Source organism: Nicotiana tabacum, chromosome 11 (genome assembly GCF_000715075.1).
Source record: "Nicotiana tabacum cultivar K326 chromosome 11, ASM71507v2, whole genome shotgun sequence".
Taxonomy (NCBI): domain Eukaryota; kingdom Viridiplantae; phylum Streptophyta; class Magnoliopsida; order Solanales; family Solanaceae; genus Nicotiana; species Nicotiana tabacum.
Window position 1 is genome coordinate 157,643,756 of NC_134090.1, and position 72,089 is coordinate 157,715,844.

Consider the following 72,089-nt stretch of genomic DNA (forward strand, 5'->3'; position numbering starts at 1 on the left):
AATAATTATTTAAATAAAAGTATTTTTATAATATACATTATATATTCTTGAAAATTATGTTCAATTATATTATATATATTCCATGCACGACTTAATATAGCATATTTTCCCCTGTACAGATAGTCCCCCTACTTTCCGGTGATATAACTTTGTGCCGTCAGCAAGTTGGAAGAAAAACATAATAATATAATTGAGTTTAATTTTCAAGAATATATAATGTATATTATAAAAATACCTTTATTTAAATAATTATTTTTATAGTACGTGCATAGAATATATATTTTACAACTTTTATTTTCTTTCATTCTGAATTGTGTAAATAAATTTTGAATTTTTTTTGTTAATACTAAAATTACTATTACTAACAAATTATTCTAATTATTTTTTTACTATGCTCATTATTTTGTTAGTCCGGCATTATATATGCTTAAATACTTTTTAAATTTATAAATAATATTTATTTATTCTATTGGTAAGTCCATAATATAAATTAAAAAGGGAAAATTATAATATTAAAAAAATTTAAAAAAATAAAAAGAAAATAAATGTTTATAATTTAGAGGGTAAAATAAGTATTTGGCAATCCAAAATTTAATAAATCTAGTTGAGTGACCTTCTGAGTGCAATAAGCATAGTTTAGTGACTTTGTTGTTACATACCGAAAGTAAAGTGACTTTAGGAAATAATTTGGGATAGTTGAGTGACCATTTGAGTAATGAATTTAATTTATTTTACTTGTTGTAGTAAGTAACTTATCGTTATTTTTAGGATTACAAATCTTATTTCTTATGAAATTTTGCAGGTATCTTTTGGATAACCGATAATATAAAAAAATTACATTATTGACGTATACATGATAATATTAAAACCTTTTTTTCAGGACACTTTCTTCTCTACAAGTCTACGCGTGCATTCACTCACACACACACACACCTACACACACAATACACATACACAACACACACACATTGACTGCTTGGGTTGGGTTGGGGTTTCATAAATCTTAATTTACGTCATAGCATGTGTAATTGTTGCGTGATTATATTGACTATGTTTCTATTGCAGCTATACTAATCAAACCAGTTTACTAAGTATAAGATAAAGTTGTGGTGTACTTCAAGCCTCCACTCAATAGCCGACTCGAACAATCTACAGACCGCCGTTGGGACCGATACAAAAATCTGCACAAGAAGTACAGAGTGTAATATGAGTACAACCGACCAATATACTCCGTAAGTGTCGAGCCTAACCTCGATGAGGTAGTGACGAGTCTACGACAGAACACCTACGTAAACAAACTTGTGCAATAAATAAATATACAAAACAGTAACAAACACAAAGATTAACAATATACATACTGGGAGGGGATATGCGAAAAGGGAAGGATACGATAAATACAACAGGAGTAACATTACGTAACAGCCAAACGAGTCATCAACAATGAAGACAGATGAAACGATGATATAAAAATGGTATTACGCCACCCTTCTTGCTTTTACTCTCATCCTTACCATAAGTGATAACATAAGTAACATGAAATGGCACGGCACCACCCTTTATGCTTTTACTCTCTTCCTCACCACAATAGACTGAGTAAATAATATAAATGGCATGACATGTCATCACCCTTCCTGCTTTAACTCTCTTCTTCACATTATATAAATAAATAAATGAGGTAAATGCAATAGCATGACATCACCCTTCATGCTTTAACACTTTTTCTCACCATAGAACAAGATAACATAACTTCGGAAGGCAAATAGCGTTTGTTTAAGAGGTGAAGAATGTGATGACACGATAGGTCATATATAGTTTTAACCCTCAATTCTGTGTTTCGAAACCCTGAATAGCTCCATTTAGCCTTCCTCGATTTGGGTGCGCAGGCCGTATCTTTTTCCAGAAGGTTTTTATGTGAAAAATTGATTAAAATGTGAAATCGTACTTTAAAACTCATTTGAGTTCACTTCGGTCGACGTTTTGAGCAAACAGACTCGTAATTGAATGAGTTATCGGATTTTGTGAATTTTGTCGGGTTCCGAGATATGGGCTCGGGGTTGACTTTTTAGTTTTCTTTAAAGATTGAATCTTTATTATCCGTAATATTTCCTATGATTTTTATTTATGATGTGAAGTTATTTCCGAGCCTCTGCCATGATGGGCCATCGCTGAAGATTAGAATCCACTGAACCCTCCTGAACCTCAAGACCTGTTGGTCCCCTTATCCTCCCTCTCCTCAACCCAAATATGCTCTAACATCTATAAATCTCCACCACCTGCTGAAATGGAGCATCAGTCTGCAACTCCCGAGTCATGCTGAATATAAAACATAATTGAGCCCCCAATAAATTTGCAGACTCGCTCTCTGACTGTAGGACCCAATGTGTGCATGACGGGATAACTCACTGAACCTGATGGCGCACTCTGACACCATCATGATGCCCTGACGCAACTGCTCGAACTCTGTGCGCCACGCATCCGGGAGGGTCTGGGGAACAAACTCCCTCAAAAACATCTTTGAAAATGAGCCTAAGTGGGTGGTGTTGCATCGGCTAGTCTACCTCCTTATAAACCTGCCACCACTAATATGATGTCCCCGACAACTGAACTGTAGTAAATGCAACTCCGTTTTGCACTAAAAACTCATTCGAAACCTTCCGGACACAAACCATATATGCATTTCAATCATAAAATATGCTAAGAACCTGCTCGCGCACTCAAAACACTAAAAAGAGGTCATATTAACCCGATATTGATTATGGTTAAACTCCAAATCCATAACTTAACTAGTTTTTCAACCAATGATCCAAAACACACTCGAGCCCCTCGATGCTTAGGATAAGTTTAAACAATGATTTGAACTTGTTGGTATAATTGAATGGGGCCTCGAGGGGTTCGGGTGTGTTTTAGATCATTGGTTGAGAAACTAGTTAAGTTAAGGACTTAGAGCTTGACCATGGTCAATATCGGGTTAAAATGAGCTCTTTTCGGTGTTTTGAGTGCGCAAGCAGGTTTGTAGCAAGTTTTATGATTGACATGCATATATGGTTTGTGTCCGGGAACTTTTGAATGAGTTTTTGGTGCAAAACGGAGTTGCTTTTACTACATTTCAGCTGTGGGGGATAGCATATTAGTGGCGGCAAGTTTATAAAAAGGGTAGACCAGTCGATGTAGCACTACCCACTTGGGCTCATTTTCAAAGATATTTTTGAGGGAGTTTGTTCCCCAGACCCTGCAGGATATGTGGCGCACAGAGTTCGGGTAGTTGCGTCAGGGCACCATGATAGTATTAGAGTACGCCATCAGGTTCAGTGAGTTATCTCGTCATGCACCAACTTTGGTTCCTACAGTGAGAGAGCAAGTCCGCAGATTTATTGCGGGGCTCAGTTATGATCTAAGATTCAGCATGACTCGGGAGTTTCAGACTGATACCTCTTTTTCAGCAGGTGGTAGAGATTACCATGATGTTAGAGAATATTTAGGGTGAAGAGAGGGAGGATAAGAAGACCAAGAGGTCTCGAGGTTTAGGACGGTTCAGTGGATTCTACTCTTCAGCGATGGCCCATCATGGCAGAGGCTCGGTCAGTCAGTCAGTCCAGTCCATACTTCAGACTCTAAGAGATAGTCGATTATATGCCAAGTTTTCAAAGTGTGAGTTTTGGTTAGCCTCAGTCGCCTTTTTGGGACACGTTGTATAGACAAAGGGCATAAAGATGGATCCTAAGAAGATTGGAGCAGTTCAGAACTAGCCTAGACCTACTTCAGCTATAAAGATCCGAAGTGTTTAAGTGTGATTCAGACACTCTTTTAAAAGAATGAAGATTTAACAACTTAAGAGAAATTCTATTCAGTTTGAGCGTCTCCAACAGGATAGTATGACTGTTACTCAGTACGAGACCCGTTTTTTGGACTTATTATAGAAACTTTTGTTTCATGCTTAATAGTTATTTGGTTGAGAATATATTATTTATTAAGCAAGTGTTAGGCTTACCTAGTCTTAGAGACTAGGTGCCATCATGACATCCTACAAAGGGAAATTGGGGTCATGACACAAGCCTTATAAATAAATCAAATAATAGATTTCGAACTCACTAAGTCAAATAGTCTGTTGTAGAATCCCAAACTCGACCATAAAGTTCAATTTTGAATCCACCTCTTCGTGAGAGGTACCCACTGCATAAAAATGTATGCAAAAAATAGAATTACTAATTCTGGAAAAAATACCTTCACTATCTCAAGTGTTTTTTTTTTTCAGGTTCACATTTCCTACTACCCAGTAGAAGGTTCTTACTATGTTCTAGATTCCAACAACTCGGTTTGTCACGGCTCTATTGTCATCTTCTTGACACTTGCTTTGCGGACGTCAGATATCACGTCATTGTCTAGCAAAATGTTGTTAGCTTTTAGTATCGTCAGTTGAGAACCAATCTTAGATGCAGATGCATAAGTGTCTGGACTGTCCTATTGATAATTTGAATGCCTCGTGCTAGTCTAATACCTTGCTTTACGCGTCATCTGGCAAAATTTTGTTTGGTCATTAACAAACTAACTAGTATCAAAACATAAAACTAAATCAGTCTTTTGCCTTGTTGGGAGAAAAATATATTAGTTTGGGCTTATTGGAACAACAGTTGTTACCAGTTGTTTATCCCTTTGGATTAGTTTTTAGCCTTCATGCTTATCCTTAGATTAGATATAGATTTAGAATTATCCTTTTAGTTTATATTTATCATTTAGTTAGTTAGCTCTTAATAGTGTTTTGATTTGAATAAGTCTCATAAGTCAAGGAGCACTCTTAGGAAGACGTGTATTTAAACTGAGCTTGGCATTCAATATAGATACAGTTTTCCATCATATTCTTGAGTGATTATATGGTATCAGAGCCTATACAACTCTAACGAGCACGATCCATTTTTTTTCATACCTAACCCTCCAATGACGAAAGATAGGAACACTACCAGAGTTGTCAATGCCGACAACACTACCGGTACCACAACCATCGTCGGATTCAACCTCGCTTCCCAACTACCTATCAAACTTGGTGGCAGTAGCAATTTTGCTACTTGGAAAGATCAGTTCTCCATGCTTATGCATGGCCATGACCTCTATGGTCACCTTGATGGATCTACCCAGATTCCCACATCGAGCACCACTTTTGGCACTGATACAACCCTTAATCCTGTTTATACGCTTTGTTTCCGTCAGGATCAACTCATCTAGAATGCTCTTATGGCGCCTGTTGACCCTACCATTGCTTCTAGAGTTGTTGCTGCAACACATCCAAACATGCTTGGGACTCCTTGCATACTTCTTATACAAACAAGTCCCAGACTTAGATCTTCAGCCTTCATGACCAACTTGCACGAATCACAAAAGACAACATTCTTATTACTGAGTACCTTCAGTGTATTCAGCCCTTCTCTGATGAACTTGCCACTGCAGTTGCCCCAGTCACTAACTCTAAACTTATCATCAAGATTCTTAGTGGACTTGGCCCTGAGTTTCGTGAGATATCGGTTGCCATACGAGCACATGACACCACCGTCACCTATGAGTAACTTTATGAAAAGTTGATCGATCACGATCTCTTTATTCGACATGAGGAAGCTAAGAAAACTCATAGTCCTATCACAGTAGCAGTTGTTACTCACAAAAAATAGAACAATAGTATTAACAATCGCAACAATCGCCGCCAATCCTACAACAACAACTCTCAACCATGGTGACAAAATACTCGATCTAATACATCCATCCAGTGGCAACCCCAAAACAATAACCCAATGGGTGTTATTTGTTGCCAATTATGCAACAAGATTGGCCATACTGCAAATATATGTCGATCCAAGTCACATAATCATTTTGAGACCAAATCCAATTATATCACAAGCTTCGCACTACCGCTAACCCATGGATAGTTGATTCCGGTGCCACACACCATATCACAACCGAACCTCATAACCTACAACCATACCACGACAATGAGAATGTCTCCATGGGTGATGATAACATAATTTTCATCTCATATATTTTTCTACTCAGTTAAATGCATCAAATAACATTTTTAAGCTAAGTCATACTCTATGTGCACCAGCTATCAAACGTAATCTTATTTCTGTTTCCAAATTTTGACAGGACAATATAATATCTGTTGAATTCTTTCCTTTTTCTTTTCTTGTGAAGGATGTGAAAATGCGAATACAGTTGGCACGCGGTCGGACAAAAAATGGACTATATGAGTGGCCCACTTCCTATCCACAAACTCACATATCTACCACTTCAACTTTCCTGATCACTTGGCACCAAAGATTGAGTTACCCGCACTCTAGAGCTTTTGCATATGTCTTGAATAAATTCTCGCTCCTATTTGTTGAGCGAGACAAGTTTTTTTTATTTTAATTCTTGTTTGTCTAACAAAGCCCATTGGCACCCGTTTCACACATAACTCTAGAACGCTCTAAACCTCTTCAAATTATTTTTAGTGATTTATGAGGACCCTCTCCTATGTTATCTCTTGATAAAAAATTATATTATTGTTGATCAATACACAAGATACAATTGGCTCTACACATTTAAAAATAAATTTGAAGTCAGAGAAATTTTTCAAAAATTTCATCCTTTGATAGAAAGGCATTCTGATACCAAAATTATGTCACTTTATATTGATGGTGGAGGAGAGTAAGCGGATTCAGACTCTTCAAAGATTTCTACTCCAGGTAATCCTCCCTCTCCTTCTTCTTCTATAATTGCCACTACTCAGGAGTCTAATTGTCCATGCCCATCTTCTCCGAAGTTTTCGAGCACTGCACGTCAACCGCCAACCCCCAACACATCTATATTCACCAAATTCTACGTCTAAAATATCACAAACCTCTCCACCACTTCTAATGTATCACCGTAGAACACCCTAATCCAAAACCATGGTACCTCTTCCTACTACCTCTGTTTGAACCGGCAACAACCAAGCGGCACCACCAGTTGAACCCATACTTTCTCACTGCCCTTCCCCTCTCAATCGCATTATCACTCGCTCACAGAATAACATTCAAAAACCAAAGCAAATTTTTGACTACCTTGCTCACTTAGAAACATCACTTGTACCACATACTTTCAAACAAGCCGAGAAACACAATGAGTGGAGAAAAACAATGAAATTAGAATTTGATGCTTTACTGAATAACCGTACTTGGGAACTAGTTCCAAATGATCCTTCTAAAAATTTTGTTTTATGTAAGTGGCTTTTCAGGATTAAAAGGAAAGCATAAGGGTCCGTTGATCTCTACAAAGCGAGACTAGTTGCCAAAGGATTTACTCAGAGGCTGGGTGTTGATTTTCACTCGACTTTCAGTCCGGTAGTCAAACCCACTACTGTCTGAATCATTCTTGATGTTGCTCTCAGGTTTCACTGGCCCCTTCATCAGCTCGACATCAACAATGCATTTCTTCAAGGTGATATTGAAAAGGAGGTTTACATGATGCAATCTCCGGGGTTTACTTATGACAATAACCCGACTCATATCTGTAAGTTGCGCAAGGCAATTTATGGCCTGAAGCAAGCACCTCGGGCTTGGTACAATGCACTCAAAGGTCACTTTCTCTATATGGGATTTGTCAAAACTGAATCTGACAACTCTCTGTTCATTAGGATCAGCCACGCTGGTTTCATGTTCATTAGGGTATATGTTGACAACATCATCGTCATCGGTAGCAATTCTATCACTGTGAATAAGGTTATAGCTTCCCTTGCTTCTCGTTTCTCAATTAAAGATTTGGGAAACCTTCATTACTTTCTTGGTGTTGAGGTGATTCGAAGTTCAGATGACATTATTCTCTCTCAAACAAATTATGTCAATGAAATTTTAAGTGCAGAATTGATGTCTGATTGCAAAAGTGCTAAAGCGCCAATGAGTAACTCCGAGTTACTCAAACTCAATGATGAGGCTTATCATACGGATGCAACTCGCTATTGCCGAGCCGTGGGCAGACTTTAATAACTATTATTTACAAGGCCGGACATTTCCTATGCGGTGAATAAACTATCCTAGTTTATGCAATCACTATCGGACCTATATTGGAAAGCTGTGAAACTTGTTCTCAAGTATCTTCGTGGTACAATCCAGTTTGGCCTCTATGTGTCCCCATATTTTCATTTTAATCTGCACATATATTCTGATGTCGATTGGGCTGGAGATCTCACCGATAGATCCTCCACATCTGGCTATATTTTGTTTCTTGATCAAAACCCTATTAGTTGGTCTTCAAAAAAGCAGAAAAGTGTAGCTCGCTCATCAACTGAAGCTGAATATAGAGCTGTTGCTAACGCTCTTGCTGAGCTGTTGTAGGGGAGAAACCTATTGCTTGAGATGAAGCTTCCTTTCAAAGATACTCCCTCAATCTACTGTGACAACATTAGTGTCACTTACCTAAGCGAGAATCTGGGCCTTCATAGTCGCATGAAGCATGTTGAGGTGGACTTTCACTTTGTGCGCAACCATGTTCAACATAAGGTGGTTCATGTTCATTCTGCTGACCAACTAGCTGATACGCTCACCAAGCCACTTGCCAAACCAACCTTTCACCGAAATCTGTTCTAGTTAGGCTTAGTTACACATTGTCTAACTTGAGGGAGGCGTATTGGAACAACAGTTGTTACCAGTTGGATTAGTACTTAGCCTTCATGCATATCCTTAGATTAGATATAGATTTAGAGTTATCCTTTTAGTTCATATTTTTCATTCAGTTAGTTAGCTCTTGATAGTGTTTTGATTTGAATAAGTCTCCTAATTCAAGAAGCACTCTTAGGAAGACTTGTATTTAAACTGAGCTTCGCAATCATATTCTTGAGTGTTTATAGGGCTGTCAAATATGTTACTATTAGGCTCTTATACAGCTATGTTCTTAGTTCTCTCATTAGGCTTTCGAAATTGGAAGAAGATCAGTGAGTTATTCCTATAGGCATCAGTTCACTGAAATGCAATTTTTATTCAATTTGCACAATATTGGATGGAGAGATTGCACCAAATATAAATTAACCAAGACTCCCGGCTCATTGTTGGAAAGTACTCATTGATCAATATTATGCATATGTTTGGGCTGCAGAAGATGGTTTCTAGTCCTGCACAATGGAGGGGTGGGCATGCAAGCCTATTCAGGACAAGCTTAACCAAAGCCATTAGTCTTGTACAATTGCCTGATTCCCAAAATTAAGGTTTCTCTGTTATTTATTGTTTTCAATCTGCTGAGAAATTGTCTAAATAGGTGTTTGTCATGATTTTCTTACCATATTTAATTTTCCTATCTCTTCAAGGAAATGACAACATATTTATCATAATTGAATTTTCCTTTTATTAGAGGAAATTATAAATCTCTCATATTTGGCTAGTCATTTTTCTTGGAAGAAAAGGTTTGGACTTCTATAATTGAGAATCTTTCCTTCTCATTTAGTAGCATCCACAATGTAGTCATACGGGGTCAAAAAGTCTTATTTAAGGGGAGAACTTTTCGGGACAAGCGTTGGTGTGCGAGTTGTGTTTACCTCTTTGTGAGGTATTTGGCCGAACTACGTTAAATGTGTGTCTCTTTTGGTATGTTTCTCTTTATTGTCTGCTTTATCGTCGTTCAAGTATTGCTTACTAGCTTCCGCATGACACCTGCTTATTTCAATCCTAACAGGATAGATACTATGTAAAGAAACCTGTTAAAGCAGAAGGGATGGTAGACGAGAATACTGATATCTGTTGCAGCAGTTCAACTTCTGAAGGGTTAGTGAAACTCAAAGGAATAAATTTTCTGAAGTTAGTATTTTGACATTACTAGAGATGACATTTAAATAGCTTTAATAGAAAAATGCATCAATGGAACTGATCAAGGATTTGTATCTGAATAAATGTTAACTTTACACAATGATGAGCAAACTTTACAAAGTATATAGTTACAAGAGCAGTTGACAAAGATTCTATCACATCACAGATTTTATATGAACTACTAGGAGTACTACTTTCTGTATTTCCTCTACCTTTTGCTTCTTTTTTTTTTTTTTTGTTTTTTTTTTTGGGTTTTTTTTTTCTTGTAACAATTGTACCTTAACCATAAATTGATATGAAAAACACACACACACACACGAGCACACACACATATATGACAGCAAATCATTGGATTATGCAGCCATTGGCATTCTCGTCGCTCAGGACACTGTAATAGGTGTAAGGCTTTGGCGAGGATGATGATGGTGGAGATGTCGGTGCCTGAAAATACTCGGATGGCAAAGGAGGGGCTGATGGAATAGAATCAGTAGTCGACCACGGTGGTGCTGACATAGGCAGGGGTTGAGAATTGAGGGGCCATGCCCCACCCCAAGGGGTGAAAATTCTGGTTCCGCGGCCACTGCTTATAGCAGCATGACCACCACAACATGATGAAGAAGCAGCACAAAATCCACCACCATCGGAATAATGATCATGTGAAAGCACTTGACGATGAGGTTTGTTCATATTGTTTGTAGTACTAATCTCCAAGATTTTATCAGTAGTGTCATTTCTTGATTCTCCTTGGAATGTTAACTTAATGGTTTTTGTAATCTCCACAGTTTGCAATCCTGGAATTCCAGATAATTGCTCTAGTTGTGCCATAATATCCGGATCATTCAGCGGATTAATCACCTTTGATTGTGTGATGATCTGAACATTTTCCGCGCTGCTGTTCATAGACGGAGTTCCTTGCTCCCATAGAATTTCTGCTTTTCTACCAAGTTTTTCTAGTACGGTTAGAATTGTTGCAGGATCAACTGTGCCTGAAATGATAACATTTCCAAGCTTTTCATCAATTTTCACAGAATGGACACCTTGGATTTTCAGCAGCAGGTTTCTCACTTTCCTTTCACAATCCTTGCAATGTAGTTTTAGCTTGAGAGCAAAGGTGTTTGGAGAAACCAAAGAATATGCCATTTTGAAGCTGGGGATAAGGAGGATAAAAATAGCTGGAAAATTGCAGGTTTAATTTCTTCCAAGTTCCTGGTTGCAAGAAAAGGAAAATAATAACTAAAAATAAAAGAACAATACGAATGCTATATACAATAGACGAATTAAAAACTACTACTACTTGCTTGTCCTCCTTTCTCAAATTCTCTCCTAAATTTTTAATTTTAAGATAAGATCCGGACCGGATTGGGTTAGGTCTCTGAAAAGAGGGTCCGCTCTTTTTAACCCGATACAGCAAAGTAATAGCAAAGAGTTAGTACTGATGGGTTGGATGAGAGGGCATATTCGTTTTCTTGCTCGTTAGCGCTTGACTAATAAGATAGAAGGAGTCTTTCTTGCTTGTTTAGGACAACATATAATGACCTTAAAAGGGGGTGCCCTCCCTAAATACTAGCTACTAGAAGAGGAATAAAAGCATATAGCTAAAATGTCTAAGAGAGTCGAGGACCTTCGTATTCAGCCTGCCGAAAACAGTTTCTCTACTTTCTCAACATAGGAGTAAGATTTTTGTACACATTACCCTAACTCTATGGATTTCACTGAATTTGTTGTTATTGTTGTATTCAACCTTTATTTTACTCTAAGAAACGTGTATAAAACTGAAGAATGAGAAGAGAGGGGATGTGGCCTCTACAATATTAACAAGTCCAAGAACTCTAAATTAAACTCTGAACCCCAAAATAAAAAAAAAATTAACAAGTCAAAGTCCATATCCTTTTCATTTTCTTTATCCTCAGAAAAAATGATAAAGACAGCCTAAAAGAAAGAGAGGACAAAAGAAAGACTTTCCGCTTTTATGTATGAAGTAATACTTCCTCCCTCTCATATTAACTATCGTAGTTATTAAAAATAGTTGTCTCAAATTATTTGTTATTTTAGAAGTTCAAGACAAAATTAATTATTTTTTTCCTTTTTTTACCCATAGTAATAATTATTCTTGAAGGTGGAGATAACACATAAATAAAATAAATATTCAATAAAGAGGGATCATGTTTAAGACATAAATAAGAGTAAAATAGTCAAATCTCTTTATTCCTAATTAATATTTTTTAAGGAGAGAAACACGACACATAATATGAAATATAGGGAATAATATCTAGTGAGAAAATTGTTGGTGGGAAGTGTGAAAGAAATAGAAGATGGAAAGATGAAAGGATTATCAGCTAAAGGTTTATTAAATTGTGAAAAGCAACAAGAAGTTAAACAAAAAAGGGAAGAAACTTACCCTTTGAGATTCTTGATATATAGTACTATAGCTTTAGGATCAAGGAGAGGTAGGAAAGAGTTGGATTTGAAATATTTATAGATAGACAAGGGCAAAGGATCTAGTGACAAAAGTGTTTATTGACTAATTCCAACACCACCTTATAATTAATTATACCAAAACGTATAGTCTAGCTCTTTACTTTTTTTTGGTATAGATCACTTGCAATATCACAGAAATTTTCATATAATATCACTTCTTTCATATTACGTAATGTTCATTGCTCAGCTTTAATTTTCATATAATTTTAAAAATAGGAAAGTGCTTTCATCGAGCTTTCCTCTAAGTCAAATATGACAATAAATAAATAAAAATTTAAGGAGTAGGTGAGTCGTGACTCGTGAATACTATTCGTCTTCCCGTGTCATTTGGCCTTTGTCATACAGTCAGATCTCTTTGTAACATCATCCTCATATAACAGTCATTCACTATAAAAGTCATATTTTTCTGGTAACCGATTTTTATATTATGTTATAATATAGGAGTATATTTTTTATAAGCACTTCACTATAGCAGCCAAAAAATATCAGAACAAACGAGGCTGTTATAGAGAGGTTTGATTTTTAAAACAAACAATAAATGTTATGCTTGATATGATGGAAGTTATTACTCAACCAATTACGTTTTTTAGGTACATGCTTTTAATAAAAAAAAATATTTTCTGCTATTTGATGAGGAAAATTATATTTGAAAAGAATAAATTTTAAAGATAAAAATAATATTATTAGTAAATGAGATGGTGTTTTGATGAAATTTTCAACTATTAAAAGTTAATAATTATTTCATATTACTGAGCAAGTGTTATGAAATTAATATTAGGATAGTCGCAAAGCAAATAACCTGAGTCTTATCATACACATTTATTTTCGTTCCTCCCTTTAATGATCCTTGGAAATTACAAGCGAGTTCTCCTTTAATATTTTTTTTTTTCGTTTAATTATATAGCAGATATAGTTATACATTTCTTTCGCTCAGGGCGCGTACATAGGTCGGGTTGGTTCGGATTTTATAATTACCAAACCAAACCAATTGTGTCGGGTTATTAAATTTAAAGATCAAACCAAACCAATAAAATTTGGGTTTTTCAATCTCGGATTTTGGGATTATTCGGATTTTTTTGGGGGTTTTTCCGGTAAAATCTTCGTAGAACAAACACATATAACTTGTGCTCAAAATATTTCTTTAATCCTAGTAAGATGCAACTATATAAAGTATTTTCCAAGAAAATAACATAAAATATGAGATGTGTCATGGCATTATCCTAATATTCAACAATAAAGACAATAAAATTATGTAATATAAATATTGCTAACTAAAAAGCCATAATAAAAATAAACATAATCTAAAAGTACTAAGTCATGTTAAAATAAGTAGACTAATAAGGGAGTATTAATTACATGATTAAACGCTAAAGAAAAAATAAAAATTGATTATGCATTTTTATTCAAAATTATTGCAAAACAAAAAATAGATATTCAATACATTCTCGTTCGTAGTATTGAATTGAATGTCTTTTGTTATCATTAGCATTAATTTGATTTTGGTTTGGGCTTTTGTTAGCAATATTTAATTACTAATATTAATGGCTATAAAACTTATTGGAACATTCAAAAATTATAAGTCCAACCTTGAAATAATACCTTAAAAGATAAAATTATGAAAATTTTTAAGAAATATTTATAAATTACATCACAATAAATATCTTTATATATTAAATATATCTAAGATTTCTATATATGTAATGTCGAATTGGTTTGGTTTCGGTTTGACTTTTTTGGTTAAAACCAAACCAAATCAATTATGGTCGAATTTTTTTTTCAACACCAAACCAAATCAAACCAAACCATAACCGAGTTTTTTTTCTCGATTTGACTCGAATTATCGAGTTGGTGCGGTTTGTCGGTTTCTTTTGTACATCCTTAGCGGTGTTTAACAAATCGTGATTTACGTCATACTATTATATGCATTTAATACGTGTTGACTATGTTTCTTGCTGCCAAAGTAACCGAATTTATTTATTTTTTTATTTTTTTGCCTAATGCGGAATCGAAGCGACTGTTTTAACTAAAGTATTCATAAAAACTATATTATCGGTTTAACTTAATGGAATAACAAAGATACTTTGCCTTGGTTTGCTAACTGCTACTAAGCCTTAGATTTAATTTAATTTGTCTTCAGTCATTTGGTTTTAAATTTAATTTATTCTTTCTTTGAGCAAAGGATAAAGTTGGTCCAATTTTAATTGATTGTATATTTGAGGCGAGCTTTCATCGAGCTTGCTGAGAAAACAAAACGAAAAGTTTCTCCTAAAGAATTTCATTTCTTTTCTTCAAAATAACTAGCCATTTATAGGATAATATTAGAATATTCATTAATTGGAGAAAAAAAAGTAGGATATAAAATTAAAAAAATTTAGTTTTGCAATTGACCAGTTTAAATTTTCTGTTTTTCAACTAGATTTGTTCATTACACGTTTAATGAGCCAAAGTTTGACCAAGTTACGCTAAAAGAGTGTTGACAGAAAAATAGAGCATCTCAACGTTATTTCTCGTTTCATTCTAATAAAGGTATTACTTCTTATTTCCTTTCTCAAGTTGTTTTAGTATTTCTTTTCAAAAAGTAACATTCTATTTTCCTTTTTTTTTTGTAGGAATACGGATTAGTCCAAGTTAGACCGAAGAGTGAGAGTTTGTAATTGAAGTCGGGGGACGGAATAGGTAAGTTCCTTCCCACGTAGCACTAAAAAGGAAGTTCGAGCAACCGAAGAAATAGCCCAAAAAATAAAAAAGGGGGCTATTATTTTTTTAATTAGTTTCCTTGTAGAATTGGAATTTTTTTTCCCCCCTTATTTTTTATTATTTACTTTCCTTATTTTTAGTTGTTTCCTCTTTTTTGTTCGGATTAGGGATGTAATAGCTATGTAGACTCATCCTTGATGGAAGCGAATTTCCTGTGAATTGCGATTACTAATCGGGTGGAGATCCCCTCCAGTAACAATTTATCCATTATTGCTCAATACATTTACTGATTTGTGTCATGTGTCTACTCAATTAATTTATGGTTGAGATTCAATAGGTTAATAAATAACTAAAAATGATAATGCACTTTCAAACAAAAAATAGCAAAAAGAATTTAGTACTAACGGCATCCGTCTATGACACCGTTTCTTTCACTCAAATACAATATTAGGTAGGTCCCTCCGTAATGTCATAACCAGAGTTATGTGTTCCCGAATTCATTCTTACTGATGTAAATGATTTCTTTACTTTAGAATTGGTCTTTTCTATTTATTTTTTTTAAAAAATGAATCTTCACAAATAACACAATAAATGACAAGAATTATTTCTTCCATATTGATACAAAAATATTTGAATAATGAGATTCAAATGAAGTTGTTTAAATGCAATAATTATTATTAAAGCGGGTAAATGATTGTGTAAGTTGAATTCCACCCACATTATTTTTCTTTTACTTTTCTTTTGCTTATTCTATATGTTTTACTGGTTATGACATCATGGTGGGAACTGGAACCTACCTAATATTGTATTTGAGTGAAAGAAACCGTATAATAGACGGATGCCGTTAGTACTAAGTTTTTGTTGTTTTTTGTTTGAAAGTGCATTACCATTTTTAGTTATTTATTAACCTATTGAATCTCAACCTTGAATTAATTGAGTAGACACATGGTACAAATCAATAAATATATTGAGCAATAACGGACAAATTGTTACTGGAGGGGATCTCCACCCTTACTAATCATTTTGGGAGATTGGAAATCCTACTCCTTTTCGTATTGGACTTGGGAATTAGTTCTTGACGAAATTCTTTTTTTCTTTAAATTTTATATATTGCTTATTGTTATTCGAAGTTGATTTATTTTTTTCAGTCTTCAATTCATTCAGGAATTTCTATATTCTACAATGATTAATATACCCAATGTATTTTTACACGTGAAGTATGGAAGAGTACGCAAACCTTATCCTACTTTGTAGAGGTAGAAAGATTTTGCCAATAAATCATCGGCTAAAGAAAAATATTAAAAAAGGAATTTCCATATTCTACTTATTAATTAGTTTTGGTAAACAGATAAAAAAAAGAAGGAAAAATAACATTGTATAGCCGGTGTAAAAATGATAGCCATACCAAAATTTGGTATCAAATCCTTTGATGAACAATAATAACAGAAATATGAAAATAATAAGAGAACCGAGTAGAAGAAGAGAAGAAATGAGAGAGAACTCAGAGATAGAGAGAGAAACTAGAAGTGCATTATCATATTAAACATATATCTTTTATATTAGAATTCTATATCTATGTAATTTGAAAATGCAAAGTAGCTGACTAATGCGTGCAACTAACTTTCCAGGTAAAAGCTAAATTACAATCTAAAAGCTAACTTTTTAAAATATCCTAATCATCATCTACTCAGCTGCTGAAGTCCTCGTTGGTTATTGTCCCAATATCTGTATCAATACCCCATCGATTAGCAACACCCTTGTCCTCAAGGGTGAAGGCAAGAAATCGAGTTCTCAAGGTAGAAGCAAATTCCCAAGTAGCATAAGAAGGATCCAAATCTGTCCATTTGATTAAGCATTGAGCAACAGCTTTGTTGCCCTTTTTGATCAATCGACGAGCAAGGATAGCTTCAAGGAATGGGCATAAAAGGCTAGCCAAATCCACGATAGGAGGGTGAATGATTTGAGTTGGAATGTCATGACAGAACTTAAGTTGAGAGATGTGGAAAGCGGGGTGGATCAGGACCTACGGAGGTAGTAGGAGCTTGTAAGCAACAACACTAACTCTTTCCACAATCGGATAAGGACCTAAGTAACGCGAAGTCAACTTGTTATAAGGAGAGACTGAGAGAGTGGACTGTCTGTAGGGCTGAAGTTTGACAAATCCCAGTCACCAACCTTGAAACTTTTGTCAGTCTTATGAGCATTAGCTTGTGCCTTGCATCCTTTGTTGTGCGCGAGACAAGTGGAACTTAGCTAAGTGAACCTTAAACTCGCGTGATAGCAGTACTTCTTCAATAGAAGTGGTGTCAGAATCCCCATGTAAATAAGGTAGATGCAAAGGAGGAGGATACCCATATAACAATTCAAAGGGAGAAGTGTGAATGACAGAGTGATGGCTGGAGTTGTACCACCATTCAGCCAGAGAAAGGTAGTGCACCCAATCAGAAGGTGAATCAGTGCAAAAACATCTTAGATAAGTTTTCAAGCATCAATTAAGGACCTCAATTTGACCATCAGTTTGAGGATGGTAGGCATTAGAAGTCTGTAGAGTGACACCTTGAGTAGTGAGGAACTCATTCCAAAAGGAATTGATGAAGAAGTGGTCCCTGTCACTAGTGATGGTAGCAGAAAATCCATAAAGTTTAAAAATACGATCGAGAAAGATGGGGATAAGACATTGAGCAGTATAGGGATGAGCCAAGGTAATGAAATGGACATATTTAGTTAACCTATCCACAATGACCCAAATAACGGTTTTACCTTTAGACTTGGGCAAGCCTTCTATGAAATCCATGTTGATATCAGTCCAAGGAAGAGCAGGAATAGGTAGAGGCTGAAGGAGGCCGGGTGAGGCAGCTGTGTCCTATTTGTTCCGCTGGCAGACATCACATTTATGGATAAAATCAGTGATGTCAGTTCTGATTCCTTTCCAATAGAAGTATGTGATGATTTTTCAAGTAGATGCATCAATTCTCGAGTGACTTTTTGTAGGAGTGGCATGCCATAAATGAATTATCTTGGTCCTTAAGTCCACATTATTGCCTACAACTAACTTCCCTTTTCTTCTGAGCTGTTCATTCACCCAAGTGTAGTGCTTATATGGTTTTTGTTGTAATGAAAGTATAAGATCTTGCAATTCAGAATTTGCAGTCCAACTAGCGTGATATCCTCCCATAAATCAGCTTTTACGAAGGATACCTTGATAGCCATCAATTATTCTCCTTGGATTCTAGATAAAGAGTCAGCAATAATATTTTCCTTACCTTTCTTGTATTGTATCTCAAAGTCAAATGGTAATAGCTTGGCCAACCACCCTATTTGCGAGTCCGTATGCAACTTTTGTTCTAACAAATACTTTAGTGCCTTCTGATCAGTCTTAACAATGAAACGCTGCCCTAGCAAATAGTGAGGCCATTTAGTTACTGCAAAAATAAGGGCCAACAATTCCCTTTCATAGACAGATAAAGCCATATGTCTGGGAGCTAGACCTTTGCTAATGAATGCAATAGGATGATCAGCTTGCATAAGAACAGCTCCAATGCAAGTACCACTAGCATCAGTTTCCACTATAAAGGGAATATTTTAGTTTGGTAAAAGCCAATATGGGAGCATAAGTTAAAGCTGCCTTAAGAGCACAGAAAGCCTGCTCAGCCACAGGAGACCACACGAATCCATCCCTCTGAGTAACTCAGTCAATGTCCTGCTTATCAACTCATACCCTTTGATGAATTTTCGATAATATCTAGCTAGACCCAGGAATCCTCTCAATTGTTTGAGAGTGGTAGGAATTGGTCATTTTTGAACTGCTTGAATTTTTTGGGATCAGTTGAGACTCCATCAGTAGAAATGAAATGTCCCAAATACTAAACCTTTGAGACTCCAAAAGCACATTTAGACAAGTTAGCGAGCAAGTTGTGAGAAACCATAGTATCAAATATCTATTGTAGTTGTACTAAGTGATCTTGGAGAGTCATACTGTAGATGAGGATATCATCAAAGAAAACATGGACAAATTTTCTAAGGAATTGCTGGAACAAATGATTCATAAGACACTGAAAAGTGGAAGGGGCATTGGTTAACCCAAGGGGCATAACCAGGTACTTATAATGACCCATATAAGTCTTAAAGGCAGTCTTAGAAATGTCATCAATGACCACTCGAATCTTGTGATAACCTGACTTTAAGTCAATTTTTGAAAAAATAATTGCCCCAGCTAGCTCATCTAAGAGATCATCAATAATAGGTATAGGAAATTTATCCTTGACTGTGCATTGGTTGAGTTCTCTGTAGTCCACACATAATCGCCACGATCCATCCTTTTTTTCACTAATACCACAGGTGAAGAAAAATGGTTGTTGTTGTATTGTATCACTCCTTGTTGCAATATTTCCTTGACCGATTTTTCAATGATATCCTTCTTCATAGCTGGATATCTATATGGTCTAACATTCACAGGCTTAGTCCCTGGTTGGAAGGGAATCCTATGGTTGAATGCACCCCTTTGATGAGGTAAGGTAGTGGGCTCAACAAACACATGTTGATACTGCATGAGAAGTTGTTCAATAGGAGCTGGAATATTACCATCTTTTGTCATGTAAAGAGTTTGAAGTTGGCCTCCAGCTTCTGGTATAGAACCATTTGCACTTAGCTGCAGCATAAAGAATTGCACCTCATCCCCTCTCAATTTGTTCACAACTTTTGGACTAGATACCTTGCATTCTTCTGAAATCCCTTTCAATAGATGGTGCTTTCCTTGGTAATTGAAGTCCAAAGTTAACTTAGAGTAGTCTATAGTTATAGGTCCTAGAGTCCTCATCCATAGTGCCCTTAAAATGAAATCATATCTCCCAACTGAAAACACAATCAAGTCCGAGGTGAAAGTTGTGCCTTGTAGCATCCATTCAAAATTTCTAACTACTCCAGAAGTTGCTTCCATAGTATTGTTTCCCAAGCTCACATAACTCACCTTAGTTGGACAAATCTTGCATCCTAACCTCTTAGCAGATCCCTCATCAATAAAATTGTGGGTGCTGCCCCATCAAGGAGTATTTGTATAGGTCTCGTCTCACTATATCCCCTCATATGGATGGTCTGAGCCCCTTGCAAACCACTCAGTGCACATAAAGAGAGCATAGGAGTTTCACCATCCATAACTGTCCATTCTTCAACAGAACCATTTCCTTCATATGTTGGGCTAACCTCTTCCACACCTTCAGTTTTAGACACTTCCAGATCCATGACAAATAGTTGTTTAGAGAGATTACATTTGTGCCCAAGAGTACTTCTCATCACAGAAGTAGCATATACCTTTTACTCTCTTAGCTTGCATTTCCGCAGGTGAAATGGTCCTCCTAGTTTTAGGAATGACTATAGTATTGGCAGCTGGTAGGGCTAGTCGGGACATAGGAATTGAGTTAATGGGGGATAGGTTTAGGTAAGGGGAAATCATAAGGAAGTCGTTTCTTAGGTGTGTGGGAGTGAAGGGAAGGGTAGTGTTTTTGTGCTCTAGCATTAGCGGATAAAATTGCCTCGTCCAACCTAGCTAGCCTGTGGATTTTTGAAAGTGTTTGAGGTTCGTGCATATTTACATGATTAACCAATTCTTCCTTCAAACCTTCTAAGAAACAGGAGATGGCTTGACTCACAAAGAGATCACATTGAGCCAACAGTCAAGCAAAGGCAAATTGGAATTCTCTCACAGAACCAGTTTGCATTAGTTGCTTCAACTCCAACATTAGATCTGAGAATTCCTCACTGAATGTTTTAGCCGGTGCAACAATATATTCATCCCAATTAGGTGGAACAATTGAATCTCTACACTTAAGATAAGACTGATGCCAAACCAACGCCTCATTATCTAAATTCATGGCAACCAAATCGATCTTCTGATTATTAGGTGTATTATCAATAGAGAAATATCGTTCAGTCCTATATAACCAAGTCTTCAAATCCTCCCCATTAAATCAAGGGAACAACAAATTATGGCCACGACTATTAGAATTATTACAATAAGGATTAGGTCCTAAAATACCTTGCTTCGTTTGAGCACCAATTTCTCTGACATTATAAGTAGAAGCATTTTCTCGCAGTTGTTGTTGCAAGTGTATCCCATAAATGGAGTTTTTGAGAGAACTAACCAGCTAAACCATCCCTGCATGCCTACGCTCCAGATCTTCCCGTAAGTCCTGTGTTTTTTTATTGATTACAGCTCGTAAGTGCTCATGTTGTGCAGCCAGATCTTCATACTGCTCCTACAAATCTGGATTACGATTTTCAGTGACAACATCCACAACCCTGCGAGGGCCCATAATTCACCTAGCTCTAATACCAATTAATACCAAAATTTGGTATCGAATCCTCTGATGAACAGTAATAACAAAAATATGAAAAAATAATAAGAGAACCGAGTAGAAGAAGAGAAGAAATGAGAGAGAACTCAGAGATAGAGAGAGAAACTAGAACTGCATTATCATATTAAACGTGCGTCTTTTCTATTACAATTCTATATTTATGTAATTTGAAAATGCAAAGTAGCTGACTAATGCGCGCAACTAACTTTCCCACTAAAAGCTGAATTACACTCTAAAAGCTAACTTTTTAAAATGTCCTAATCACCATCTACTCAGCTGTTGAAGTGGCATCCACATTGGTCGTTGTCCCAATATCTATATCAATTTTTTTTTGTGTATATATATACAAAAACTATACAAATTTTATACACTTTTTTGACTCTGAAATGTAAATCGTTTCTCTAAAAGTGATAATATCCCAAAAAAGAAGTGTTTGGGGGCCCAATGAATTGAAGGATTTAAGCCCAAATACCCAATAGTCAATTTGGGCCGACAATTTCCAAAATTTTAATTGATGCCCAAACGTTCTTCGTCACCGATTTGATTAACCGACCACTACTCTCTTTGCGCTGCGAAATTGCTCTATTTTCTCCGGCAAAATCCAGTAGTAAGCTCCTTTCTTTATTTCTACAACATCTTATTTTCCGCTTGTTATAATTTCTAATGGTAGAATACTATTTATGGGTTGATTGCAATGGTAAAAAATGGAAAGAGTTGTTCTTCAAACTTTCCACTTTAAATTTAAATATGGCAATAAAAGAAGTAGGTTTTAAGTTTTAGTCTCCGAAATGTTACTGGTTGATCCGCTTAATAGCCTGTTTGGCCAATGGCTGTATACCTCTCAATAGAACCATCAGCCTTCTGTTTGATTTTATACACCCATTTGCAAGGGATAGCCTTCTTCCCAGGAGGAAGTGGGATAATGTCCCAAGTATGACTGACCTCTAAAACCTGAAACTCTTTCATCATAGCTTTCTGCTAATTGGGATTAGAAGTTGCCTGATGATAGAACTGAGGTTCTAGCAAACAAAAGTCATCAGATAAGAGAGAGGTCTTAGACTTAGACACAGAGGTGCATACATAGTCTTTCAAATAAGCAGGAGTGGTATGAACTCTAGTGACTACCTAAGGGGAGGCAAAAGATTAGAGGGGGATGTAGAAAGAGGAGTCTCAGCGCAAGGCATAGGATTTGGAATAGGGACATGAGTAGAAACAGAAGATGAAGGTACAACAGAGGGAAAAACATGGGAAGAAGGGATATCAGAGGGAGAGACAGAAGGAGGAAACAAATGAACAAAAGATGAACCTGAAAAAGGAAAAAGATGTTCATGAAAAACTATATCTCTCGAGTGAAATATGGCTGAAGAAGAAAGATTAAGGAGCTTATAAGCTTTCTTCCCAAGACTGTATCCAATGAACACGGAAGACATGGTCCTTGATTTAAATTTATCTCTACAAGGTTTTGGAACAGCAGCAAAGGCTAAGCATCCAAATATTTTTAAGCGATTGACCGAAGGAGAAACACCGTGCAAGAGCTCAAAAGGGGATCTGTTATCCAACAAAGGGGAAGGGAACCTGTTTATCAAGTAAGTGGCAGTTAAGATACATTCACCCCAATATTTGACTGGCAATTAGGACTGAAAAAGAAGAGCTCGAGCAGTTTCTAATAAGTATTTGTATTTCTTCTCCACTACACCATTTTATTGAGGTGTGTGTGAACAAGAAGTTTGGTGTAATATCCCATGAGAAGAAAAAAATGAAATTGCTACAGAACTACTGCCCAACTCAAAGGCATTATCAGACCTAATAGTTTTAACAAGGAAGCCAAATGAGTCTGAACCATATGTATGAAAGTTTTGAGTGTAGTGAAAGCATTTGACTTAGAGGATAAAAGGTGGGTCCAGGTTGCCCTGGTATAGTCATCTACAAAGGTAATAAAGTATTTAAATTCATTATAAGTATGGGTATGGTATTGTCCCCAAAGATTAACATGCACTAGTTGGAAAGAAGTGGAAGAATGAATGTTGCTTTCAGGAAAAGGTAGTCTCTGCTGCCTTGCCATGGGACATATTGGGAACATAAGAGTTTGCTTCTTAAGTAGATTACCAAATAGAAAAGCAACTGATTTCATTTTAGCAAAAGGCATATGACCTAATCTTAAATTCCATACATGATCAAAACATAAAGTAGAAGGTAAATCATTTCCAGACACATCAATTAAGGAATTGGCAGAACTAGATTGAAAACTGCTCTTATTAGAATCATTAATAATGGCAGCTATGGTATTGAAGAATCACAGGAATCAATAGGTCAAAGATTATCTGAATGCAAGAGGTATAACCCCTTCTGAAGTCTACCAAGAATCAGTGACTTCTTCAGAAAAGGGTCCTGCAATAAGATGCAAGCAAAATGAAAGAATAAGGCATAACTAATGAGATGAAGAAATAATTTAGAAAGGGAGATCAAATTGTAGTGAAACAAAGGTACAAATATAACATTTGGAAGAGATATATCAGAAGAGAGGGAAAGGGTGCCAGTACAAGTTACATTAACCTTGTAACCATTAGGAAGGGTTACAAGATAAGGAAAAAGTAAAAGTTTAATATCTCGATGAAGTGCTTTGTGCGGTGTCATGTGACTTGTAGCATCCGAGTCTATAATCCAAACACTACTCTTTATCCTAGACACATTGCAAGCAAGAAAACCATCAAAATGAAAATTAGCAGAATTCAACATGCATGCAAAATTTGTAGACCCTGAAACCAATTCTTGAGGGGCAGATGACACTTTTGTCTGCTGAATGAGAGAAATGAGATGCTCATATTGCTCCTTAGTCAGCATACTACCTCCAATATCAGCCTGGATCACCTTGGAACCATCTGTGCTAGAACCCTCAGAATGACCCACCATTGAGAATCAAACACTTGAGCATAAGTGGCAGATTGCTTGAACTTTGTCTCAATACCAGGAGGTTACCCATGTAACTTGTAACGCCGGTCAATCGAATGGCCCAATTTCCTACAATATTTGCATATGATGCTGGAATTGGGTTTCTTAAGAGTCTCAAAATTACCTCTTTGAGTGTAAGGTTTCTAAATGGTGGCAGGAAGAGATTGACCATAGGGCTTCTATACATTAGTGAAAAAAGAGGCAAACTCGAAACTGAAAGAAGGAGTAAAAGTCTGGACCTCAGCCTAACTTTCATCTTCAATAAGCATTTCATAGACACTGTCAATATTGGGGAGAGGCTTCATCATCAAAATGCTCCTTCTAACATTAGAATATGACTCATTCAGCCCCATTAAAAATTGGTGAACTTTCGGATCCTCCTCTAGTTTCTGAAAACCTTCCTTACACCCGCAAATACAAGGAGGGTAGGTGATGGAGATAGTCAATTCATCCCAAAGCTTTTTGAACCTACTAAAATAGGAGGCTATGTTGGATAAACCCTGAGAAGTTGAAGATATTTTCTTGCGTATTAGAAACACTTTACTTCCATTTGGCTTTCCATAACGTTGTTCGATCTCCTTCCATAGTTTTTGGGCAGATTCAGTATACATCACGCTTTCTCTGATTTCTAAATCTAGTCTATTTAGAATACAAGTTGTAACCATGTCGTTGCACCGATACCAAGCCTCATACAAAGGTGAATCTGCACCGGGCTTAGCAACCATCCTATTGATTAAACCTAGCTTATTCTTACAGGAAAGGCCTATGAGCATACCTCGACACCAGCTTTCATATCCTAATCCATTGAAAGTACTGGCTACAATAACAATACCAGTAGAATCTGATGGATACAAATAGAGTGGGTGGGACGGCTACAGTTGACGATACAAACTCAGAATTTGTAGAGGGACTACTCATGTTCGAAGAATTACCAGTAGTACTCATCTTTATGCCAAATTAGGGTTTTGAAATGTAGAAAAAAACCCATCAATCAATCAACTGATTTACGAAACAGAGTAGAAGAGAACAATACTAAACTTCTCAACAGGGTGAAGAGACGAAAAAAATATGTAAAAAAAAACTCAGATGTTATCGTCGCTGGAAAATCGAAAAACTGTGATTCAAGCCACAAGGGTAACACCGGAAGAATTGCCACACTGCGATCTATCGAACTCCGAGCTCTGATACCATGTTGAAAAGCGAAATCAAAATCTCTGTGGAAATTTTCAGAAGCCAGAACCTAAGAACATGATTAGGAAACAAATCGTAGAGAGAAACATCTAAGATTTCATTGATATTCTGTTTTTAAAAGAAATGAATATTATACATGTGCAAAATAAAATCCTCTATTATATACATAAGGAATACGGCCGGGTCGGGTAATCACTTAAATAGAAAAGATCCACGTACTGCCCAGTTATGGAGACCTTGGTCGTTCTTGGGCCCATATTACTCTATTGGGCTGCAACTTAACACTTTGGAGTTCAACAGTTGCAAAAATCAGCTTATTCTGAGAAGTATTTTTTCTCAAAAGTACTTTTTGTGAGAAACAGATTGTATTTGACTAATTAATTTGAAAAACACTTCTGAGCAGCAATTAGTGTTTGGCCAAGCTTTTAAAAACTTATTTTAAGTGTATTTTCTCGAAAGTGCTATAACAGTTTATTTTTACCTGTTGTAGCAAGTAATTTATCTTATTTTTAATACTCTTATAGTTTAAAAAAGATTGTCTTAGTTTGACTTGGTACAAATTTTTATAAAAAGGGAAGACTTTTCAGATATGTGGTCTTAAATAAGCATAATATTTGTGTGGCTGTATAACTACTAAAACTTTTGAAAGTTGTGGTCTAAAACCTGTCATAATATTTGTGTGGCTATAAATGCTTCCTATTAAGAGGTGATAATCTTTTTGGAACATACTAATAAGGAAATAGTGTCAATCTTTTTGAAATAGAGAGTAGTATTACAATTTCTCATTTCTAATGTAGATATCTTTTGGATGATCGATAATTAAAAAAAATTACACTATCCATGAATACATGATACTATTAAACTTGTTTTCAGGACTCTTTCTTCTCTACAAGTCTAAGCGTGCATTCACGCACTCTCACACAGAGATACACACAACACACATAATGACTGGTTGGGTTGGGTTAGGGGTTCATAAATCTTAATTTACGTCATAGTATACGTAATTGATACGTGATTGACCTATCTTTCTATTGCAACTAAAGTAATCAAACTAGTTTACTATTCTAAGATAATGTTGTTCAGTCTATGGAAATTACAAAGATGTTGCTGCAGTTTGCTACGGGGCCTTTTATCTAAAATATGTACAAGGAAAACAAAAACAAAGATTTGCAAAATCGAAATCTATTCAATCATTTGGTTATACGCGCGTTTATATATATAATGTGTACAACAGTATATAATATGTGAATAATTTATATATACTAATTAGGAAAGTAACTGATTGTTTGTATAAATATTCCGTTAATATCACATTCTAAGTGTATGTAAACGAAAAAGAAAAACTAAAGATATAGTATATCATATAAAATAGCTAAATTCGAATTTGGAGTTATCCAATATTAGTAATTTTACAAACTTTATATACTTTGCCCAAAATGAATCTAAGTAAAAGAGAGAGAGAGAGTTTTTAGTTTCTTATTTCTTTTTTCCTTTTTTAACTTTAAACAGTGGATTTTTATCTAGGTTTGATCAGTTCTGTTTTCCACTCTATTACACTCTATTTTGATTCAAATTAAATAAATAATTTATGTGCCTTAAAATAATCTCCAAACCATTCTTTCCACTCTTGTAAATGAGTATAATCTAATATTAAATTTAGTAAATGATTTGATAAGTTCGATTGACTAATTGTGCAATTTGTCTCGACTAACTCGATTGAGACAACAGCACCGTCCAAGACATCGATAGTAAAATATTAACGACTTTTTGATAGTGGTTTCTATTGTTATAAAATAAAGACTGTAAAGTAAAGACAAGTATAGAGAGAAACTGATATATTATTCGAATTCAAACTGATGTACATAATGAACTGTAATCTCTTCTATTTATAGAAGAAAGGAAGCTGTTGTGTAAGCTGATACTGCAAGCTGCTGTGTAAGCTGCTATTATACCACATATGGATAATCTTCTACTGAGAGCAATGTTTATCCATAATGGAATACTGAATGGATAAACTCATTGTACCCAGTATAGATAATCTTCTACTAGGGGTAATGACTATCCATAACGGAGTATTGAAAGGATAAGCTCATTGTACCCGGTATGGATAATTTTCTTCCGGAGATAATATTTATCCATAACCGAGTACCGGAAGGATAAGCTTATTATACCCGGTATGGATAATCTTCTACCGGGGTAATGTTTATCCATAACCGGGTACCGAAGTGATAAGCTTCTTCAGGAAGCTTATTTCCAATAGAGTACTAAATAGATAAACATATTTACGGTGAAGTCTTATAAGCTTATTTACAACGGAGTACCATAATATAATATATTTATAACACTCCCCCTTGGATGTTCATTAAAAGATAATGTGCCTCATTAAAACCTTACTAGAAAAAACCTCGTGAGAAAAATATCAGTGAAGGAAAAAGAGTACACATATGTAGTAATACGCATTGCTGGCTGCCTCATTAAAAACCTTATAAGGAAAACCCTATGGGAAAAACCTTAGTAAGGAAAAAAAAAGTACAATGCGCATTTTACTCCCCCTGAAGAAAACCTTATTTCAAATATTTGAGTCTCCCCATTCCAATCTTTTATACCATATTCTCAAAGGTTGAAGTTGGTAAAGACAATCTGCTAGATTATCACTTGAACTAATTTGATGCACATCAATGTCACAATTTTCTTGAAGATCATGTGTGTAGAATAATTCTGATGAAATTTTCTTCATTCTATCTCCTTTTATAAATCCTCCCTTTAATTGGGCTATGCATGAAATATTGTCTCCGTATAATATTGTGGGTCTTTTATCACATTCCAACCCACATGTTTCTCGAATGAATCACTGATCTCAATCATATGCACTCCCTGCTTGCCGGTTTGAAATCGAGCTTTATGGGTATCGGATAAATAACATGCATCTGCTTTACCAATACGATCTGCACCACTTTTGTTAGCATTAGCAAGATAAATAAGTGCACCATCTACACCGAGATAGAGTATTTCAGGACCAAGGAGTTCCTCATCCTCTTCTAGAGGTTGGAACGGATTCTTATTCACTTTAAGTGATTGAATATCCATTGGTGTACTTAATGGTATACTTTGTTCATGTAAAAGCATTTTTAAGACCCTCTTGGAGCTCTTCTGGAGTTCCAATAAGATTTATGTCACCAACATAAACAGCAAGTGTAACAAATTCTGATGACATTTTCTTTATAAAAATACATGGACAAATAACATAATTTATGTAACTTTCTTTCAACAAATATTTACTGAGGCGATTATACCACACGCGCACAGATTGCTTTAAACCGTACAAAGATCTTTATAATTTGATCGAGTACATTTCTCAAGACTTTGAATTATATGCTTCAGGCATTTTCAATCCTTCAAGGATCTTCATATAGATTTAGTCAAATAAGTCATATAGGTTAAGACTTGTATCTAAATGGTATGACATCTTCAAATGTCTGGACTGCTGGTCCGATCCTCACAATCTTTTACAATATTGTGCACTATATTGTATCAAATATATCGTCGACGATCATTTTGTGTCAGTTCCTAAGCGACATAACTTGTTGAGATCTCATCACTTTCTTTATTTTCAGGTATCTGAACTTCTTCGGGAGTTTCATGAAATGATATGTGGGCTCTTCTAGAGCTTATTTCCTCCTCATTATAATTATTTTGGTCATTAGCTCCTACTATTTTTCAAGGATTATTACTTTGGAACCGATTGGTCTACCACGCTTCATGCGTACAGTAAACTCTATCCTTCAGGGACTTTAATTTTAATAGGAGCATTTGCAGTTGAAATATGATATTTAATTTTGGATCAGCAAATGTTTCTGGCATTCGACTTGAATTATCTTCTAAGTGAGGATCATATTAATGATAATTCGATTCATATAGCATATTTTTCAACTGTTTATTCCATCCCCCAAATGTTAGAAAAACTAACATATATTCCCAATCATCTTTGGGAAACATATCTTTGTGTATTATGGTAGAGAAATTAATCATATACCACGCAACAAAAGATAGTAAAAATATTTGATTTCTGATCCTAAACCAATTGTGAAGGGAAGACTTATCATATATTGTTGATCTGATGCATACAAGTGCTGCTATATGCAATTTAGAAAATCTTAGACCAACACATGAAGCTTTGTTCTCATAAGCAATGGTTTAGCCATTAATAGGAGGTATTCAATGCTAAACCAGCTTGGATATAAACCAACATTATCAAGATGAACTGTCTTGATTTCATAATCTGAAAATTATGCTCTTAATCGAGAAAAGCAATTCCAAATGCCAAACTGCAGGTTGACAATAATTACACATGTAACCATCTCATATATGCACCTATAAGTGGTTCACATGATAGGTGAACGGGCCCATATTCACCTGTTATATATTTCAGAATCAGGGGTCTTAGTCCCAACTTTAGCTGGTATAATCAATTTATTATGAGAACAAGCAACACATGAGAATTCCTGAAGAATCTTCTAGTTCTTTAGTATATGCTTATCTGAATTCTCAAATAGCTCATTTAAAAATGGCAAATGAAAACTTCAAGTTTATCATGGCATGTGCTATCTCTTAGTAAACTTCTGGTTTACTATGGCATAAACTTTTGCTTTAGTAAACTTCTAATTTACTGTGATACATGATATAATACAAATTAAAGAATAAGGCGGATAACTTCTTATATACATATGATTTTACCCCTATGATTGTGGAAACATGAAGATTATCAATCTTCCAATTATTTGTAGTCTCAGTATGATATCCATTTGTATTAGTAAACTTCAGGTTTACTACAATATATGTTTTGACCATAATCATATAATATGAATGACATATTTGTATATAAGATCTTCGAGAGCCTTCATTTATTATCCACAATCTAATATTTATCGGGCACTACTGGTGTCATATATCCTCTAGGCAAACAGTTAGCTCTTCAGGAGTTGTTGATATATTTTATACTATCAAATATTGCTCAGACACTGCTGGTATCATGAGAGAAAATCATAATCAAATAAACAATGTAAAACAATTGTTTAAGCACACGAAAACTCCTCTTCATAATATTTTCCTACTTCAGGAGGCAATTTCAATTGTGTTACTTCTTCAGGAGCAAATTTAAAATACGAAATATTGAGTATATATTCTCTCAATTATATTACCTCTTCTAGAGGTGAATTGTAATATATTCACATCAAGAGCGCGTTCATATTTACCTGACTTATTAATATTGTCACATTCACTTCAGGGAATGGATTAATACTATCAAAAGTTCTCATCCTTCAAGAAATCGAACATAATTATCTGAATACGCATTAATCACATCAAATTGTGATGCTTCACCCTCCTTTTAAAATATTTACTACTTCAGGAGCAAATCGAGGTATGCATTTAATATAGAGAATATTTATACAGCTTATCTTCAATTATAACCATAGAAAGCCTAAATTATCACTTCTGGTGATCATAGACATATATCACTTCTGGTGGTTAACAAAATATAGTTACAATGAGATATACGAAATATAACGACTTCTGGTGGTTGTATATTTCTTGCAAACTCTGCTAGAGTTTAAGTTGATCTAATAATGTTATCCATATTCTTCAAAATGATATAAATAAGATATGTTATAGTAAACATCATTATTAAATCATAATTTTTCTTTATGTACAACTATTACATAATCATACTCTCTATTACAAACAACAAAAATTAAAATATTTACATTTCTACAGATTCATCACCGATTACATGACTTGTTTCTCCTTCTGGGAGTGCAGGTAATAGCTACATCCAAATGCATGAAGTCTAAATTATCTTCAGAAATAAAATTTGCTTCAACATTTTTCTCTGCCTTCTTTAAGGAGGATTGATAAAGCTCAATCAGGTGCTTTGGCGTACGATAGGTACGTGACCAGTGCCCTTTTCCTCCACATCTATAGCATGCATTTTCTGCATTTGGTGCTTGCACCGCTTCATGCTTTTGTTCCTTCCTTTTCCACTACTGGTGGTGAGGAGGCTTCTTTGGTGCATTATTATTACCATGATTGGGTTTCTTCCCCGACCACGGCCATGACCACGACTGGGGCCACGACCTCTTCCACATTTAGCTTGGTGGAAGTTCGTCTCATTCACTTCAGGGAATGGACAAGAACCAGTAGGTCGACTTTCATAGTTTTTCATTAATAGCCCATTATGTTGCTCGGCTATAAGAAGATGTGAGATAAGTTCATAATACTTTTTAAATCCCATATCTCGATATTGCTGCTGCAGGAGCATATTCGAGGCATGAAAAGTGGTGAAAGTTTTCTCCAATATATCATGATCAGTAATATTATCACCACATAATTTCAATTGGAATATAATTTTGAACATAGCAGAATTATACTCACTGATAGATTTAAAATCTTGTAGTCTTAGATGAGTCCAATCATACCGTGCCTGTGGAAGAACGACCATCTTCAGGTGGTCATATCTATCTTTCAAATTATTTCACAGTATGACTGGATCTTTAACAGTAAGATACTCCATTTTCAGGCCCTCATCAAGGTGATGGCGTAGGAATATCATTGCTTTGGCACGATCTTGGTTTGATGCCTGAATTTTATCTTTGATGGTGTCTGCTAGACCCATCGCATCAAGATAAATTTCAACATCAAGCACCCAAGACATGTAGCTTTTTGCCCGATATATCCAGGGCTACAAATTCAAGTTTAGAAAAATTTGACATTAATTAGGAAAAAAAAGTTCGTACCTCTAATACTTTCAAAGTATTTGCTCGAGATGGCAGAGTCTCGTGTTGATAACGTGTTATAAAATAAAGATTGTAAAGTAAAACTGATATATTACTCGAATTCAAACTGATGTACATAATGAACTGTAATCTCTTCTATTTACAGAAGAAAGGAAGTTGTTGTGTAACCTGCTACTACAAGTTGTGTAAGTTGCTACTACAAGCTGCTGTGTAAGCTGCTATTATACCAGATATGGATAATTTTCTACTGAGAGCAATGTTTATCCATAACGGAGTACTGAATGGATATGCTCATTGTACCCAGTATAGATAATCTTCTACTGGGGGTAATAATTATTCATAACGGAGTATTGAAAGGATAAGCTCATTGTACCCGGTATGGATAATCTTCTATCGGGTATAATATTTATCCATAACCGGGTACCGAAAAGCTTGTTATACTTGGTATGGATAATCTTCTACCGGGGGTAATATTTTTTCATAATCGGGTACCGAAGTGATAAGTTTCTTCAGGAAGCTTAAATAGAGTACTAATAAGATAAACATATTTACGGCATGGATTATGATGGAGTTTGATTCCGGTGCGAGTTCGAGTTTCTGTTCGCGTCCTTGTCTATAAAGCTTCGTGATGCTGATTTGAATTCCGGTCGAGGTCGCCGGTGTAATTCCCTGTCCGGTCAGTTGGTTCCAGCTTCATTTTTCTGTCTGTGTTTCAACTTGTTCGATTTTTTTATCTGAAAACAGTGCATATGTTTGATTTGTTTATTTGGTTTTCTCCTATTTTACTGTTGTTTATGAAATTATAGAATTGTGTTGTTTTTATGATGGTCCAAAAATCAGTGGGAACTTGTTAGCTTTCAATCTGTTTTTCCATACATTGAACATCTTATTGCTATTATATAGTGCAATATATCTATATATGTGAATGATAATCTTTTATTAGCCTTTTTCCCTTTTATGATAAGTGAACAATTGTTTTTGTTAGGCTATCTAAGGACATTTCTGCAACTTTGTGCAAATTTAACTCCAAAATCTGTTGCAAATTCAGCTGATTAACTGCTACTTGAAAATCCTACAGTACTATTTAATTAATGCAGCGATTATGACACATAGATTTAAAAATAGCATAAAGCAGTTGTTCGTGGAATTCTATTTTGTGATTTCCTTCGCATCTCTTCAAACAAATAGATTATGGTTACACTTAGTTTGAGTCGGGTGTGCATTTCATGTGACCCGAATTTAACTCCCAACAAGGTTAAAGAGAATGTGTCGTGAACCGCGGGTGCATTTTATGTAGCGTGGTTTACGATGTATTTTAAATAACCTTGAAATAATTCTTTAAATAAATAAAAGCGGTTTTAAAAGTTAAAAATGCACATAGGTTTAAAAGTGTTTTAAAATCAGATAATTGAGCCAAAAATAATAGTTGAGCGACCGTGCTAGAACCACGGAGCCCGGGAATGCCTAACACCTTCTCTCGGGTTAACAAAATTCCTTACCCGAATTTCTGTGTTCGCGGACTATAAAACAGAGTCAATTTTTCCTCGATTCGGGATTTAAACCGGTGACTTGGGATACCATAAATTATCCCAAGTAGTGACTCTAATTTTTTAAATAAAATAATCTCATTTCGATTGTCACTTAAATTGGAAAAACTCTCTTAATACCCTTCCGGGGTAGAAAAGGAGGTGTGACACATGGCATGATTGGGAATTGAGTTAAGAGTAGCTAGGGCTAGAGTAGTCCTACCTGCTATGTTCAAGAGATTTGTTTTTCAAGTAGAAAGCCTAACTCTCATTTTATCAATGATAAATTGATAGTCGGAAGCCTTGGGTGCATTATTGAGGATTGGAAAGCCAAGGTATTTCCCAAAATTTTTGGCTATTTTAATATTGAAACTTGAGGCTATTTCCTTGGCCAAAATCATAGGGCAATTTTTGGAGAATATTATTTTGGTTTCTTGTTATTAATTTTTTGGCCTGACAGTTCGCCAAATTTTTTAAGGCAATTTTTAATGGTGTTATAGTTTTTTTGTCAGCTTTTGCCATTAGGGTAAGATCGTCCGTAAAGAATAGGTGGGATATGCCTGGGTGATATTTATTTAGGCTAATAGGTCCCAAAGATTGGTGTCTACTTGATGAATGATTAACCGAGATAGCATTTTCATACACATAATGAAAATGTAAGGTGATAGAGGGCACCGTTTTCTGATTCCCCTACTTGGGGCAAAAAAGGAAGTTGTTACCCCGTTTATCAAAATTGCAATTTTTCTTATACTAATGCAATTCATAATGAAACTCTTAATTTTGGTGGAAAATTTTAAATGTGTGAGAGTTAGGTATATAAAAGACCATTCCAATTTGTCGAATGCCTTTTCCAGGTCTAATTTTAGTATCATGTGACCCTTATTCCCCCTCTTTTTTTTTGAAATGGGCTATTAATTTTTGGATTATGATGGCATTATCCGAATACCTTCTTTCTTTTATAAAGCTAGCTTGGAAGGGGCTAATAATTTGATGAAGAAAGGTTTGGATCCTGTTTGCGATGATTTTTGTAATAGTTTTATAAATTGTATTGCAAAGGCCTATGGGTCTAAAAAATTTTAGGTTATTGGCATTGGGCACTTTAGGGATTAGGCAAATGAAAGCATTGTTAATATCCAGAGGAAGTGTTTGGGAGTTAAAAACTTGAGCACAAAGATCTGTGACTGATTGGTCTAAAATATTCCAGTACTTTTGGTATAGAAAGAGGTGTATGCCATCAGGCTCTGGTGATTTAAATGGTTTAAAGGAGAAGATTGCTTTTGCAACTTCACCTTTTGTTAATTGATTGTCCAGGATTGAGAGATCAATATTATTAAAAGCTTGAGAGTTGTTCTTAATAGAAGACCAGTTTGTAGAGGAGTGGTCTGTTTTGAATGTATTTTGGAAGTAATTAAGGGTATGGTCAAGGATTAGAGATGCATCATAGATCCAATTTCCTAGATTGTCCTTAAATAGATAATCTTGTTCTTCCTAGCTCTGTTTGTGGCAGTTATATGAAAGAATTTAGTGTTTGCATCACCATCTTGAATCCAGGACATCCTGGCCCTAATTTTCCAGTAATCATCTTCTAATTTAAGGATCTCATTGTAATTTTGTTGAAGTTTTGATTCAAGGTTTTGGAGAAATGAGCTTGAGTGGTAATTGTTGGAGTATTGAATACCCTTTAGTCTAGCCATTATTCTTAATTTCTTCCTATGAGTATCTCCAAAATATTTTTTACTCCAGTTTATAATATTGTCCCAGAATTTTTGGGAGCATTGGACATAATTAGTGTTAAGCCAACTTTCTTTAATAAGATTTATGAAGTCCGGGTGGCGACACCAAAAAGTTTCTAGCCTAAAAGGTTTATTATGAGATACACATCTTTTAGGATTAAAAATTATTAGGAGAGGATTATGGTCCGAGTGGGTCCTAGGGAGGTGAGTGATCGAGGCTCTGAGAACAAATTTATCCACTCTTCATTAGAAAAAACTCTGTCCAGCCTTTCCATTATGAGGCCATTATTTATTTTCCTCTTGTTAGACCACGTAAATTTAGGGCCCTTAAAACCCAGGTCACTTAGGTTACAAGCGTTAATACAATCCCATAGGATATTGGTTCTTTTATTACTGATTTTCCTTCCTCCTAAATTTTCATTCGAGGCTAGGACATCATTAAAGTCGCCTCCTACTAGCCAAGGACCTCTAACTACGTTGTGCATGTCTAATATATTGTTCCACATTACATTCCTAAGATTCTTGTCTGTACAAGCATAAATTGAAGTAAAATTCCAATATTTGTTGAGAGAAAATACCTTAATAGCTTCACTAATCTCCTGACTTCTACGAACAAAGTTATGGACTGTAACCTTGGTGTGATCCCACAAGATGACCATACCTCCCGACTGACCTTCTGTCGGGATTTCTATCATATCAGTAAAACCAAATGGATTGAGGAGAGGTAGATGACTATCCATCTTGGTCTCTAGGAGAGTTATCATGTTTGGGTGGTGAGTATCAATTAGGTCTCTGAAACTTAGCCTAAAGTTATCATTGTTACCATCTCTTATGTTCCAAATAATAAAGGTAGTTGACCTATTCATGTTGAACGTTGGGTTGTTTAGATCTTTATTCTCCCCCATCCTGCGTGCAAAGATTGGGTTCCTCCTCTAAAAATGGACCAAGATCATTGCATGTTTTCCCACTATTGGGTCTGTCGGGGTCCTTATGTCCATTGTGCACTTGTAAAGTGCCATTGGACAAAAGAGAATCTGCTTCTGCTCTTGCATCTCCATGAATAGAAATATTTTTAGCTCATCTAGGTTTGAATCCTCGACCACGTTTTGTGGGATTAAGTTTACATGATCTATCTCTTCCTTCATTGCCTGCTCCATTTGGTTCTGGTTTTGTTGAGTGTGTGGGGATTGCATGTTGTGAGCAGTGTGTGCATTTGATGGTTGAGGTTGGTCTGCATGAGCATTCCAAGGAATGAACACTGGGTTGATGTTGGTTGCAAACTCCGGAGTGAAGAAGGGGAGTTCCATTATTGGTGTGATGATCCAAAGGGTCATCACTGATTTTCTCCCTTTTCCATGCTTTCGAGGCCTTGAAAATCTCATTTTTAGTTGCCTCGATTTGTGTGCGCAGTCCAGGCGCGTGGCCGAAAAAGCTTATGTGTTAAATTATGTGAAATTTGATAAATTGTGGTTTTAAAATGGTTAAAGTTGACTTTGGTCAACATTTTGGGTAAACGAACCCGGACCCGTGATTTGACGGTCTCGGAGGGTCCGTAGAAAAATATGGGACTCGGGCGTATGCCCGGAATAGAAATCCGAGGTCCCGAGCGCAAGAAATGAATTTCTAAAAGAAATTGTTTTCTAAAATTTAATATGAAAATTTGAAATAAAAATAAATTAGAAAGCATTGGTATCGGGCCCGTATTTTGGTTCCGGTGACCGGTACAGATCTTATATGTGGTTTAAGCGCTTTCTGTGAAATTTGGTTGAAATCGGACGTCGTTTGGCGTGATTCGGACTTGAATTCCTAAATTTGAAACTTGATGACGTTTGAGAAAAACTCTTTATTTTGAGGTTTGATTCATTGTTTTTGAAGTTATTTAGGTGATTTGATCACACGGATAAGTTCGTATGATGTTGTTGAGTTAGTGCATGTGTTTGGTTAGGAGCCCCGAGGGCTCGGGTGTGTTTCAGATGTGTTTCGGAATGGTTTTAGACTTAGAAAAATTGCAGAACTGTTGTCTGCTGGTGTCCAGTCTTTTGTGCTTTGCGATCGCATAGCTATGTCCGCGATCGCATAGTGTAAATTTTCAGGGTTTTAGTTTGTTCTATGCGATCGCATAGTTCCTCCCGCGATTGTATAGTGTTAGCCTGAGAGGTCCTATATTTTGCTCTACGCGATCGCATTATTTCCTCTGTGATCGCAGTGTGTTAGCCAGCCTTCACTATTTCCTTTATGCGATCGCATAGTGTCATTCGCGATCGCAGAGTACTGTCCCATTTACTCTATGCGATCTCACTCCTTTGTCCGCGATCGCATAGGCCAAATTCGCCCAGTTAAATTTTAAAATCCAGAACAGTAGCTGTGAGCACGTGATTTTTGTCTTACGCGACAATCGCTCCAAAAGAAATAAAAAAAATAATAACAAATGGTCCTGCTGTACAATTTTTGGATTTTACGTGGCATTTTGTTAATTATCTATGATTTTTGTCCATTATTGAAACAAAATAAAAAAAAATAAAAAAAATGTGTGTGTCATGCGCTGTTTGAACCGTAATCCGGTTATTAAATAGAATAATCATAAATATGCATCCTTGTCCGTGATTGTTGTTTTGTTTGATTTTACCTGCTTTAAATATTTTAATATATGTGTGAAAATAGTTGTATTAAGTGTTTATTTAATTTTAATTTGATTTACTTAGGTTTTGTTTTAAAATAAAAAAAATATAATAAAAAAGAGTGCAGAATTAGGTTGAAAATCAGTTGGGCTTATTTTCATTTTAAATTCGAGGCCCAAAACTCAAACCCAAAACCCCTGTGTAACCCGGTCCACAACAGCTGACACCCAGAACGTCCAAACGACGTCGTAGTGACCTAATCTGATCTAGGCCGTTGATCTCAGATTGATCAACGGCCAAGATCACTTCCCCGTTAACCCATGAACAAACCCGATCCATTCCGCCCGGACCGACCCAACCCCTTTAGGTCTAAAACGACACCGTTTCCCGTTAGTTGAAGGATCCTAGCCCTTCATCGTGCCTCATCCAACGGCCGAGATCAGCCCACCCATTCCATATATAAGCCTCCTACCATACCCTGCCCCCCTATCCAAGACCCCGCCTTCGTCCTCATCCCCTTCCCCTCCAAACCCTAGCCGCCCCTGTATACCTTCACCATGAAAGCCGGCGGCATGGACGCCGGTGACCCCTTCCTTAACACCATAGATGCTCCTCACCGTCCTGAACCCAAATCCACTAACTACACATTTCGAATCCCCTCCCACCTTCTCGAATCTTCATTTGAAGATTCGAGTCGGAACCTGACTTACCCCGATCTACCCTAGCTTCGCACCAGACAGACCCCGAACCTCCCTCGTGACCAAACCATGTTTGGTTTGGTCCGAATCTAACCAGGGAAACACGAATCCCAGATCTGATTTTTTGAACCCTAGGTTTCCTCGTGCCTGTTCCGTGCCTGTTTAAACCAAGAGATTAGGGTCTAATCCAAGCTAAACTAAGGGTCTGTTCCTTGCCTGTTTAAACCAAGAGATTAGGTTTAAACCTTGTACCTGTTCCGTGCCTGTTTAAACCAAGAGATTAGGGTCTAATCCAAGCTAAACCAAGGGTCTGTTCCGTGCCTGTTTAAACCAAGAGATTAGGGTCTAATCTAAGCTAAACTAAGGGTCTGTTCCGTGCCTGTTTAAACCAAGAGATTAGGTTTAAACCTCGTGCCTGTTCCGTGCCTGTTCGAACCAAGAGATTAGGGTCTAATGGACCTTAATCGAAGTGTTTCTCATTTGAGAAACACTTCGATTAAAGTCCGTTCAACCTTGAGAAGGGTTTGTTCAAACACAAGTTGATTTTTCTGTTTCTTCTTTCAAAGTTTTTAAGGTAAGTTTGTTTTCTCTTTGTTATTCAGTACGTGTGTGGTTTAAAGGTCTGTTCGTATGGCCGAAAGTCTTGTGTAATTTGTGTCTTTGAATTTTTATCAACCGTTGATTGTCCACCTTGCCTGTACCCCTTTTGTTTGATCGAATGTTTCCTCATTCACTGATAATGTGTGTGTATGTGAACTGCCTAATTGATTGAATTGAAATTGTTTGAGTAATTAATCCCCAAGTTAACCTCTGCATTAACATTGCAATCAGAACCCCTTGTGTGATACTCTTGGATTTCTGATTATTGGCTTCGATTGTATGTGTTATAACTAGTATAGTCGAGTCGACATATGTCGTCAATTAGTTTCAGTTGTCCGAACAATAACCAATTGGCCTGCTTCTGTTAAGCATTGCCTGAATCAATTAGGAACTGAGTTTAGTTACTTATAGTTGTTAATTTGATTTCAGAAATCCAAGGTTTGGTCTGTAATCGCAATCTGAATTGATGGCATGTGCACTTGTGCACAACATGTGCATAAAGGCCCTTTTTGAATTAAAATAGTTTGACAACATATGTTGTCAGACTACATTCTGCTGCCCATACTCTGCTTTAGTTTCAGAAATAATAAACATTACTCAAAAGGTAAGCCTGCCAAGGGAATATCATGGGGTTGTGTTCTTATTTAAATAGTAAGTGGAAACTGAAAAGAAGATAGCACATGGGAGGGGTGTTCTAATTGTCTAAACAGACTGTTAAAGGGCTGATTTTAGGTTTATAAAAGGGGGAACTTCCATCAGTTTAAGGGGGGAAGAGACAGATAGAGAGAGAGAACTAAGAAGAGGGAGAACTGGAAGTTCTGAAAAACAGTAAAACTAGAAAAGGTTTCTTTATGATAACTCAAGTATAATTTCAAAACTGAAGACTGATATTGGATTTTTAAAAGAAAGGAGATAGGGGAGGGATATACAGAAAATCAGCAACTGTTTCTTCCTTGTTTGTGTGATTCTCAGTTCGTTCGACCTGTTCAATCAACTCTATTTTCTTTCAAGTATCAGTTGAGTTCATTGGTGGATTCACATTGTTTGTTTTCTCCTGGATTTGATCTGTCTTGGAGTTTTGTCTCTACTGCGTTGTTTGCTGCTGTCTTTCTACCATTTTTCCATCGGTTCTAACTGTATCTTGCACTGGGAGTTGTTCTATTTGTTACTTGCTGTTACTGCTGTTGTTTCTGTTTGCCATTGTCATTCTACTAACCTCCTGCTTCTTTCATTGTAAGCATCTCCTCAGGTACACATTTCGAATCTGTCTGATGTAACTGATGTCGCAATGAAAGTTTGAATCGAAGGATCTGAAGGAATTATAATCATCTGTTGCTTCACTTACAAATTTTTATAAATGTTGTCAAGCTGTGTACATTTTAGTTTGTTTAGTCTAATAGAGAATACATTAGTAAGCTTGTACTTAATTAAAGTTTATTTTGATCTGAAACCGCGATATTTGATTCATTTAGTAGCATACAGGATGTAAATACAATTCATGGAATGTGAAACTATTTAATACGATTGTTAAAATTAAACTCACTCTTTCAGCATGCTTTGAATAGGTAGGGGGCAAATGGCTTTTAAATCTAGCCAAATATGATACAGTTTTGAATCACCCAGTTCGATTTCCTTTAGGCAGTTTATAGGATTAGTTTTGAACATTATCGGTAACATCCTTTAATAAGGAATTCTTTAATCCTGTTTAAGCAAGTTAATTGAAATCCGACTTTAGGATGTTGTTCAGATTAAGTGTTGTATTTCGTCGATCTCGCATGTGACTTCTTTGTCCAATTAAAGCATTTTCACAAGGTATGACGTCTCTCCATTTTATAAGTAATTAATCAAAAGTTGATAAGGATCCGGGTTAGGACAAAGCATATACTTGAATTAACGTGTGTCTTTCTTCTTCTATTTTTAGACAAACGCATTTAGAAATGTAGTCGCTTTAGGATATCCTTTCTAAAATAGAGACGAGCCTCGCCAAATAAAAATGCAAATTGTGGGGCCCTCAATAACTAACCATAATAAATATTTAGAATTCAGGACAGGCCGTTTAGTGAATTTCATGGCCTTCCCCGAAAATAATAATGCGTTAGACTCTTTAGGCGCGACTTAATTAAATTACATTCTTAAACTCGGGTGCACATTGATGTGACCCGAATCCAAATCTCAACGGAGTCGAAATATGTTGACAACTACGGATGCATTGATTGTGACGCGGTTCGAGATGCATTTTCACGACGTTGCAATTCTATAAAAATAAATGATAATAATAAAAGCGGTTTAAACTTAATAAAAGCACATAAGTCACAACATGTATTTAAATCAGATATTTAGCCATTATAACAATTTAAGCGACCGTGCTAGAACCACGGGATTCGAGGGTGCCTAACACCTTCCCTCGGGTCAACAGAATTCCTTACTTAGAATTTCTGGTTCGCAGACTTCATTTGGAAAAGTCAAAAATTTCCTCGATTTGGGATTCGAGATAAACCGGTGACTTGGGACACCAAAAACCAAACCTTTCCCAAGTGGCGACTCTGAATTAAATAAATAATCCCATTTCGAATATTGTCACTTAAATTGGAAAAACTCCCCTCACGCATTTAACCCTTCGGGGGCGGGGCGCGCAAAAAGGAGGTGTGACAGCTCTGGCGACTCTGCTGAGGATTGTAACCCAGAACCACTGGTTCAGGGTTCAAGAATTCGAGCTTAGAACAATTGTTATATTTGGCTTTATTATCTGATCTTTATTACATGTTTTTGCGTAACGTGCTAAATGTTGTCTTTTACCGCTTTGATATTATCTGAACTGTATATAAACTGTGCCGAAACCTTTCTCTTCTTACCTCCGGGGAGAAGCTCGCTGGTCGAGACTCCCTATTCTGTTAGTGTCAATACCTGAAATAAGAAAGAGGTCGGACAAGTTACAAAGCCAGACGATCTCGCGGGTCCCCGGTACGTAGCCCCCTCCTCGACTCGAGTTGTCCGCTCGGGTACACAGTCTAGAACAAATACCCAGGGTATAAACCTAGTATAACGAAACTTCATGCCGGATCCCTAGTAGGAACGTTTATTTGCATCATGTTGCATTTGACTTAGGAGGCTCAACACAGGGGTTGGGCCCGTCTAGAACAGGCAACCTGAAATGAAAAGACCACCCTGCTGCATCGTATTTGTTTCGCGCATTTATTTGCTTCGGTTCCGCATGCTGACCGGCTTCTAAAAAAGAAAAAAAATAGCAGCATAGGGAGATAATTACTTGTTTTGAAAAAATAAAACCAATGTCCAAGTAGTGTCAAAACCTCGCCGGAGTTTTTCTAAAAAAAAAGAGAATAAAACCAAAATTTGTCTTTTAGTTTGATTTATTAAAAAAAACATATAAAAATTTTTCTTTTCTTTTTCCTTTTAAAAAATCAAAAAGGGGTATTTATTTAAAAGTAAAAAAAAAATTGGAAATTCATAATTCAAAAAAAAAATGTGTCGTTTCTTTCGTAGTACCTCTTTTATAAATTCAGACTAATAGTCCACATACTTCCTTAAAAAAAAAATTTTAGTCTTTATCTCTTTTCAAAAGAAAATAATATAAAAAAAATATTCTTGCTTTCTGGGTTTAATTGATTTTCTCTATTCATGATGTACCGGACTACGCCGGTTTGATTCTCACCGGATGTGAGATACGTAGGCAACCCCCATCGGGTTCAACCCCACCTTTTACTAAAAAAAACAAATAATAATAAATAAAAAATGTGTGTCGAATTTTAATTCTGTCACGAATAAATCAGGTGATGTTGTTGTATCATAAATAGCCGAATGTTCCCGAAAGGGACGCCGGAAGGCTGACTTTGCATAAATAACCACCTTCGGGTCATTTTTTTTAGGATTTTTTATCCAATTGACCCGCACAGCCTTAAAATCTTCGCCCTCGAAGTGCTGAAAGGCCGTGTTCGAAAACTTGATCCTCCTTGTAAAATATTTTGAGTCAAGTTATTTTTGTTAAAGAACACCTTAATAAAGGTGCAGGATGAGCACAATGCAAAATGAACAGTTTTCAATAATGACCAAAATCCCTGTCAAGTTACGGCTATGGTGGAATGATCTAGGTGCTGAAGGACAAAATGAGGTCAAGAAATATCTGAAAGGTCTCGTGGGTTTGTTGGAAATCCAGCCTCGGGGAGATATCATAAGAGCTTTGGTTACCTACTGGGACCCGGCGCACAATGTTTTCCATTTCTCTGATTTTGAACTCACCCCGACTTTGGAAGAAATGGCTGGGTACATTGGAAATGCTGAACTTCCGTTAAGGCAAAAATACTTGGTCGCCCCAAGAGCTGTCATGGTACATCGGTTCCTAGATTCACTGAAGATACCTAGAACGGTCCACAACCCGGACCTGGCTGCCGGTTTTTGTACTCCATGCTTCGTATATGATAGGTACGGTCATGAAGAGGGATTCAATAATCCAATCAACAAATTGTGCAGCAAAGGTATTCGTTAAAAGTGGAACAAGCACAGACGGGTAGCCTTCATGGTGATGTTCCTGGGCCTTCTAGTATTTCCAAGGAAAGACGGAAACATTGATTTGAAGATATCCGGGGTCGTCAGCACTTTACTCACGCAAAGTGACAGTACTCTCGCGCTTATGGTGGTATCTGACATTTTTCGAGCTCTCATAGCTTGTAAAGCTGGGGGAAATTTCTTCGAAGGCTGTAACTTGCTCCTACAAATGTGGATGACCGAGCACCTCTGCCATCGTTCCGAGATTTTGAGCCATGGTTCCCCGGAAAAGACTTGCATAGAAGAATTTTACACGAGAACCAAAGAGATCAGTTTGCCCAAAGGAGTCCTGGCATGGACCTCGTTCTTTCAAGCTCTTACTGCCAGCCAAATACAGTGGACACTGGGATGGTTGCATGTTGATGAGGTCATATATATGCCGGCAGCTAAAACTCATTTCTTACTGATGGGGCTTAAGAGCATTCAACCTTACGCGCCCTGCCGAGTTTTGAGACAACTCGGAAGATGCCAGACAGTACCTCATGAGGAAGATCTTAGCACTCAAGCAGTTGAGATAAGTCCTAACGGACAGTTTCCAGAGGCGAAAATTTGCCAAATCTGAAATGAGTGTCAATATTTGAAAACGGATACTTGCGTGCGGGATCGAGCCAAAGATGAGACGGCGCCAGGTTACCTTGCATGGTATAGAAGGGAACTTGAGCATGAAAGGCCAGCTAAGAGACCCCACATCCTGAATTTCGCCGAATCGTCGCAAAAACAGTGGGATTGGTTAGCGAAAGAAAGAGGCTATTGCGCCGAAATCAGCAAGTTGAAGCAACAAGTGGAAAGCTTGAAATATGAGCACAACGTGCAAGTTGCTACCAATCTGGGAGAACGGAACAGGTTAATTCAAGAAAACGAAATGCTTAGAGCCCAGGCCAAACAGATAAGGATGGATGCGGATAAACAGCCAAGGCGTCGATCAGATGAGCAGTTGATAAAAAGGCTAAAAAGCAAAGTCAGGGAATGGCAAGAAGGTTTAGAGAAGTCTAAAAACATCATAGCAGAGCTCAGGGCACAGTGGGATACGAGAGCAGATAAGCATCGTCGATACTTGAATCAATTAGAAGGCGACCACGAGAAAACTGTTGCTAAAATGAAGAGAGAGATGGCTACACTCGAGATCAAAGCAGCTAATCAGGCCAAGGATTTCCAAATTGAGAGCAGATACTGGTACGATTTGTTGGCCCAGATGAAGTTAGAAGTACGGCAACTGAAGCATCAGCATATACAGGATGCTCAGGTATTCAAGATATGTAGCGATCAGATAAAATGCCTACTCATAGAGAAGAAGCAAACCAGAGATAGGATCAAGGCCATTGCCCCTGCCATCACCAGACGATGTCTACGATGTGAGAACATGACCAGCGTTACCGTCCTCTCGGCAGTGATGAGTTATGTCAAGCAGACCATACATGAGCTGGAGCAACTTGAGAGGGATCTCACGCCTAGGATCGCGGCGAGGCCGAACGATGCCCCGCGGACACAAATTTTCAAAACCATAATGTACTCATAAGTCAAGTCTGTATCTTAGCATCTTCTGCCTGTTTTTCCCATCAGGGTGATTTTTAGTCTATTTTTGAGTCTAGGTTTATTTTCAAAGTTTGCTCTTTTGCAAAATGTAGTTTGTAATAGACCGTTTCAACAATAAAAGGTTGTTTCTTTTACGCTCATTTGTGTTTTTGAACTACGTAATGATCTGATTCACGTGGCGTCGTGATACGTAGGCAATCTTCATCGGATCTGGTCGCATTTTTTACCGCAAAATAAAAACATAAAAGAAAAACAAAATGAGAAGAAAAAAGATAAGAAAAGGGAAGCCTAAAAAATGCCGGGATGACGCATGCTTCCGTCGCAAACATGTAGAGTTCACTTAACTGTATAGGTGCATCATGATCAACGTGAGGTTGCTTATCTGTTATTTATTTTTGAATTAACCACTCGTGTGTCGTTGAGTTTCCTCAGGTCTTTGGAAAAGACGGTTGGTTCGGTGAAAGTCTGGCCTCGCACTCATACTTTACGAGGTCGAAGAGAAGTGTTTAACTACCTATCGTTAAGACCGGAAGCAGTACTCACACTTACTTCACCAGGTCAAAAGGAAGTGTGGAAATGTCTTCAGAGATTCCGTTGCAAACAATCCCTGTTTCCGAGGAGAGCTCAATCTCAGCCGTCCTCACACCTGAATCCGCAACTGCGGAGGAAAATAGAATCCTACGGCTCCGCATGTTGGAGATGCTGGATGACTGAAATAATGGGAAAGAGCCGCCAAGCGTCGTCCCTGGATTCCCTGAGTTATTCTCCAGGTCAAGCGGGACTTCTAATGTCCCCATAAATTATCTTGCCACCCCATTCGGGTGCCCAGCCACTTCAACCTTCTCTGCTGGATCGCCTTCTGAGCCTCATCCCCGAATGTCATCCACCGATGCAAGCATGAACATCTTTACTGCACCGCCCTGCCCGATTACGGCACAGCCTGCTACGTACAAGCCAAGCTTTGACTCATCCTCTTTTACATTCCAGGCACCCTCATTCTCAATGGAACCAACTAGGTTCGCTACCAACACTAATCCTTCACTGCCTCAGTGCGAGCTCGCACCCGGGCAGGATCAGAACCCCAGAATTGCAGAACAAAATGAGATGGCCAAAAGAATAAGAAGCCTTGAACAAAGTTTGAAGAATATGCAAGGTTTAAGCGGACAGAATAGCGTCTCTTACGCCGACCTATGTATGTTCCCTCACGTACACCTGCTAGTGGGTTTCAAGACCCCCAAAGTTTGAGAAATACGATGGGCACGGTGACCCCATTGCACATCTTAAGAAATATTGCAACCAATTGCGGGGAGCCGGCGGAAAAGAAGAACTGCTAATGGCATATTTTGGGGAAAGTCTAGTAGGGATAGCCTCGGAATGGTATATGGACCAGGAAATGTCCCGATGACATATATGGGATGATCTCGCCAGATATTTTGTGAAACAATTCCAGTATAACATCGACATTGCACCAGACCGAAATTCTCTGTCGAATTTGAAGAAGAAACCTTCAGAAAGCTTCAGAGAATATGCTATTAAGTGGCGTGAGCAGGCGTCGAGGGTGAAGCCTCCCATGGATGAAGTGGAAATGGTCACTACCTTTCTCCAGGCTCAAGAGTCTGACTATTTCCAAAACATGATGTCAGCCATGGGTAAGCCATTCGCGGAAGCGATTAAGATTGGAGAGATGGTGGAGAATGGTCTGAAAACAGGTAGGATTCTGAGTCAAGTAGCCATAAGGGCGACCTCCCAAGCCGTCCAAAGCGGGTCCGGAGGAATGGCAAGAGGGAAGAAGAAGGAAGAAACGACCATGGCAGCCTCGGAAGCAAGGGAATATCGTCATCCCAGACCCCGTTTTCCGGAAAGAACCCCACAACACTACTACCCCCACTCAAATCTGGCATATGCTCATCAACCCTATATGGTCATGAATGCCCAGCCTTATGCCCATCCGCCGCAACAAGCCAACCGAGGCCCAGCTCCACCTCCCAGAAATCAGCCTCCTTACCGCAACCACTATAACCCACAACCCCCGCAGAATAACTTCCGCCCTCAGGAGCCACCTCGAAGGCGGACTTTCACGCCCATCGGTGAACCATACTCTACTTTGTTTCCGAAGCTAGTCCAGTTGGGTTTCTTGCAACCAATCCCTCAAACGAGGCAAAACCCGACGTCACCTTCTTACAAAGCTGGAGTCAGATGCGCCTATCATTCAGGGGCCGAGGGGCACGATACAAATGACTGCTGGTCGTTGAAAAGAGTGGTCGAGAATTTGATAGAGCAAGGGAAAATAGTGCTAAGGGACGAGGAGATCCCAAATGTGACTGATAATCCATTGCCTGCTCACAATAATGGGCCGCTGATCGGAATGATTTTCGAAGACAAAGAGTTCGACCCTGCTCTGAAAGCTATAATCGCCATTGTCGACGCGGGGAAAAGGCCTGAGACAGACCAGAAACCAGAAAAGGTGGAGGAGGCCAAGGCTATAAAGAGCGAGCCTGAGAAGAAGGTGGAGAAGAAAGTGGTACCCGTAAGGGATGGAGTTCTTTACATACCACGAAGTCGAGCCGAGAAGACACAGAACTTCGGGATAAAAAAGACAAGACCTATGTACGTGCCAAAAGGGGCCTATGTGGTCCGGGGGACGATTCAACCACCTCGGCTGAGTGAGCCAGTGGTTATCGGATGCGTGCCACAAAAGCCAATGACCAACCCGTCCACAGTGCCGTGGAATTATCAAAAGACTTTGGTAATGTACAAAGGTAAAGAGGTCATGGGAGAACTTCCAGAAAATACTTTCATTGGAAAGTATTCAAATACCCAAGAGCTGAACAATGCCACACAAAGGCGATTCCCACCAAAGAAGCCTGTGAGTGTTGAAGAAGCGGAAGTGTTCTTCCAACAAATGAAAATGCCGAATTATGAAGTGATAGATCAACTGCGCAAGTGCCCCGAGCAAGTGTCCATGCTGTCATTGTTGATGAGGTCGGCCGAACATCAAAAGATCTTACTGAAGACCCTGAATGAAGCATATGTGCCAGTTGAAACCTCGGTAGAACAACTGGAGCGGATGACAGAAAGATTCTTCGCCGTCAACCAAATCTCTTTCAGCAAGAACGATTTGCCCCCAGAAGGAGCGGCCCACAACAAAGCCTTGTATCTAACGGTTAAATGCGAGGAATACTATGTCAAGCGGGTAATGTTGGATGGGGGCTCGGGTGTTGACATTTGCCCGCTCTCCACGCTGCAAAGAATGGAAATTGGGACCGGAAGAATCCGACCCAATAATGTCTGTGTAAGCACGTGATTTTTGCCCTATATGAGAAATACTCCCAGAAAATGCAAAATAAAATGATTTTCCTTGGTGTGCAATTTTGAGTATTTTTGTGATATTTTTGGATAATTATTTGTATTTGTCTGTGTTTGCTTATTTGTTAAATTAATAAAAAATATAAAAATATGTCGCATTTTGCATGTAGGATTTCATTCTACAATTGTTAGTAATTAAATTAGTTTTACAAAAAAATTAAAAATTACAAAAATAGGCATCTTTTGCATTTTTAGCATTTAATGTCCAAATGAACAATTTTATGCTTAATTATTACTTAATTGTGCGTTAATTGTTATTGGGAGTTAATTTGCGCTTTTATAACTTAATTTAGTTTTTAATAATAATTTAAGTATTTTTATAATTTAGTTTTAGAAAATAAAAGAAGAAAAGATAACAAAAATACAAATAAAAATCGGATTGGGCCACTTCTTCAATTTTCAATCCCAGGCCCAAACAATTGTCCACGACCCAGTCCACTTCACACGGGTCGACCCGGTCCGCCCCATTAACCCAATACCCAACCCCTTTCTTCATTGTTTGGTCTAAACACAAAAACAAAACAAAAATAACAAAAAACCAAAAACCCTAAAGACTAACTCATCCGCCTCCTCTCTTCATCCTCTCAAAACTCCAAGCTCACAACCATGGCTGCCCAAACCATGCTCCCTTCTTCTGCGTCCACCACCCAGCACCTTCCCACCGCGAACACCACCACCATGGACGCAGCCCGGACTCTCTCACGTCCAAACACCTTCGACCAAACAGTCCCCGTCAACCACCAGCTTCCCCCTCGTCGTCACTGTCGAGTCGACGACCAAACAACCACCAAACGCCACTGCCCAGATGAACCCTTGCACCCCCAATGCTCGAACCATCGGACCCCCCTGTCGAGTAGCAGCTGTTGATGCTGATGCTGCTGCTGCGTCACGTTCTTCTCCAGCAAAAACCCAGAAAACGAACAAGAACCCGTCGCCTCTAGCTGCTTCCCCGTCATCGTCACGACCTAGTTCTGTCGTGTCTCCGCTGTTTCCATTGGCCAAGCTCATCGTCCAGTTCGAAGCCCCGTCCCCAACTGTCGCGTCTCCGCTGTCCGTCGACCTCTTATATGGGTTTGTACTGAAACCTCGTCGTCCACGGATGCTTTTACTGCTTCAGTTCTGCCCCGCCAACTGCCGGTTTAGCTTCGGCGTGGTTTTCAGTTGTCAACCACCGATATTGCTTCGTAGGTTCATGTTCGTTCGTCGTCTGCTCGTGTTCGCCATCGTTGGTTTGAGCTTTGGTCGAGGCTCGTCAAGTTCGTTGTTTGTTTGGTCGTTGTTCGTCGTTTCGATCCGGTTAGTAGTTTTTTTGAGTTTTATTTTGTCCGTATTTTGTTTTGATATTTCGAATCTAAAATCGGCAAATGTTTGTTTTGTTTATCGTTTGAATTAATTTTTAGTTCATGTTCATGTGTTGTTTGTTAAATTAATTTTTCAGATTTCAAATGAAAGATTAATTAATTGTTTTTCATGTTTATTCCATGTTTGTATTGTTGTTTAAGTGAATGTTTGCTAGTTTAATGTTTGTTAGATTCAAATTGAAATTTAATTTATTATTTCTTCAATTTGTTTCATGTTGTTATGTATTTTCCAGAAATTATTTATGTTGTTTGAATCATGTGAACCCGTCATGTTTGTTGCTAAAAATAGATTTAATTCATGTTCATCTTTGTTTGAAGTTCATGATTAAATCCAGTGATTTAATGTGAGTTTATTTTGTCTTTGATTTGTTTAATTTAGTATTTTGTTGTTTGTATTGTTGTGTTTTGCTCATACATTCATGATCTAAATTAACCAGGATTGGTTCCCGATATGGTTAATTCATTCCATTAATTTTGAATTGTGTTGTTCATCGTGTTCATATAATTGTTGTTGAAGATTGTTGAGAAATTGGTCATCTTGATCATATTTCGGTCAAGTTATGATTAATTGAGTGTTTAGAGCTGATGGGGGTAGTTGGTAAATTGCATTGCATTCGGGGGTAGATTTGTAATTGCAATAAGGTCGGAGGGATAGTTTGGTAATTGAACATTATTTTGATTCTTTATGTTAAGCATGGGGGACAAATATAATGGGGTGGGATTTTTGATGTACTTGTTTAATATAATGGGGGACAAGACAAAACATAATGGGGAGAAATCTTGCACTTGTTTAATGTAGGCATGGGGGACATATTGTAATGAGTTGGTAATGTGACATTTATTTAATGTAGGCATGGGGGACAAAGTTTAAAATAAAGAAGACATTTGATAGTGGGACAAAGCATGCCATTGGGGGAATAATTTGGGTTTAGGAATTCAAGGCAAAGTCTTGCTATAAATATAGAGTCATTTCTTGACATTGAGGAGGAGACTTGAGAGTTTTTTAAAAAGAGATTTTTGGGGGGAGAGAAAAAGAGTTGAATATTATTGAGAGGATTTTTAGAGAGAGTTGACAGATTCTTTTTACACTTGAGAGTCGACATACTTTTATACTTGGAGAGAGTTTGTGATAGTAAAAGAGAAAGACAATTTGAACTTTCACTCGAACAATTCTGTTTGCTTTTCTTCGAGTGTTATTCAAAAGTCAGAAACTACTGCATCTCGTATCTTTTCTCTCTTCTGCTTTGACTGCGATTGTACTTTTGCACTGCTGAGTTTTCAATCTGTTACTGGGTTATTCTACTGGTTTTTACTGGTTTTGCGGTGTTGCTGAATCTGTTGTTGCCGCGTGATTACTGTCGCTGACTCCTACTTCTTTTGTTCTTGTACTGCTGTTTCCAGGTACACATTTGTACACTCTTGGCTAGAAGCGAAAAATGAAATATTAATCAGGCTCCTGTTCCTGTTGAATTCTTTTGTTTGGATCTGTTGAATATTAATTTTCCTCTCTTTGTATAAAAATGTAGTCGATTAATTAATTAGTAATGAGGTTGCATATGTATGATGTCTTCATCTAATAATGCTAGTTTAAATTACTTGAAGAATAGTTAATCGGCTTTGATATTATTGTGTATCCCTCTCATGTTCCAGCATTAGTAAATAATAGAATATAAAAATGAAAGCAGTTTTTCTTTGTACAAACTCGATCGCAATTTTCCAATCGCATTAGCCGTAAACTAATAACTAATAAGTTACGTTTTCAGCATGTAAATAATTAAGAGATTTTCTTTTATTTTAGAGACGAACTTAATAGAAAATATAGTCACTGTAGGTTTATCCTTTTAAATAAAAATGAGACGAGCCTCGACAAACAAAAATGCACAAGCTGCGGGGCCCTCTAAATGTATATATTAAAATACTTAGAATTCGGGACAGGCCATTTAGCGAATTTTACGGCCTTCCCAAAATAACAATACGCTAGTTGCTTTAGGCGCACCTTTAATAACTTAACCTTCTTAAACACGAGTGCACATTGATGTGACCCAAATCCAAATCTCAACGGAGTCAAAATGTGTTGACGATCACGGGTGCATTGATTGTGACGTGTTTCGAGATGCATTTTCATGACGTTGCAATTCTATAAAAATAAATGATAATAATAAAAGCGGTTAAACTTAATAAAAGCACGTAAGTCATAACATGTATTTATATCAGATATTTAGCCATTATAACAATTTAAGCGACCGTGCTAGAACCACGGGATTCGAGGGTGCCTAACACCTTCCCTCGGGTCAACAAAATTCCTTACTTAGAATTTCTGGTTCGCAGACTTCATTTGGAAAAGTCGAAAATTTCCTCGATTCGAGATTCAAGATAAACCGGTGACTTGGGACACCAAAAACCAAACCTTTCCCAAGTGGCGACTCTGAATTAAATAAATAATTCCATTTCGAATATTGTCACTTAAATTGGGAAAACTCCCTTGCGCATTTAACCCTTCGGGGCCGGGCGCGCAAAAAGGAGGTATGACAGTCTGCGTAAGGGCTTTCGACGGCATTAAGAGAGATACCATGGGGGAAATAGACCTGTTGTTGGTCATAGGGCCAGTCGAATTCGAAGTAACCTTCCAGGTGCTCGACATGGATACGTCCTACAATTTTCTCCTCGGCAGACCTTAGATCCATGCAGCAGGAGCCGTGCCATCCACTCTTCACCAGATGGTGAAGTTTGAGTACGAAGACCGAGAGATCGTGGTCCATGGAGAAGATGAGCATGCTATTTACCGGGACCCATCCATCCCATACCTTGAACCAAGAGAAGGGAGCGAACATACGGTCTATCAAGCTTTCGAGATTGTACTGGCAGAGCAGCATGAAGAAGGAATACCCCACCCCCAGCCTTTCTTGTCTAACGCCTCGGTTATGGTGGCTAAAGAGATGATCCGGCACGGATTTAGGCCAGGAAAAGGGCTTGGACGAACCCTGTAGGGAATAACTGAACCTATCACCTTACCGACCACCAAGAAACTTTTTGGACTAGGTTTCAAACCCACTCTAGGAGATGAAGAGTGGGCAAAGAAAAGGAGAAATGAGAGTTGGAAGTTACCTCAACCTTTGCCGGATTTATATGAAACTTTCATCAGGCCAAGATACACCGAAGAAGAAGACGATGAGGTCTTCACGGCTGAGGAAATCGAGGAGATATGTGGGGCAATGAGAGAAATGCTCTACGAGACTCACATGGTTCAACCAGGTGAAGACACAAGCACTGCTGAGATGTTGTACGTGGGACCAGACGCCAAACTTCGAAACTGGGAGGCCACGCCATTCCCGACTAAACGGAAGTCCGGGTAGACCTGTCCTGCCACCTTTCCTGTGTCGCAAGTTATCTCCAGGACATAACTTGAACGTTTTCTTCCTTTTGATTGTTGTTTTGAATTCCTAGTTTGTAAACATTGTTGTCTTCCAACTTCCCAAAGAAAAATAAAAAAAATCATCGTTGTTTTCCCATTTTTTTTCTTTTGTTCTGATTTTTTTTATTTTTCCTTTTATCTTTCCTTTCAGTTATAATAATGCGGCCTTAAATATGACATGCTTAGGGACTTCACGCCCAGATCACAACGAGCTATTTAACTGCGAATTAATGAACCCAGAATCAGAATATGATGAAGAAGAGGCTTTTAGGGAAATAAACCGAGAGTTGGAACATTTTGAGAATAAACCTAAGGCAAATCTGAATGACACTGAACCGGTTAATTTAGGAACTCCTGAAGAAATCCGGGAGACCAAAATAAGCATTCACACGGACAAGAAAATGCGAGATGCGATAATTCAACTTCTTTTTGAATTTAAAGATGTGTTTGCTTGGTCATATGATGACATGCCGGGACTAGGTGTTAATCTAGTGGTTCACAAATTGCCGATTCATCCTGATTGTCCTCCAGTCCAACAAAAGCAACGAAAGTTCAAAACTGAGGTCAGTGACAAGATTAAAGAGGAGATCACCAAACAACTGAAAACGGGAGTGATTCGGGTAGTCCAGTATACGACGTGGTTGGCAAATGTGGTTCCAGTACCGAAAAAGGATGGGAAAACTCGGGTATGTGTAGATTACCGAGATCTGAATAGAGCAAGTCCCAAAGATAATTTCCCACTGCCCAACATCTACATCCTCGTTGATAATTGCGCCAAACACGAGATACAGTCTTTCGTGGATTGTTATGCTGGATATCATCAGGTATTGATGGATAAAGAGGACGCCGAGAAAACTGCCTTCACCACGCCTTGGGGCACCTACTGTTATCGGGCCATGCCGTTTGGTCTGAAGAATGCCGGGGCTACTTACATGAGGGCCATGACTGCCATTTTTCATGACATGATGCATCAGGAAATAGAGGTATATGTGGATGACATGATAGTCAAATCCAGGACGCAGGATAATCACATCCAAGACTTGAGGAAGTTCTTTGAGAGACTAAGGAAGTACGACCTGAAGTTGAACCCAGCAAAATGTGCTTTCGGAGTTCCGTCGGGCAAACTTTTGGGCTTCATCGTAAGCAGAAGAGGTATCGAACTAGATCCAACTAAGATAAAATCTATCAGAGATCTACCTCCCCCGAGAACGAAGAAAGACGTGATGAGTTTGTTGGGCAGGTTGAACTACATCAATCGGTTTATTGCCCAACTGACAAGCACGTGTGAGCCCATATTCAAGCTGTTAAGGAAAGATGCGGACAATCAAATGGACAGCTGAATGTCAAGAAGCCTTTGATAAAGTCAAAGAATATCTTTCGAATCCCCCAGTTTTGGTCCCTCCAGAGCCAGGGAGACCACTTTTCTTGTATCTGACAGTCTTGGAGAACTCTTTCGGTTGCGTCCTCGGGCAACACGACGTAACCGGAAAGAAGGAGCAAGCAATCTACTACTTGAGCAAGAAATTCACCGGATACGAGGCCAAATACACTCTGCTGGAAAGGACATGTTGCGCTCTCACGTGGGTTGCTCAAAAGCTGAGACATTATCTCCAAGCCCACACTACGTTCCTCATAAGCAGGCTGGATCCTTTGAAGTATATATTTCAGAAACCAATGCCTACTGGAAGACTGGCTAAGTGGTAAATCTTGCTTACTGAATTCGACATAGTCTATGTCACTCGCACGGCAATGAAAGCCCAGGCGCTAGCAGATCACTTAGCCGAAAATCCGGTCGATGAGGAATACCAGCCATTGAGTACTTACTTTCCCGATGAAGAAGTAAACACCGTAGAAGTGGTCTCAGAGGACGTTCATGTTTGGAAGATGTTCTTTGATGGGCCGTGAATGCCAAAGGTGTAGGGATTGGGGCAATTTTGATCTCTCCTTCTGGTCAGCATTATCCCGCCACAGCTAGACTGTGCTTCTTTTGCACAAATAATACAGCTGAGTATGAAGCCTGCATCATGGGCATGCATATGGCAATCGATCAGGACGTCGAAGACTTACTGATTATGGGAGATTCTGACCTGATTATCTGGCAAGCCCAAGGCGAATGGGAAACTCAGGATGTCAAACTTATCCCTTACCGACAGCATGTGGAGGACCTCGGCAAGCGCTTTACATCAATAGAGTTCAGGTATATCCCGAGGTGTCACAATGAACTGGCGGACGCACTTGCTACTCTGGCTTCAATGCTACCCTACCCGGGCAACGCCCGCGTCGATCCTTTGGAAATCCAAATCAAGGAAAGACACGGTTACTGCAATGTAATCGAGGTGGGATCAAATACGCAGCCTTGGTACCATGACATCAAGAGGTTCTTGAAGATACAAGAATACCCCGAGCATGCTACTGGAGATCAAAAGAGAACCATTAGGCGGCATGCAAGCGGTTTCTTTCTGAGCGGTGAATTGTTGTAAAAGAGAACCCCGGACCTCAACCTACTAAGATGTGTCGACGCCGAGGAAGCGAGAAAGATTATGCACGAAGTACACGCAGGTGTGTGCGGACCTCACATGAACGGGTATGTCTTAGCGAAGAAAATCCTTCGAGCAGGTTATTACTGGATGACCATGGAAAAGGACTGCTTTAGCTTCGTTCGGAAGTGTCATCAGTGTCAGGTGCACGGTGATTTGATTCATACACCTCCCACAGAACTGCATCCCCTGTCTGCGCCGTGGCCATTTGTCGCCTGGGGCATGGACGTCATTGGACCAATCGAGCCAAAGGCTTCAAATGGACACAGATTCATACTGGTTGCCATAGACTACTTCACAAAATGGGTAGAGGCTGTCACTCTCAAGTCGGTCACTAAAAAAGCTGTAGTGGATTTTGTACACTCAAATCTTATCTGTCGTTTCGGTATTCCTGCGACTATCATTACAGATAATGCAGCAAACTTGAACAGTCACTTGATGGGAGATGTATGCGAGCAATTCAAAATAACGCATAGGAATTCTACTCCTTATCGGCCAAAGGCCAATGGTGTTGTGGAAGCGGCGAACAAAAACATCAAGAAGATTTTGAGGAAAACGATCCAAAGTTCCCGACAGTGGCATGAACAGTTACTATTTGCATTGTTGGGGTATCACACTACGGTACGCACGTCAATAGGAGCAACTCCTTATCTTTTGGTTTATGGGACAGAGGCTGTAATACCGGTAGAGGTAGAAATCCCTTCTCTTCGAACCATTGTCGAAGCAGAAATCGAAGACAACGAGTGGGTCAAGACTCGATTAGAACAATTGACTTTGATCGATGAAAAGCGAATGGCCGCGGTTTGTCACGGACAGTTGTACCAACGAAGAATGGCCCGCGCTTACAACAAGAAAGACCGACCCAGGAATTTCGAAGTAGGTCAGCTGGTACTGAGGCGTATTCTGCCACATCACGAGGAAGCGAAAGGGAAATTTGCTCCAAATTGGAAAGGCCCATACATCATAAGGAAGATATTGCCGAGAGGAGCATTGTATCTAGGTGATATCGAAGGAAATGACCCCGAAACAGCGGTAAATGCAGATGCAGTCAAGAGATACTATGTCTGAGTAACGCCTCGGCGATCCTGACACATTTGAAATGACGAAGGTTTTATTCCCCACTACTCCCAAACACTACCAACTCTCTCTACAAGCCATTTGAGCCGGTCACATCCCTTCGGCGATGAATTTTAAAAATAAAAATAAAAATTGATTAAGGCCTGAACTACGTTTGACTTGATTCCGAAAGGATACGTAGGCAGCCTCTCCCTGAGGTTCAGTCACACCAACAATAAAATCCCATTTACCCTGAAGTCGAAATCGGGGCACGTCAAGCGGTTTAGAAGTTAGTATCATCTACTTCTCTTCGCCAAACACAGGCCTTCCAGATCGATTACCAAAGGTAACGGGGAACCAAAAAACGTCACAAATGGAGACCGGTACACTGTAAATTGAGAGAAATAAAACGAGAGAGTCTCGTTGGTGAAAACCTTCGGGCACCACGAGACGACGGAAGTAGAGAAAGCAAAATGAGAGAGCTTGTTTAGTGAAAACTCGCAAAGAGTGCTGTCAAGCGATGACAGGAAGAGAAATGAGAGAGGTCAGCCAGCGAAAACCCGCAAAAAGGCGCTGTTGGCCGAAAAGAATGACTCCACCCCAAGGAAATCTCGGCAAAGTTCCACTGGTTTGGAATCACAGATCCGTTCTGGTTCAAGGAAACGCAAGCTCATGGAAAGTCAGGCGTCCAGTCCAAAGAGCATGTCATGTCATTTAAAGCCAGCATTATCTTCCTCAGATAAGTCTTTCTCGTCCCGAAGGAGGCATTCCTTTTCTGAAATTTGTTTCTTTTCTTTTCTTTGTTTTTCTTTTCGAATTTCCTTCATGTTTAACCCTAAGTTCTAGATGTACCGGAAAGGACAGGTGGCAGGTTTGTTTGCACGGAATTCCATTTCATGAAGGAAAACACCCCATTTCGTTGGTACGTCTGTCCAAACTTGATGAATCATGATGATTGATGGCATTCGAAGTAAAGAGGAAAGAGAGAAATTTCCCCCAGCAAGTCCGCCTTGGACAAATCCCCACAGGGTTCCCTTTTGCACGAATCCGCACAAAAAATCCACTTTGTAAATATTCCCCAAAAGGTCTGCTCCAGCAAAATCCACACAGATTTTCTCTTGTACAGATCCCCACAGGGTCTTCCCTTTGTCAATAAAAATGGGGACGCAAATCCCCATCACGTCCCCAGCGAGTCCCTTTGTAAAAAAATTCCCCAACAAGCTTACCCCAACAAATCCTAAAAAGCCCGCTTTGAAACAAATCCCCAGCATGCCCCATTGTACAAAAATCCATGCAAAGAATTCACTTTGTAAATATTCCCCCACAGAGCTTCCTTTTGTACAAACCCCCACAGAATACCTCCAATAAAATCCCCGTTGAGAATCTCCAAGCAAAACGAGACAAAAAAAAAGAAAAAAAAAGAAGAAAAAAAAAGAGCCTTATGAGGCAAATCATCACATAATCTGGAAATACAAGCATGAGCAGTCTAAAGGGTTTCACCAATTGAATCAAATCAATGGCGGGACTTCGCAACAGGAATAAAGACGCAACAAAGCAACTGGGAACGATCAAGGTCACCGAACCGACCGTCATTTCCGAACTAACAATTGTTCTTTGTCTGAAAAGTTGAAACAGGTATAATCCAAGACAATCGTGCAAGAAGCAGGTGTCACCCAAAGAAGAAGGCACATGGGTACAAGAAATATTTTGGCAATAAGGAATTCACTCGAAAGGTAAGTTCCCACGAGACTCCCTTTTATCTTCTACTAAAACAAGAAAATTTAAAAAAAGAGGCCAGTTAGTATTCTCGAACTTTGTCCCCAGCCGGTCAGCATTAGGGTTTTAAACCCTAAACTGAACCCTCCCTTTCAGTCAGCATTAGGGTTTTAAACCCTAAACTGAACTTTTCCTTTCAGTGAGCATTAGGGTTTTAAACCCTAAGCTGAACTTTTCCTAGCAATCAGCATTAGGGTTTTAAACCCTAAACTGAACTTTTCCTTTAGTCAGCATTAAGGTTTTAAACCCTAAACTGAACTTTTCCTTTCAGTCAGCATTAGGGTTTTAAACCCTAAACTAAACTTTTCCTTTAGTCAGCATTAGGGTTTTAAACCCTAAACTGAACTTTTCCTTTCAGTCAGCATTAGGGTTTTAAACCCTAAACTGAACTTTTCCTTGCAATCAGCATTAGGGTTTTAAACCCTAAACTGAACTTTTCCTTTAGTCAGCATTAGGGTTTTAAACCCTAAACTGAACTTTTCCTTTCAGTCAGCATTAGGGTTTTAAACCCTAAACTAAACTTTTCCTTTAGTCAGCATTAGGGTTTTAAACCCTAAACTGAACTTTTCCTTTCAGTCAGCATTAGGGTTTTAAACCCTAAACTGAACTCTTTCCCTTTAGTCAGCATTAGGGTTTTAAACCCTAAACTGAACTTTTCCTTTCAGTCAGCATTAGGGTTTTAAACCCTAAACTGAACTCTTTCCCTTTAGTCAGCATTAGGGTTTAAACCCTAAACTGAACTTTTCCTTTCAGTCAGCATTAGGGTTTTAAACCCTAAACTGAACTTTTCCTTTCAGTCAGCATTAGGGTTTTAAACCCTAAACTGAACTTTTCCTTGCAATCAGCATTAGGGTTTTAAACCCTAAACTGAACTTTTCCTTTAGTCAGCATTAGGGTTTTAAACCCTAAACTGAACTTTTCCTTTCAGTCAGCATTAGGGTTTTAAACCCTAAACTGAACTTTTCCTTTAGTCAGCATTAGGGTTTTAAACCCTAAAGTGAACTTTTCCTTTCAGTCAGCATTAGGGTTTTAAACCCTAAACTGAACTTTTCCTTGCAATCAGCATTAGGGTTTTAAACCCTAAACTGAACTTTTCATTTCAGTCAGCATTAGGGTTTTAAACCCTAAACTGAACTTTTCCTTTCAGTCAGCATTAGAGTTTTAAACCATAAACTGAACTTTTCCTTTCAGTCAGCATTAGGGTTTTAAACCCTAAACTGAACTTTTCCTTTCAGTCAGCATTAGGGTTTTAAACCCTAAACTGAACTTTTCCTTTCAGTCAGCATTAGGGTTTTAAACCCTAAACTGAACTTTTCCTTGCAATCAGCATTAGGGTTTTAAACCCTAAACTGAACTTTTCCTTTAGTCAGCATTAGGGTTTTAAACCCTAAACTGAACTTTTTCCTTTAGTCAGCATTTGGGTTTTAAACCCTAAACTGAATTTTTCCTGTCAGTCAGCATTAGGGTTTTAAACCCTAAACTGAACTTTTTCCTTTAGTCAGTATTAGGGTTTTAAACCCTAAACTGAACTTTTTCCATTCAGTCAGCATTAGGGTTTTAAAACCCTAAACTGAACTTTTCCTTTAGTCAGCATTAGGGTTTTAAACCCTAAACTGAACTTTTCCTGTCAGTCAGTATTAGGGTTTTAAACCCTAAACTGAACTTTTTCCATTCAGTCAGCATTAGGGTTTTAAAACCCTAAACTGAACTTTTCCTCTTAATCAGCATTAGGGTTTTAAACCCTAAACTGAACTTTTCCCCAGTTGGTCAGTATTAGAGTTTCAACTCTAAAACTGAACTTCTCCCCAGCTAGTCGGTATTAGGACCCCAACCCTGAACCAAGCATGTATATCCTCTTTCATCAATTTTATGAACTTCCTGGCGAATAATTCACGAAATTTTCCTAGTGAAACTGGGGCAGAAAATTTCGTTCGTTTGTTTTTTCCCGCAGGTCTAACCTCGAGCCACATGGATCGAAACGACCCACGAGCTGAGTCTCAACTCAGAATCAAAGAAGAAAAAGACAAAAAGAAGATGTCCCGAGATATCGGAGTAAATGGAAGGCGGATCGACTCCAACATTTGATTAAGGTCCTGAACTCTGCTAGTCGCGTCTCACTCAGCATCCCAGAGAGTAAGCAAGCACCTACAACTCGCAAGCATCAAGATCCAGATTGAAGTCTACAAGCAAAATCAGATGAGACCCAAGATCAAGTCGCAAAAGAATCATAGATAGGGATCTTGTAACTAGCAGTTGACATGCATATAAGTGTTTAGTTAAGTTTTAATTTTTCTTTGGTTGTAATAAGGCGGTCAGTAAAACAACGGTGACAACAGCAACAGCAGTCCCAGCTGCCAAAAACTTCCCGAACTACATTGACCTGATTCCTGTTTAGCCCAGGATATGTAGGAAATCTTTGAAGCAAAGATTCGGTCAAATCTTTCAAAAAACATGCTTCACACGGAGTAGTCCATAGGCAAAAATCGCTCATATCCGCTGACTTTATCTTTGCACTAAAACTCTTCGTGTTTCCGAACAAAGAGGGGCAGCTGTGAGCACGTGATTTTTGTCTTACACGACAATCGCTCCAAAAGAAATAAAAAAAATAATAACAAATGGTCCTGCTGTACAATTTTTGGATTTTACGTGGCATTTTGTTAATTATCTATGATTTTTGTCCATTATTGAAACAAAATAAAAAAAATGTGTGTGTCATGTGCTGTTTGAACCGTAATCCGGTTATTAAATAGAAAAATCATAAATATGCATCCTTGTCCGTGATTGTTGTTTTGTTTGATTTTACCTGCTTTAAATATTTTAATATATGTGTGCAAATAATTGTATTAAGTGTTTATTTAATTTTAATTTGATTTACTTAGGTTTTGTTTTAAAATAAAAAAAAAATAATAAAAGAGAGTGCAGAATTGGGTTGAAAATCAGTTGGGCTTATTTTCATTTTAAATTCGAGGCCCAAAACTCAAACCCAAAACCCCTGTGTAACCCGGTCCACAACAGCTGACACCCAGAACGTCCAAACGACGTCGTAGTGACCTAATCTGATCTAGGCCGTTGATCTCAGATTGATCAACGGCCAAGATCACTTCCCCGTTATCCCATGAACAAACCCGATCCATTCCGCCCGGATCGACCCAACCCCTTTAGGTCTAAAACGACACCGTTTCCCGTTAGTTGAAGGATCCTAGCCCTTCATCGTGCCTCATCCAACGGCCGAGATCAGCCCACCCATTCCATATATAAGCCTCCTACCATACCCTGCCCCCCTATCCAAGACCCCGCCTTCGTCCTCATCCCCTTCCCCTCCAAACCCTAGCCGCCCCTGTATACCTTCACCATGAAAGCCAGCGGCATGGACGCCGGTGACCCCTTCCTTAACACCATAGATGCTCCTCACCGTCCTGAACCCAAATCCACCAACTACACATTTCGAATCCCCTCCCACCTTCTCGAATCTTCATTTGAAGATTCGAGTCGGAACCTGACTTACCCCGATCTACCCTAGCTTCGCACCAGACAGTCCCGGAACCTCCCTCATGACCAAACCATGTTTGGTTTGGTCCGAATCTAACCAGGGAAACACGAATCCCAGATCTGATCTTTTGAACCCTAGGTTTCCTCGTGCCTGTTTCGTGCCTGTTTAAACCAATAGATTAGGGTCTAATCCAAGCAAAACTAAGGGTCTGTTCCGTGCCTGTTTAAACCAAGAGATTAGGTTTAAACCTCGTACCTGTTCCGTACCTGTTTAAACCAAGAGATTAGGGTCTAATCCAAGCTAAACCAAGGGTCTGTTCTGTGCCTGTTTAAACCTGAGATTAGGGTCTAATCCAAGCTAAACTAAGGGTCTGTTCCGTGCCTGTTTAAACCAAGAGATTAGGTTTAAATCTCGTGCCTGTTCCGTACCTGTTCGAACCAAGAGATTAGGGTCTAATGGACCTTAATCGAAGTGTTTCTCATTTGAGAAACACTCCGATTAAAGTCCGTTCAACCTTGAGAAGGGTCTGTTCAAACACAAGTTGATTTTTCTGTTTCTTCTTTCAAAGTTTTTAAGGTAAGTTTGTTTTCTCTTTGTTATTAAGTACGTGTGTGGTTTAAAGGTCTGTTCGTATGGCCGAAAGTCTTGTGTAATTTGTGTCTTTGAATTTTTATCAACTGTTGATTGTCCACCTTGCCTGTACCCCTTTTGTTTGATCGAATGTTTCCTCATTCACTGATAATGTGTGTGTATGTGAACTGCCTAATTGATTGAATTGAAATTATTTGAGTAATTAATACCCAAGTTAACCTCTGCATTAACTTTGCAATCAGAACCCCTTGTGTGATACTCTTGGATTTCTGATTATTGGCTTCGATTGTATGTGTTATAACTAGTATAGTCGAGTCGACATATGTCGTCAATTAGTTTTAGTTGTCCGAACAATAACCAATTGGCCTGCTTCTGTTAAGCATTGCCTGAATCAATTACGAACTGAGTTTAGTTACTTATAGTTGTTAATTTGATTTCAGAAATCCAAGGTTTGGTCTGTAATTGCAATCTGAATTGATGGCATGTGCACTTGTGCACAACATGTGCATAAAGGCCCTTTTTGAATTAAAATAGTTTGACAGCATATGCTGTCAGACTACATTCTGCTGCCCATACTCTGCTTTAGTTTCAGAAATAATAAACATTACTCAAAAGGTAAGCCTGCCAAGGGAATATCATGGGGTTGTGTTCTTATTTAAATAGTAAGTGGAAACTGAAAAGAAGATAGCACATGGGAGGGGTGTTCTAATTGTCTAAACAGGTTGTTAAAGGGCTGATTTTAGGTTTATTAAAGGGGGAACTTCCATCAGTTTAAGGGGGGAAGAGACAGATAGAGAGAGAGAACTAAGAAGAGGGAGAACTGGAAGTTCTGAAAAACAGTAAAACTGGAAAAGGTTTCTTTCTGATAACTCAAGTATAATTTCAAAACTGAAGACTGATATTGGATTTTTAAAAGAAAGGAGATAGGGGAGGGATATACAGAAAATCAGCAATGGTTTCTTCCTTGTTTGTGTGATTCTCAGTTCGTTCGACCTGTTCAATCAACTCTGTTTTCTTTCAAGTATCAGTTGAGTTCATTGGTGGATTCACATTGTTTGTTTTCTCCTAGATTTGATCTGTCTTGGAGTTTTGTCTCTACTGCGTTGTTTGCTGCTGTCTTTCTGCCATTTTTCCATCGGTTCTAACTGTATCTTGCACTGGGAGCTGTTCTATTTGTTACCTGCTGTTACTGCTGTTTTTTCTGTTTGCCATTGTCATTCTACTGACCTCCTGCTTCTTTCATTGTAAGCATCTCCTCAGGTACACATTTCGAATCTGTCTGATGTAACTGATGTCGCAATGAAAGTTTGAATCGAAAGATCTGAAGGAATTATAATCATCTGTTGCTTCACTTACAAATTTTTATAAATGTTGTCAAGCTGTGTACATTTTAGTTTGTTTAGTCTAATAGAGAATACATTAGTAAGCTTGTACTTAATTAAAGTTTATTTTGATCTGAAACCGCGATATTTGATTCATTTAGTAGCATACAGGATATAAATACAATTCATGGAATGTGAAACTATTTAATACAATTGTTAAAATTAAACTCACTCTTTCAGCATGCTTTGAATAGGTAGGGGGCAAATGGCTTTTAAATCTAGCCAAATATGATACAGTTTTGAATCACCCAGTTCGATTTCCTTTAGGCAGTTTATAGGATTAGTTTTGAACATCATCGGTAACATCCTTTAATAAGGAATTCTTTAATCCTGTTTAAGCAAGTTAATTGAAATCCGACTTTAGGATGTTGTTCAGATTAAGTGTTGTATTTCGTCGATCTCGCATGTGACTTCTTTGTCCAATTAAAGCATGTTTCACAAGGTATGACGTCTCTCCATTTTATAAGTAATTAATCAAAAGTTGATAAGGATCCGGGTTAGGACAAAGCATATACTTGAATTAACGTGTGTCTTTCTTCTTCTATTTTTAGACAAACGCATTTAGAAATGTAGTCGCTTTAGGATATCCTTTCTAAAATAGAGACGAGCCTCGCCAAATAAAAATGCAAATTGTGGGGCCCTCAATAACTAACCATAATAAATATTTAGAATTCAGGACAGGCCGTTTAGTGAATTTCATGGCCTTCCCCGAAAATAATAATGCGTTAGACTCTTTAGGCGCGGCTTAATTAAATTACATTCTTAAACTCGGGTGCACATTGATGTGACCCGAATCCAAATCTCAACGGAGTCGAAATATGTTGACAACTACGGGTGCATTGATTGTGACGCGGTTCGAGATGCATTTTCACGACGTTGCAATTCTATAAAAATAAATGATAATAATAAAAGCGGTTTAAACTTAATAAAAGCACATAAGTCACAACATGTATTTAAATCAGATATTTAGCCATTATAACAATTTAAGCGACCGTGCTAGAACCACGGGATTCGAGGGTGCCTAACACCTTCCCTCGGGTCAACAGAATTCCTTACTTAGAATTTCTGGTTCGCAGACTTCATTTGGAAAAGTCGAAAATTTCCTCGATTTGGGATTCAAGATAAACCGGTGACTTGGGACACCAAAAACCAAACCTTTCCCAAGTGGCGACTCTGAATTAAATAAATAATCCCATTTCGAATATTGTCACTTAAATTGGAAAAACTCCCCTCGCGCATTTAACCCTTCGGGGGCGGGGCGCGCAAAAAGGAGGTGTGACAGTAGCCTTACGGGATTCTTACAAAATTCCACAAACTCTTTCTTCTCCAAAGTTCTAGGGCGATCTTTGAAGCATTCTTTCACCATAAACTCTTGGGTTAGTAATCTTTAACTTATTCTCTTTCATTTTCATCAACATCTATTGAATTTCTTGGCCTCAAACATGTAATTTAGGGTAGAAATTGGGGGAGTGAGGTAGAGTTAGGGCTTTTTACTTTTTCTTGATTTGGACCTCGTTTTGGGGTCGAATTTGAAAACAAATTATATATTCGGGCTCGTGGATGAATGGGTGATATGAATTTGGTCCAAACCTCGTGTTTGGACCATGTGGGCCCGGGGTCGAATTTTGATATTTTTGGAAGAATGCTAGGAACTTCATATCTAAGCTATGGGATTTTGTTATCGAGTATTTATTGATATTATTGAATTAATTTTGCCTAGATATCGTTGTTTCGGAGTCGGATTATAAAGGAAAGGCGGTATTTGAGGGTTGATTGCTATTCTTTGGACCGAGGTAAGTGTCTGTTCTAACTTTGGCTTGAGGGAATAGTATTAGAGTGTTGTTTGCTATTTGCTAATTGTTGAGTATGGTGTATAGGCATGGTGACGAGTATCTATACACCAGAGTCTAGCATGACCGTGAGTCTTATTTGTATTTATTCAGATTTTATGATACCTCTTCCTTGTTAAATTGATAAATTTCATATAATGTGAAGAGTTTGAGGAAGAATTATGATTTGTACATTCTTGGAGCATTGGCTTGAGTATATCATAAAGCGTGAAAGTATATGAAATGATTGAACCCCTTTGGAGTGTTGGCTCAGGTGGTAAAGTGAGATAAGAGGTAAAAGTGAAAGAAAGAGAAAGAATTATTGAATTGCTCCCTTGTCGGGATGCTTGTTGCTTTGTTGACTATCTCCCTTGCTGGGATGCTTGTTGCTTTGTTGACTATCTCCCTTGCCGGGATGCTGAGATTATTGATATTGTTCCCTTGCCGGGTTTTTAACTGCTTAATTGTGCTCCCTTGCTGGGAGTTAGCTGTTTATTTGTATTCCCTTGCCGGGATTTCTATCATTATTTGTCTACTCCCTTGCCCCTTGTTTGTGATTGTTGCTTGGGTGAGGAAGAGTGATCAAGCACGAAGGGTGATGTCGTGCATTGTTTGCTATTGCGAGGAAAGAGTGTAAAGCACTAAGGGTGATGTCGTGCCGCAAGATGTACCATTCCGTGCCGATTTTATTGATTATATGGTGAGGAAAGAGAGTAAAAGCACGAAGGGTGATGCCGTGAATATTTCATTTATATGATTGCTTTGGTGAGGACAAGAGCGTAAAGCACGAAGGGTGATGCCGTGTATTTGTTGCTTTCTAATTCTTTGTTGATATCCGAGTTATGTTGTTTCTTTCATTACTTGTTCTTATTTGATTTACTTCGAGGTTATAGATTTCCTTACCCTATTTGCCTTGTGATTGTTGTTTGGGTGAGGAAGAGTGTAAAGCACGAAGGATGATGCCGAGTATTGTTTTGGTGAGGATGAGAGTAAAAGCACGAAGGATGATGCCGTGCAAATTGTTGATTTTTGATTCTTGTTGACATTCTGGCTTTGTTACTTCTTTCTGTTATTGAGGATTTCTATTTGAAACTGTTAGCTCCCTATAGCATGCTCCCCCCCCTCTTAGCTGTTTAAATTCTATATATTTCCTTTTATTGCATATATCTGCACAGGTTGTTTTTGGTAGGTCCTATCTAGCCTCGTCACTACTTTGCCGGGATTAGGCCAGGCACTCACCAGCACATGCAGTTGTGCTGATGCTACACTCTGTGCATATTTTTGCACAGATCCAGGAGCAGCTTTTGGACCTCAGTAGTAGGATTTGATCGGGAGCTGACTTCAGTCCAGAGACACCGAGGTAGACTTGCTAACGTCCGCAGGCCCGGAGTCTTTCTCTCTCTCTCTCTCTCTCTCTCTCTCTCTCTCTGTTTATTCAGTTTGTTATATTTTGTACCGAAACAAACAGTTTATAATTATCTTTCAGATGATTGTATTTTTAGTAAATCTTAGAAGTTCGTGAGCATTGTGACACCAATCTTGGGTAGAGGATTATGTTAAACTTTCCGCATTTCTATTCAATTTTTATATAAATTAAGACTTCTGCTTGAAATTTTTAATTATGTTGCCTTTATTACATGTTGATAATTATGGAAAAGAATGTGTGTTAAACGGAAGGTAATTTAAGTTGGCTTGCCTAGCTCCTATTAGTAGGCGCCATTACGACCCCGAGGGTGGGAAATCTGGGTCGTGACAAGTTGGTATCAGAGCACAAGGTTACTTAGGTCTCACAACTCACGGATAAGCTCGGTAGAGTCTGAGGGATCGGTATGGAGACATTTGTATTTATCCCGTAGAGGCTACTGAGTTAGGAAAACTTCACATCTGTTCTTTCTTGTCGTGCGGTTCTGTTTCCCCAATACTGATTGAATTTCTACTCCGTTTTTTCGCAGATGGCGAGGACAAGCGCTTCCTCATCGACCGCGCAGCAGCCCGAGCCCCCAGCAGCAGCTCCTATTAGGGGCAGAGGGCGAGGCCGAGGCCGTGCCAAAGGCCGAGGCAGGGGCAGAGCTCAACCCTGAGCAGCAGTTCCAGAGGTGGAGCCTCATGTTGATTATAATGAGGAGGTTCCAGCTCCAGCAGCTCTGGTGGGCCCAGCTCAGGTCCCAGAGGGTTTTATTGCCACCCTAGTTTTTCAGGACGCCCTGGTTTGATTGGTGGGCCTTATGGAGAGAGTCACCCGAACAGGTTTGCTTCCTGTAGCACCTGCCACTTCTCAGGCTGGAGGAGGGGCTCAGACTCCTGCTATACGCACTCCGGAGCAGGTAGCTCCCAAGATTCAGACTCTAGTGGTTCAGCCAGTTGGGGTAGTTCAGTCGGGTGCCATTGCTCAGACTGGCGATGGAGCGGCTATGTCCGCCGATGCTTTGTGGAGACTGGATATGTTCACCAAGCTCTTCACTTCTACTTTTGCCAGTGCATCTACTGAGGATCCCAAGGATTATCTAGACAGCTGCCACGAGGTTCTCAGAAACATGGGTATTGTTGAGACCAGGAGGCGGCCAATATGGCCCGCAGAGTTGAGATGGTTCTATCATAGGGAGGTGGTCATGGGTCGAATAAGAGGCCCCGTCATTTAGGCAGATTCAGTGGTACCTCATCTAGAGGTAGAGATTCGTATGGTAGAGGCCATCCTCCCAGGTCCTTTCAGTCAGCTCTCCAGGTATCACATGGTATCTCAGGTGGTCGTGGTTCTCAGACGCATTATTTGGATCAGCAGTCCTTCAGTGCACCACCAGCTCCCATCAGCGCACCGCCGCTTCAAAGTTTCCGAGGTGGTCATTCAGGCAACAGGGTCAGCAGTCTCAGCAGCCAAAGGCTTGTTACACTTGTGGTGATATGGGTCACATTGCCAGGTTTTGCCCTCGAGCTTCGGGTAGTTCTCAGAAGCAGGGTCCTCGTCCTATTATTCAGGCACCAGTTGCTCCACAGCCTGCCCAACCAGCTAGAGGCGGGGGTAGAGGACCTAGAGGTAGAGTTCATAGAGGTGGAGCTCAGACTGCCAGAGGTAGGGGTCAGCCAGCAGCCGATCGTCCCAGGGATGTGATTTAGGGAGGTGGGGCCCAGCCCCAATGTTATGCTTTGCCAGCCAGGCCAGAGGCTGAGTCATCCGATGCTGTTATTACAGGTACTATTTTGGTCTGTAATAGAGATGCTTCAGTGCCATTTGACCCTGGATCTACGTATTCATATGTGTCGTCCTATTTTGCACCCTACCTGGTTATGCCTAGTGAGGCATTGAATGTTCCTGCGTATGTATCTACACCAGTGGGTGATTCTATAGTGGTTGATCGGGTTCATCGTTCCTGTGTTGTGGTGTTTAGGGGACTTGAGACCCGTGTTGATTTGTTGCTCTTAGATATAGTGGATTTCGACGTTATATTAGGGATGGATTGGTTGTCCCCGTATTATGCGATCTTGGATTTTCATGCCAAGACTGTGACTTTAGCCTTACCGAATTTGCCCCGTTTAGAGTGGAGAGGGACTCCTGGTCATTCTACGCGCAGTGTTATTTCGTATGTGAAGGCTCGGCGTATGATCGAGAAGGGGTGTTTGGCCTACTTGGCTTATGTTCATGATTCCAGTGCTGAGATTCCCTCTATAGATTTTGTGCCCATGGTTCGTGAGTTTCCTGAGGTTTTCCCATCAGACTTGCCAGGGATGTCACCCGATAGGGATATTGATTTTTGCATCGATTTGGCTCCGGGCACTCAGCCCATTTCTATTCCTCCATATCGCATGGCCCCGCTAGAGTTGAAAGAGCAGCTGCAAGACTTGCTTGAGAAGGGTTTCATTAGACCCAGCGTATCGCCTTGGGGTGCGCCGGTTCTATTTGTAAAGAAAAAGGATGGCTCGATGAGAATATGCATTGATTACCAGCAATTGAACAAGGTTACAATTAAGAATAAGTATCCACTGCCGAGGATTGATGATTTGTTCGATCAGCTTCAGGGTGCCATGGTATTTTCAAAGATTGACTTGAGATCTGGCTACCATCAGTTGAGGATTACGGCATCCGATGTTCCTAAGACAGCATTCCGCACTCGGTACGGGCATTATGAGTTCTTGGTTATGTCATTTAGGTTGACCAATTCCCCAGCAGCCTTTATGAATTTGATGAACCGAGTATTCAGGCCTTATTTGGACTCGTTCGTGATAGTCTTCATTGATGATATTTTGATATATTCCCGCAGCCGGGAGGAGGACGAGCAGCATCTTAGAGTGGTTCTTCATACCTTGAGGGATAGTCAGTTATATGTTAAGTTCTCGAAGTGCGAGTTCTGGTTAAGCTCAGTTGCATTTCTAGGTCATTGTATCAGCAGAGGGTATTCATGTTGATCCAAAGAAGATTGAGGCAGTCAAGAACTGGCCTAGACCAGCATCAGCCACAGAGATTCGGAGTTTCTTGGGGTTAGCAGGTTACTATCGTCGGTTCGTGGAGGGGTTCTCATCTATTGCAGACCCGATGACCAGGTTGACCCAGAAGGGAGCCCAGTTCATATGGTCGGACGAGTGTGAGGCGAGCTTTCACGAGCTCAAGACAACTCTGACTACGGCACCAGTATTGGTTTTGCCCACAGGTTCAGGGCCTTATACAGTCTATTGTGATGCATCTCGTATTGGACTTGGTGCAGTGCTGATGTAGGATGGCAAGGTCATTGCCTATGTTTCAAGGCAGTTGAAGGTTCATGAGAAGAACTATCCAGTGCATGATTTGGAGTTGGCAGCCATTGTCCACGCATTGAAGATTTGGAGGCACTATCTGTATGGCGTGGCGTGTGAGGTGTTCACGGATCATAAGACTCTTTAGTATTTGTTCAAGCAAAAGGAGTTGAATTTGAGGCAGAGGAGGTGGTTGGAGTTGTTGAAAGATTATGACATCACTATCTTATATCACCCGAGAAAGGCTAATGTGGTGGTCGATGCCTTGAGTAGGAAGTCATCCAGTATGGGCAGTCTTCCTTATATTCCGGTCGGCGAGAGACCGCTTGCTTTGGACATTCAGGCTTTGGCCTATCTGTTAGTGAGGTTGGATATTTCTGATCCTAGTAGAGTATTATCTAGCACGGTCTCCCATTCTTCGTTATTAGAGTGTACCCGTGAGCGGAAGTTTGATGATCCCCATTTATGTGTCCTTAGGGACACGGTACAGCGTGGAGGTGCCAAGAAGGTTACCTTAGATGCTGATGGAGTTTTGAGATTGCAGGGTCGAGTTTGTGTTCCTAATGTGGATGGGCTTCGAGAGTTGATTTTAGAGGAGGCCCATAGCTCCCGGTACTCTATTCATCCGGGCGCCGCGAAGATGTATCAGGACTTGTGACAGCATTATTGGTGGCATAGAATGAAGAAGGATATCGTTGCCTATGTGGCTCGATGTTTGAATTGTCAGCAGGTTAAGTATGAGCATCAGAGGCCTGGTGGTTTATTTCAGAGGATTGAGCTTCCCGAGTGGAAGTGGGAGCGGATCACTATGGACTTCGTTGTTGGGCTTCCGCAGACTCGGAAGAAGTTCGACATAGTTTGGGTCATTGTTGATAGGCTGACCAAGTCAGCGCATTTCATTTCTGTGGCAGTCTCCTATTCATCCGAGAGGTTAGCTGAGATCTATATCCGGGAGATTGTTTGCCTTCATGGTGTGCTGGTATCTATCATTTCGGACCGAGGTACGCAGTTTACCTCGCGTTTTTGGAAAGCAATCCAGCGAGAGT

General features: G+C 38.7%; 1 protein-coding gene across 1 annotated transcript; it reads right to left on the reverse strand.

The window, feature by feature from the left end:
* Window positions 1-24,516: 24,516 nt before the first annotated feature.
* LOC107810962 (uncharacterized) lies at window positions 24,517-36,252 on the reverse strand. The gene is made up of 2 exons (XM_075224502.1): window positions 36,091-36,252; window positions 24,517-25,143 (listed from the first exon to the last, which is right to left on the reverse strand). The coding sequence occupies exons 1-2, from the start codon at window positions 36,250-36,252 to the stop codon at window positions 24,517-24,519; spliced, it is 789 nt and encodes a 262-aa protein (XP_075080603.1).
* Between the last annotated feature and the right edge of the window lie 35,837 nt (window positions 36,253-72,089).

What these genes read in the sequence shown, in the direction of transcription:
- LOC107810962 (XM_075224502.1), bottom strand. Translation starts at nt 36,252, where the DNA reads ATGGATAGTCATCTACCTCTCCTCAATCCATTTGGTTTTACTGATATG. An exon ending in AGATTAGTGAAGCTATTAAG is followed by an intron (nt 25,144 to 36,090) that starts GTATTTTCTCTC and finishes CGTCAACTGTAG; the next exon opens with CCGTCCCACCCACTCTATTT.